Here is a 72089-nt window from a genome sequence, read left to right as displayed (position 1 = left end):
CTCTAGAAAACAAAAAGTAGTGGCTCTTTCCTCTACTGAAGCTGAGTATAGGGCACTTGCACACACAGCCACTGAAATTGCTTGGTTGAATAGTGTGTTTACTGAATTAGGACTGTCTTTCAACAAAACTCCAGTTATATGGTGTGACAATGTGAGTGCTGGAGCCTTGGCCTCAAATCAGTTTTTCATGCTCGTACCAAACACATAGAAATTGACACTCATTATATTCGTGAACAAGTATTGGCTAATAAGGTTGCTGTTCAATATATACCTTCTAAGTTGTAAATTGCTGACATACTCACTAAGCCTCTTCCTGCTGCTCAATTTGAAGAATTAAAAGCAAAGCTGACTATTAAATCTGACTGAATTTGCTGCAGTAAGTAAAATGTTGAAATGATGGCAGTAGTGACTGAATATGCTGCAGTAAAATGTTGGCAGTAGTGACTGAATCTGCTACAGTAAAATGTTGAAATAGTGAGTTGTTTATGTTGGCTGTATGTTTGTTAATGTTGGTAGCATTGTGTGTTGATTAATTGTTGTGATATGTTGGCATTTGGAAGATTGGTTAGTTATTGTGTTGCAGCTATTAGTTGCAAAGGCAGTATGCATTGAGTGTTGATTAATTGTTGTGATATGTTGGCTTTTGGAAGATTGGTTAGTTATTGTGTTGCAGCTATTGGTTGCAAAGGCAGTAAAGTAATGAAGCAATGGTTAAGTCTGATGGATGACAGTAGTGATTAATGCATTATGGCTCTGATGGATGACAGTAGTGATTAATGCATTATGGCTCTGATGGATGGCAGTAGTGATTGATGCATTATGGCAAGTTGGTTAGTTTTTTGTGTTGCAGCTGTTGATCGCAAAGGCAGTGAAGCAGTGAAGTTAAGCAGTGAAATTTTACTCTGAAGTTGCTGTTGATAGCAAATATAGTAAAGCAGTGAAGTTAAGCAGTGAAATTGTTACTCTGCAGTTGTTGTTTTTGGTGAAATTGTTTTGTTTTTGGTGAAGTTGTTGTTTTTGGTTTTGAAGGCTATTGTTCTAAAGCTTTGCTCTGAAGTTGTTGGCATTGGTATGTGGCATTGGCATTTGGTAATCAGTCTCTACTCTGAAAATTAGTTTTTACTCTGAAGCTGTTACTCTAAAGTTTATGTTGCAGCAAACTTGAGAATATCTGCAGATTTTATAAGCAAAATTTATAGACTGTGAAATTGTTACTCTGAAGTTTATATTGCAGCAAACTTATGTTGTAGCAAACTGGAGAATATCTGTAGGTTTTATAAGCAGTGGAATTGTTACTTTGAAGTTTATATTGCAGCAAACTTATGTTGAAGCAAACTTGAGAATATCTGCAGGTTTTATAAGCAGAATTTATAAGCAGTGGAATTTGAGCTTCAAGTTTTTTTTTGCCTGAGCAGAATGTTAGCTGCAAGTTGAATTGGCAAGCTAAAGCTATGAAGTAGTTCAGCTTGAGGGGGGCTGTTAGCAAGATAAAAACATGATCAAAACGCTGCCGTTCTGCAGTTTAAGTGGCAACTAGAAACGTTGACGTTTTTACAGTTTAATTGTTAAACAAAACTATGTCGTTTTTGACCAGTTTCTTTTCTTCTCTGTTTTTAGTAAAGTTGAGCTGAAACTTCTTTGCAATATTTAAAGAGAAGTCTGTTGCATTTTCGTGTATCTTTTAATCAATAGAGAAAGTCTTTTTCTTCTCAGATCTTCACTTTAAGCTTCAAACACTTTCAATCTCAAAATTCCACAATCTCTACATAAAGGAAACAGCACAGTCAGCGAACAAAAAATGACAAAAAGCAACCACTCGTTAAGAAAGAATCTTATGTGGTTTCACAGACACAGTGTCAAGATAGGCATTGTTGTTGAAGAATCCGTACTTCCTCAAGCTCTCAATAGTAACGAGTATCCTCACATCGCGATAATTCTCTGGGAAGCGACCAAAAGCCCTTATCCGACTATGGTCCTCCAATAGACGATATTTCATCGCTTTGTTTATTGCACACAAAAAAGGTCGTTAGGCAACGATCTCGCACAAGGAAAAGAAATGCAGAGACAAGTTACAACATAAAAGGAAAAAACCTATTTGGATGCCAAAAAGAACAAATGCCATTATAATCAAAGAAAAAACACTTAGCCTCCCAGTCCCCTACATTACTAGGGGCCTCGAACAATCGTCCTTCGATTAATGAATGCTTTGAAAGATAATAAGACTTTTTATCTTTACTCTTCTTCAACATATGTGCGCACGCGAGCTCCAACGCCATAGGCTCACCCAAGTTATGCTCGCAAAACGATATATACATCGCTATTGCCGTTAGGTAGGAGTTGGGTGTTAATTGGAAAGGTGAGATCCCAAAATGATCGAGCAAATAAACAGATAAAGAGGGACCAAAACTTCGCTCTTGAACATTGCTTCTAAGATCACCCACCATTCCATATGGAGGATGTTGAGTCGACCACTTCTTTTGTTTATGCAAAGGCACACTAATTGTACACTGCTCTGTGATCTTCTCTAACTCTACTTGAGTGATTGTGGTAGAAGCAAACTCCGGTTTCGTGGGTCCTGAAGTTGATATTTCAATGCCCAATAGCATCTTTGTTATCAGATTTTCCCATCTTAGCAATTGATCCCTACTCACTCTGATAACCTCTTGGGTACTCTACGGGTTCTACCATCTGTAAAGGGACGACAACCAAGAGGAATTCAAACCCAGAATAATCTACTTCAAAAGATGAATCTGTTAGAGTAGATGCCCTGGAGCCAATCAATTATTGTAGAATTGACTCTTTGTAATAATGTTCATTAATCAATAAAAGACATTTTATTCTATATCGCGTAAATCATTATTATTGCAATATGTATTGATATATGTCCTTAGAATGGTAGAACCGTGACGAGGGTATCAAGTGTTTCAAATCTTGATAGCCCTATGAGCACATATGGTGGCCATTCTAAAAACGTCTGTAGCCTTAGCATTATTCTGAAGTAAGGGCACAGATAATATGGTAAGGCTATCATAGTGTTGAACGACCCTGTTGAAAGGCAGTGACAGATCTCACTTGTCAAGGTTGTTTGGTGACAACCTGGTGCAACAAATGGATGCTTGCTGTAGGTGAATACACCGCAGCAAGTTCACTGGACTGACCCACCAAAGGATTCCATATCGATGGTAACCCCAGTGTCTATGGAACAAATCCTCTAACGAATGGTGATGCATGTGATCCTTAGACTTGAGATCACCAGAGCGCCTTGTGCACTGATTGGTGCAGTTTGACACTAGCCTAATGTAGTTCTTTTCAGAGCTGTCAATACGGTGGTGATTGGCTACATCGAGGAGTGTATCAAGACTATAGTGGATTGAAAGAGGATTCATCACTCCCGGGTACGGGAGAAGTTATCTCATGGTGCAATTCAGTATATGGCAATGACACTAAAACTGTAGCCAAAGTGGGATTGAGTTGTTGCTCTATCCAGTTTATAATACGGGTCATTGGTCCAGAAATTGAATAAATAATATCGAGAATAACCGAAGGTTCACACTATTTATATGCCTTTGTCTTGTCGAGATAACGTATGATAAAATGATCGAATTGCACGGTAACTATATCGTTGACAGGTAGCTACTTTGCTGAATCTGAATCTATCGGGTGGCCATGATGCCTTGCTAGAGGCCAATCTTAGTCTATGTATTAGTGAGACGATTAATTGGTGTTAATCGCGATACTATACACTGCCGATATGATGAGGAGCCTATGGGTCACACACATAGAAGATAATTTAAGATCCAAGAAGAAAGAAGGGCGTTTTCGTCTTTTTGGCGCAATGGTATTTTGGTAATTTCACAATGCAATTAAATTTACTGAGGTTGTAGCCTTTATTTAATTTGTTAGAAAAATTAAATAAGTGAAATTTCGTTTAAATATGTGTTCGCATATATTTAAATAAATTATCATTATTGTTAAATGTATATATATATATATATGTATATTAAATATATATTAATTGATTTTAATTGAGATAATGATGAATTAAATTAAAATATCTAATTGAGAGTGTTTGGCAAATTTGGGGGTGTTTGGGTTGGAGCCCAAGCCCATTCCATATGGGATTGAAAGAGAAAACCTCCTGCCCCAACACACTCTCCCACGCCACTTTCACTGTTTGATTGAAAAATCAAACTTTTCCCTTTTGTTCTTTTTTATCTCTTAAGGCCAAGGAGGATCTAGCAAATCCCTCATTGGTTCTTGTTAATTGTGTTCGTGTGGACCTTTACGGTTCGATCCTACACTTGGATCGGTAGCAAACACGTTCAGAGACAATATTGGTGGAGCCTCCAAACGTGGGTATGGTTTCTTAAACCTTGAACTGATTTTCTGCAGATTTGATTATTTTATATAAACTATAATTTTTGTACTCGGATCTTGGTTCTAAGGAACGATCCATAAAGTTTATGTTTTTTGTTTTCCGTTGCGTAACTGGGTCGTTTACTAACAGAATCAAAGTAATAAAAGTTTCCACCCATATATTCCTATCAAAGTTAAAAACCTCGGCAAATAAGAATCACCAAGATTCTTTACTTAGACACTCAAAGTCCTCAAATGACTCAACCAAAACAACCCAAAGAAACCCCTCATTTTCTACTTATTTTACCTAAAGTTTGCAACCCTACCATAGACATGTATCATCTCAAAAGCCAAGAAAAAGAGATAAAGACAAAGGTTCTTACCTCATTATAGCTGGACGGATGAGTTCTGAAGTATATGAACGACGTTCGCATCAATGCTTACTCGGAAGAATTGTTAAAAGAAAGTTTCTCTGCAAAAAGTTTTGTTTTTCCCTCCCTCAGGCAACTTAGGGTTTTCTTCTTTGCAAAAATGACGATTTGCTTCTTTGTATAAGAAAATTTTTGGTGGGAGTGGTTTTTTGACCATTGATCTCGACCACGTGTCTTTAATCTACGGAAACAGTGGCCACCAAGTTTGCCAAAAAGAAAACCGTTGATGAAAACCCTAGAAAATTGCAATTGTCGGCGTAATCATCTAAGTTGCATTAAATGCATTGAAGGGAATGTCGTTTCAGCATTGCTAGCATTAAACGTGCATGGCTACATTTAATGCCACAGTGGCTTTTGGTTAGAAAAAGTCAAGTGTATTGTTGAGCACACCAATAATAAGACAAAGGATATCAGTGCAGATCATTCAAACCTCATTACATAGCATCTCCTCAAATCACAACAAGTTCTCATATCAAAGATCTTAGTTCGTTCTTAGTTTTTAGAAAGCACGACCAGCCTTAGATCGCTCCTATGCACCTGGTCGTCCCGATCTCTCAAATTGTAGATTTTGGTCAATTCTCAGTTTTCATAATATGATCACCCTCAGATCGCTCTCATCCACCTGATATCTCCGAGCTCTTAGATCGTATGTTCTCCAATTCCACGAAAATTTGCACATCAAAGGTCATGACAAAGGCACATCAAGAACGATCATTTGAGATCGTGTTTGTTCAAAGAGTTCGCACATGTCTAGATCACAGCATAACTTGGAATTCTCGAAATTCAATTTTGAATTCCAAAAACTAGGGGGCTTCTGTTATGCCTAATTAATATGTTGATGTCATCTCCATCAATCAAGATTAAATAGAATTCTCCACCAATCAGCTTTCAACATGCATCTCAACCAACCAAGATTCACTAAGGGCATGAAGACAAAATATAATAATTGTCTGATCCTTAAACTGACTCAAAGGGATATTTTGTGTGGCCATCTACCGAAATATCATTTTATTTAAGGATATTGATTAAAGCCCTCAGCAAATCAGATTGAAGGAAGATCTTCACCAAATCAAGGCAACTTGTAAAAACACTCATTACCTTGAGCTGAAAAATAGTATAAATAGGCAACTCTACTCCTTAAAACGGGATCAATTTTACACACTTATTCTGCAGCAAAAATAACAAAGACACACTACTATAAAGAGACTGGCTTGTCATTCTCTTAGAGCACTTCAAACACTTGTAATCACGAGAGATCGCTCTCTTTGTAATCTTCACGAACGATCACAAAATAAACCATAATACAATCACAATGGATGTAGGAATTGCTCATAGCATCCAAGCCACTCAAAAATCTCTCTTGTCAACTTGTTATTTATGTATTAACAAACAAACATCATCACTGCACCATAAACACATCTCACAATCACCTCACGTGTAACTTCATAAGACTTTGCACGTGCATAGTCAGTGGTATCAAAATAACGCATCAACAAGTAATCAGAAATATGTTAAGTATGTAGTGCTACAATAAAAGTAAATAAGATCTGAAGACTTCAATTATACAAATTAGAATATCCAAATTAAAAGTGAAGCATGAAAGAAGTGTTTTCATCATAATATTTTATTATTTTTAAGTTACACCATAATTACTAAGAAATGAAAGAAACATAGGGTGTGTTCTTTTATAAACTTTGCATTTACCTCTCATTTTTCATATATTGAAATTGGCAAAATATCAATTTGTTTATTGTTTCTTAAAAATTTTAATCGGAAAGAGGTGAAATCGATGGGAAAAGAAAGAATATGAGCCCCACTTTTTATATAAAAATTAATATTTGAATAAAAAATTATATATTTTTTGTTTCTTATATGTCTTTCACTTTCTCTCTTTAAAAACATATTTTTAATTTAAATCAAGTTATTTAACACAAAATTGCAAACAGATATCAACCGCTGATATAAGTGAGGTAAGTTCTTCAAGATGAATAAAGATTAACAAAATAGGTAGTAATTTGAAGGAGTTTTATCGGTTGTGGAGTGATTATTTATTTATTAATTAATTAATTTTTTTTTTTTTTTTTTGTGTGTGTGTGTGTGTGTGTTTTTACACAAATCTTAGGGCCAAAAAATGTCCTCGGCTCCAATAGGCTCGAAGACGAAGACACCTTCAACAGAGCTTAGAGCCATGACCCAATTCCAATTGGGCCCATAACATAATTCATGTATTGGGACTGCTCACTACACCTACCAAATCGATCACTACTTGAGCCCTATCAATAAGTCCCCGATCTGCTTAGGCCTCATCATCAGTTCATCTGGGCCCAAGCCCATTTATCCAAGATCACCTACTGGACCTAGGGTTTACTAAACCTCAAGGTCGCCTACTTCCTATTTGGGTACTATTCGGATTCCTTGGAACAGATCTATCACTATCCTAACTCGTTTAAGATCTGAATCTTAGATTGAACAAGACTCCCTCTCCTATTAAGGCAAGGGAATCAAAGGCTTTCCTATTCAATAAATCATAACCACCAAGGACTCATAGTCCTACTAGGATTCAAAGATCCTACAACTATTATGTAAACAGAGGCCATCCCTCTCACAAGGCATTGAACATTACACCTTCCAACCCCCATAGTTCTCACTCTAGGGAGTTGTACATCACTGGCGTAGTTATAATCTTCGACTAAACTTCTGGTAACCTTTTCTTTTCCTAACCTTTACTAAATTAGCCCTATTCAGCCTTGCTGACTTGAGCATTGGAGTGCCTACGACAACCACCACTCCGGTGTTTTCCATTCCCTTCATGCTTGTTTTCTTGTGTGTCCAGGTACAGCAGATTGGTTGTAGCCTCAACCTCATGAGATCATACCCCCCATTCCGTAACCATAGATTTTACATTCTACAGTTGGGCGCCTACCGTGGGGCCTCTGTCAATCATTCAACTCTCAAACCCTACTTCATAAGGAAACTCATTATAGCCGAAAATTTAGACAACACCAACCAAGCTTGAAGCTCTCACTGCTCTTATGCAACAACACTCAGACAAAGTCGCAGTGTTAAAAGCTGAGAATGCCGCCATCCAGACTAAAAAAGCTTCCATCTGGGTAGAAAACCAGACTCTCAAGGAGAAGGTAAGTCAATTTTACAATCTTGAGCTTTAACCTTACTAGGTACAACCTAACTACTTTCGCACACCAATTCCACCTATGCAGCCTCTCCAGACTCTAGAACACAGATTGACCATTTCGGATACTTAGTCATGCCAATTCCATTCAATGCTAGTGGATGTCTCGACCTAGAATCTAACCGAACCATGACAGCAAACAGGGTCGCTCTCGGCCGACCCATTCTAGGCACAAGATCAAGGCACCTAAGTACTCCTAAGCCTACCGCGACAAGAGCCACCCATCCTCAGCCTCTTGTCTCATATATAATCAACCAATCCTAACAAAACCCCACTTAGCTCGACTCATCCTCATAGGTCGAGTGGACTCCCACACCTTCAATCCACCCTGCTCAAGTCCATTCATCCCTACAGATTGAGTGACTCCTAAATAATCCCACTCACTATCCATGCTGGCTGAAACACCCAATCAATCACACTTAGAGCCATCCAACCCAGAGGAATGAATAGAGATCCAATTTACCAAGCAGCACATGATGGAACAATATAACAAGCTGCTCCAAGTGACTTGACTCAACCCAACATGTCGAGTGTGAGTCATATGACAAACCAAGCCAACAAAGCTAACCTAATGGCCTCTGCCTCGCCCTTGGAGTTGATATTGGCCAAAAGATTGGCTGACATGGAAGTAATAATAAGGTGTATACTTGGAGTGCCGATCCCAACCAAGAAAAGCTAACCCCACAACTATGTTGATTCACCCTTTGTGGATACAATTGCTCTAGCCGAGATGCCACATATGTTTACCATCCCCAACATGAAGCCTTACAATGGCACGACCGACCTGGATGACCATATAGCCTCATACAAGCAATGAATGTTCACCGCCTCAATACGTCGAGCATTAAAGGAAGCCTACATGTGTAAAAGCTTTGGCTCCTGCCTCTTTTGACCAGCATTTCAATGGTACACAAACCTCCCAAGCAACTCAATCAGCTCATTCGCCTAGCTCACCGATACCTTCGTTGAGCAATTCACCAGCAATAAGAAAATCGAGAAGCTGTCGGACAACCTATACAAAGTCTACCAGAAAAGGGGGAGCCACTAAGAGAGTACATTAGAAGGTTCAACAAACAAAAAATCTCCATCCCATCCTGTAATCCAGAGATAGCAGTAGATGCTTTCAAAAAGGGTTTCCTCACAGATGGTAAATTATACAAAGTTTTGACAAAACTTGGTTACACCATAATGGAAGACGCCCTAGCCAGAGTAGTAATCTAGATCAGATGGGAGAAAGAAGAGGCAAACCGAATGAGGCATACCAAATATGATGACTGTCACCAAAGACGGAGTGAAAAAATGCTAGAGTCCAGGTAATACGAGCCCCGTTATCAACCCCTACCCCGTAATTCAGGTAGAATCAAAAAATCATATGATCACTAGCTGACCAGGGCCACAAATAGGCCATCTGGATCAAACCAATTCAAGATTTCAGAATACAACCTCAACGTTGAACCAGCTCCGATCGTGGCGATCATGAAAGGGATGAGACCCATCGTGAAGTGGCCAACCAAGCTCAATCCTAATGAGAAGAGGGACACAACCAAGTGGTGCGAATTTCACGGGGACCATGGTCATAACACCGCTGATTGCATTGCCTTTAGATTGGAAGTGGCAACACTATTGAAGAAGGGACATCTCTGGGACCTATTGACAAATAAAAGGAAGAATACATTTAGCCAAATTAGCTCGAAAGAAACATCTCCCCCTCCTTGGGAACCAACACTGAAGTGGTTATGCTCCATTATCTTTGAAGGGTTGAAAATCAGTGAAGAGAGTTACTCGTTAGCCAAGCGACGTGTTCGAGCCAATCACCACCTAGAAATCTGATCCATCCATCCATCTCTTTAGGCACGTACCACCCAGATCATTCAATTTGAAGATAATGAGCCAGCCACCTTAATCGCCCTTCATCACGATGCTCTGATCATCTCCCTCCAGATCACCAACATCTGGGTCAAAAAAGTATTCGTAGATGGGGGATCCTCAGCAAACATCCTCTTCCTTGAAGCAGTGAAAGCCATGAGTCTAGAAGAGTCAAATATCAACAAACGTCTAACCATCTCCATCAGGTTTAGTTCTGAGCAGAAGTACACCATCGGAGAAATCGCCTTGCCTGTCCATGCCAGTGGAATCAACAAGCAAACTATCTTCCTAGTACTTGATTGCCCCTCACACTACAATGTCATCTTGGCTCGACCCTAGATCCATGACATACTAGTTGTCCCATCCACCTTTCATCAAACTATCAGGTTTCCAACAAAGTGGGGAGTAAGAGAAATCAAGGGCGATCCTAAGGCCTCAAGAGACTTCTACAAGAACCCCTTCAAAGGCAAGAGTCATGCTTCATAGCAACTATAATGCCATCCAACCCTTACGATCAAGCTAGATCAACCATCCATGGAAGATTTGGATGAAGTGCATATACACTCGGACCATCCAGACCAAAAGACCTAGATAGGCTCTCGCCTCTGGCCTAAGATAAGAAAGCGACTTATAGACTTCCTCAAGTAGAATCAAGATTGCTTCGCCTAGTCCCATGCAAACATGATAGGCGTCAGCCTTGAGGCAATAGTTAACCACCTCCATGTAGATGCAGATCACCCTCTAGTGAAGTATAAACGAAAAAAGTTTGCTGTTGAACGCAATTAGGTCATTAATGAGGAAGTTGACAAGTTGTTAAGTAATGGATTGATCAGAGAAGTCCATCATCTCGACTAGCTAGCCAACATGGTGGTCGTGAAGAAAAAGAACGAAAAATGGAGGGTCTGCATAAACTTCATAGATCTGAAACAGGCACGTTCCAAGGATTCCTTCCCACTACCCCATATCAACATGATGGTCGATGTGACAGCAGGCCATGAACTCCTCAGTTTTATGAATGCCTTCTCGGGCTACAACCATATTTTGATGCACTCAGACGACCAAGAAAAGAAAGCATCATCACAGAGAGGGGTATCTATTGCTACAAAGTAATGTCTTTTGTCCTTAAGAATGCCAGGGCCACATACCAGCGGCTAGTCAACAAAATATTTTGTTGAACACCTTGGAGACACCATGGAAATATACATTGACGACATGCACGTCAAGTCTCTTATGGCTGAGCAGCACCTCAACCACCTCAACCAAGCATTTGATGTCCTCAGCAAATATAACATGAAGTTCCACTTAGGCAAGTGTTCGTTCAGGGTCTTATCACGTAAATTCTTGGGATACATGGTGACTCAGCATGGGATAGAAGCCAATCTTGACCAGATCCAGATGGTCCTAAATATACCATTACCGACGTGCATCAAAGATGTCTAGCGCCTTACGAGGTGAGTGGCTGCCTTGAGCCATTTCATCTCTAGATCTGTTGACAAATGCCATCTCTTCTTCACTGCACTCAGGAAGTCCAAGAAGTTTGAGTGGACCCTCGCCTGCGAAGAAGCCCTACAGCTACTGAAGAGGTACCTGATGTATCCCTTACTTCTTTCCAAGCCTTTGGTTGGGGAAAAGCTTTATACCTACCTGGCAGTCTCAGAAACAGCCATCTCAGCAGTATTTGTCAGAGAAGACAATGCGAAACAGCTACCAGTGTACTATGTAAGTAAATCACTCCTTGATGCTGAGACATGGTATAGCTAGCTAGAGAAATTGGCACTCGCCCTCATCCATGCATCCAAGAAGCTAGACCATATTTTCAGTGCCACTCCATAATCGTCCTTACGTCCATCCCGCTCAAAAAGATACTTCACAAGCTGAAATTATCAGGCCGACTCACCTAATGGACAATAGAACTCAACGAGTTTGATGTATCATTCCAACCATGCACCACCATCAAATCATAGGTGTTAGTAGACTTCATTGCAGATTTCACTCCTAACACTTCTGTTCAGGTAGAGAAAGAGCTATTGTGCCTTACTAGTGGGACATCTTCAAAGTGGACTCTTTCAGTGGACGGCCTAAGCAATGTGAATGGGAGTGGGCTTGACATCATACTTATTACACCAGAAGGGTACACCATCCAGCCGACCATTTAATGTAGGTTCAAGTGCACAAACAACGAAGCCAAATACGAAGCCCTGATCGTCAGACTCTCTCTAGCCAAGGAGATTGGAGTAACAAAGTTAGAGGTAAAGTCCGATTCCTAACTCATAGTCAACCAGCTGCAAGGGACTTACCAGGCCCGAGACTCAAAGATGACAACTTACTTGAACCTGGCCAAAGAACTTCGGTTTGCCTTTGAAGAATTCTCTATCACCCAAGTCCGAAGAACAGAGAACACCCATGCTAATTGGTGTGCTGTCGTAGGCAACCAAGATTAAAAACCTTTCTAACCTAACTACTGAACAGTAAATAGTGTAAGCAAGGGTCGATCCCACGAAGAGTGTCTAGCCGAATGTTCAATGATGTGAACAAGGCTGGGGGGTTTTGAGTAAAATAGAAAACAATCTTAGCAAAAACAAAAAAAAACAAAAACAATTCAAATCGAAATCAATTAATATAACGAAACTGGTCTCCGTCAACATCCACCATCGGAATCTTACAACTGATCATTGATGCAAAAGTAAATCAATTCTTACTTTGAATATTCATCGTTGGAACTATTTTTCCTATCTCTCCTTAATTGTAATTAATTAGGAAACAAGTGATCTTAATTAATCTTACCATTAAACAACCCTAGACAAGCGTTAAAGATTTAATCTAATGGCAGCCTTAAGAATTAGAGAAATCGATGAAGCTAAACAACACAAACACAAGTGGTTGTATTTAATTTAGTTGAATGTTCTTCTTAAGATTACTAATTCCTGATACAGCAAATTATTAACCCTAATTGCTTCACAAGTTAGAAGGATCAAATAATTACGGATTTGATATCAAACTTAGCAGTAGATTGCAACAAATAATACACTAGTAGGCCTCCTAGTAATTAAATGCACCAATCATGAAGATATGCACAGAATAACATTCAATACTCGAACACGAAAATTGAACACTAAAATAAAATAGATTAGATCTCACAGTTGGTTGATTCTGAGGTCTCCGTTTCCTTCGACCAAGTTACCAAAATCAGCCACTCATGGCCATCACGAAAATACAAAGAAAAGTTCCAGAAAAGAGCCAAGAGAGACGTCCCTGATACTGGTCTAATCCCCCCCTCTTTAACAAATCCAATTCAAGTTTTTTAAATCCACTCAATCTCCTCAAAATATTCTAATATCCTAAAGTAACATTTATCCTAATCTAATTAATTGGAAATAAAATAATAAAGTCCTAAAATAAAATAGGAAAGTGGTGTTTTCCAGCTGTAATTTGCGTGCAATAGGTCTTCAAAACTTCTTGTAATAATCTGCCTATTTGAATTGCATGACAAGGTGGAATGTTCCAGAACATCGGTAGTGCAGGTGCGTCAACTTCAAGCCCGATTACAACCTTGATGTAGCAAGTATCTCTCCAAACTCAAAACATAAAAGTGGTAGATCTATTTCTTAGCGTTCCACATCATTTTGAATCATCTCAATCGGAGCTTGGATGAGAGAGTTATGCCCAGATTACGAAACAATGTCGAAATTGTCCGAATTCACTTAATTAATTCTGTTTTGCAATTAACGCCTCCATTTGCATCCTAAATCAAAATAGAATAATAATGAGTACATTTAGGCAAAAAATAAGTATAAAAGACTAAACATTAAGGGGGGTAAATATGACATTTACATTCTCATCACTAATGCACTTGCCAACCTCAGGTTAGCCCTTCAAGGCTCCTCTCAGTCATCTATCCTACCATTATTCCTCCAATGGCCAGTTGACTAAAAGGAGCATCCAACGAGTGAGTCACCCAACCCTAAAGAGCCCAAAGAAGTAATGGATGTCAAACTAGCCGACTCATGGATGACCCCCATAATCAGATACTTGGAACATGATGAGCTTCCAGTTGACAAGAATGAAGCACATCGTCTGAGAGCCAAAGCTGCAAAATTCACCATCCACAGGGGCCAACTCCTTAAGAAGTCATTCTCCAGCCCTTACCTCAAATGTATAAGCCCACAACAAGCCAAGTATGTTCTTGCCGAACTCCATGATGGTCAGTATGCGAACCATGCAAGGGGATGCAACCTTTCCCAACGAGCAATCACCGCTGGCTATTGTTGGCCAACCATACACACTAACTTAGCATCCTTAGTGAAAAAATGTGATAGCTGTCAAAGATTTGCCCATGTCTCACACCTCCCACTTGAGTGACTCAACTCCATCCTCACACCTTAGCCATTCATGAAGTGGGGGATGGACATAGTTGGAAAACTCTAGACCGCATGCGGGTAATAAGTCTACATGTTAGCAGTCACCGACTATTTTACTAAGTGGATCGAGGTCAAGACACTCACCCAAGTCAGAGACTAAGAGGTAAAAGCCTTCATCTGTAAACATGTCATCTACAGACTCAAAATACCAAAAGAAATAGTCACTGACAATGGGTTCTAGATCATTAGCTCAGGCTTTAGAGAATTTTGTGACATGTGGGGGATGAAGCTCAGCTTCTCCACCCCTTGCAACCCCCAATCGAACGGCCAAGCTGAATCATCCAACCAAAAAATCAAGCAGACTTTAAAGAAGCGCCTCTAAAAAGCTAAAGGCGCATGGGCAAATGAACTACTAGGGGTCCTCTGGTCTTATCGAACAACAACCTACTCATCCACTGGCAAAACCCCTTTCTCCATCACATATGAATTCGAAGTAGTCATCCCAACCGAAGTATCAGTCCCCCCTCAATTAGACTCTAATGGTTAGATGAAGAAGCCAATAGCCAGAACCTTTGTCACAACTTGGACATTGTCGATGAGCTTCGTGAGCGAGCAAAAATCTGCAATGCTATCTACTAGCAGCAGACCGCTTGACACTGCAACCGTAATGTCAAAGTGAGAACTTTCAAAGAAGGTGACTGGATCCTCCACAAAATCTTTCAAAACATTATGGAGATTAACTTTAGCAAGCTCGACCCTACCTGGGAGGGAGACCTTACAAGATCACCAAGGAAGTAGGAAGGGGTGCCTATAGACTTCAAACTCCCGAGGGCAAGGACATTAACAATAGTTGGAATGCAATCCACCTTAAACGCTACTTCTAGTAAGATTTGTCTAAGCGTAATTCTGTTTTTGTTTTTATTTTAAAAAAAGGATGAGTGGGGCTTGTCCACCTCCTTCATCTTCAATCGGCCTCGTGGCCTGGATTCAATAAAAGAACTATTCAGTGATATAGTTGTATTCACCTTCAGTTTTACATCGACTCGGCCATGATGTTGCCTAATTCACCATCAATTGGCCTCATGACTTAGATTCAGTGAAAAATTCATCTTTCACCTTCACTCGGCCTTATGGCCTGAACCAATAAATTATAATTAGCAAAATTACACCTTTAGTTAACTCAAACTGACTCATCAGCTTACACCTTTGGTCGGCTCAGACCGACCCATCGGCTTACACCTTTGGTCGGCTCAGACCGACCCATTAGCTTACACCTTCGATCGGTTCAAACCGACCCATTAGCTTACACCTTCGGTCGGCTCAGACCAACTCATCGGCTTACACATTCAGTCGACTCAAACTGACTCAATGGCTCACAACTTTAGTTAGCTCAGACCAATTCATTGGTTTACACTTTCAGTTGGCTTAGACCGACTTATTAGCTTACACATTCAGTCTGCTTAGACCAATTCAATAATTCAAAGGCTTACACCTCCAATTGGTTCATACTGACACGATCCTATAAAATCACCTTCAAAGGACACCACCAACTCAGGTACATGGTTTTTGACTACATCATAAACGCAATGAGTCAGCTCAGACCTCCATTACGTTGGCTCAGCTGATATAGTTCAAACTACATCTACAAATCATTATAAAGGAAAGAGGGCCCAATACCCACATATTTATGAACAATCAATTCAGTCATCCATGGAGAAAGCAACAAAAATGGAAGCGCGTGCTAAGATATAAAAAGCCTCAAACGGCTAAGTATCAGATACAAAAAGGCACATACACCATGAAAAGGCAACTCAGGCCCAAAAAATACATAAAGAAAAATAAACATAAGTCTAAGAGGCATCATGCCCCACATCATCGATACGAGGCGTCTCACCCATCTCTGACTCGATCACCCTGTCACCGACCCTGGCAGTCTTCCCCGTAGCCTAGTCACCTACATCATCTGTAATCGATCTTTCTGGTTGGCTAGTGAGGTCAAGTATCTGATCATCAACCTACTCATCCATGTAATCTACTCGACTAGAGGCCTCCTCCATCTCTCGCAAGAGTTGAATGACCTCATCCGGGTTCTAGTGGGTAGTGTTCTCAACTTTGTAATCCAGCATCAGCTCTTCTCTAGCCCTGATGATGGTGTCGTCAATAATGGTGAAGCATTGCTCCCTCGGTGACTCAACCTCCTCGTTCTTCTCAACCAAGTTCTTCTTGAGAGGTCCAATTCAGCCTCGACCTCCCTCACTCGCTACTGGCTTTCCCGCTGGGCCTTTTGGGTCGTCGCCTCCCTATGTCGTAGATTGGCGTTGGACTTAGAAATGTCCTTTATTTTCTTCTCCTACGACATGATAGACTTCTTGAGGTGTAGGCTACTTGTGAAAGCCTGTATAAAATCAATCAATTAGTGGTTAGTCACAACGAGTATAGTAAGATAAAAGCCCGATTCTTACCTAGAAAGCGTGGGAAACCCCCCAATCAGCAACTGCAACTTCACCTATCTGATTCAGTTGGCTCTTATCTGTTGGAAACATAAACGAATCGACCGTCTTGCTCATGGAAGTTGCATTCGAATAAGTTGATGCAGAGGCAAGGGTACTAAAAGTAAACATCTCACTCGCCTCATCCAAGACCACCGCCTTGGATGACCCAGCCCCTGTTGCAACTGGTTGTTTGGGTGGAGTCAAAACCATATCCTTCACCCTCCTCTCCTCCCTGGTCGAAGAGTTCCTCTTTCTCTTTTCGCGACGCCTCGTGATGGACTAACTCGTGCTAATGGTTAACTTCTTCATAAGTCTCTTTGCAATCATAAATTCTTCAATTGTGGCTCGACTTTCCAAACAAAATATGATTGCAGTAGCAAATGAGTAGCACACTCAAGTCTACCTCAACGAAGGGAAGGGGATACCTCGTTGAATCGTCTCAACTCTAGCCCACACAAGTGACTCACCCTCAAATTAGCCTTCTCCAACACTACCTGCCAATCTCTCTACTCCTTGGGAATGGCAAGAACCTTTCTGGTCTGCATGTCCAAGCTGTCCCCAATTTGTCTAGCTTGATTGAACTCAAGATCTGCACAGGAAAGACAAAATAAAACTTTAGTAATCAAAGCATGAGTAAAGATTAAGTCCCTTACTAGTCGCCCGCCAGGTATACAAGTGTAACATCCACTTTAAGGTACATCCTTGACTCATGTTCATTTGCTTTTAAATTTTATTTATTGGCCTAATTTAAATGGACATGTTAATTAAGTTGTTAGAATGGTCTGGATGCCCTGATTTTGGTGAAGTCTTGCAGATTTTTGGGAGTGCAGACTTCGCCGCGGAGACGTATGCTCTGTATTTCTTCGCCGCGGACATGTATTGATATTGCAGATTATTGCAATATCAATACATATTGCAATAATAATGATTTACGCGATATAGAATAGAATGCCTTTTATTGATTAATGAACATTATTACATAGAGTCAATTCCACAATAATTGATTGGCTCTAGGGCACCTACTCCAACAGTAGAGTCAAGGTTGGGATGGCCAATGGAAGTTTGGCTAAATTTGAGAAGAAATTGAGTAGAGATTTTTGAAGTGCCTTCCCTTGACAGGTTTAGAATTATTATGGAGGAGTTTTGCTCCATATATGGATGGTCCAAGAAAGAAATAGAACTATAGTTAAAGTAGAGTCTAATTATGCATGCTTATTGTTTGATAAAATACTTGAGAGAAGCATATGCATGAGTAGAGAACTTATTTTTGTGCAACATTGCATATTTGCATTATATGATTGCATTAGAGAAAGAAACATAAGCATATACCATCCACATGTATATCTTTGCATATGCATGAGTAAGAAAGAATAAAGAATGCTAAGAATAAAGAGAAATAAAGAAATAGCACTAAAGAATTTAAGAAAGAAAGTTCTAGAGAAAAAGGAGAATAGGTTGTTGTGATGGGGGAACTCGTGAGTGATAAGAAGAAAGTCCCACATACACGTCACCTTAATTAAGTGGCATAAGAAGAATAAACAAAATCATACGACCCATAAGAGTGCATGTGGATGAGAGTTGTACCAAGAAGAAAGTCTTACATGCACGTCACCTTAATTGAGTGGCTCAAGAATAAGAAAGAATTTGTACAGTTCGTAAGAGTGCATGTAGATGAGGACTATACTCACTCACATGGCCAAAGTTCCAAATCCATGCATCAACCGAGTCCGATCAGCATAAGAATAAGAATGAGAAAGAATAAGCCAGACTAAGAATAAGAATGAGAAAACTCAAGCATACAAGAAAAGAAAAGAAAAGATTAGCTTGAGTAAGAAAAGAAAAGAATAGAAAAGAAAGAAAGAAAATACATTTCTATGCATTATTGTGAGTGCATTGTAACACTCGCTCTCTACTGCTATTCTTAAAATACATACTATGTAACTTATAGATATACATAGCATTAGCGTATGGAAGATAGTGGGCTCAAACTTTTCTTTATCATAAAATATAATTCTTTACATATACAAAATACTATGTATTAAAAACTTTCTACTCAATACAAAATATCATAACTGGTGGACAGTAGTGCCAATACTCTCCGCTCCTAGACGTCCATCCGACCGCTGCTCCTATTTCTTGCAAAACAGGGAAGAACAATGGGGTGAGCACAATAATGCTCAGTAAGTAAATCCTCTACTACCTTTCCCCACAACTCACTCTTTGGTTCTTTCCTTACTCTACCGATCTTCTATTTCTAATTCTCATTGCTTTCTTTCTAATACTTTTATTCTCCTTTAACTCTGTTCTGCTCTTTTTATTCTCTCTTTCTCTCTGGTTTTATTCTTTCTTTCTCTCTGTTTTTATTCTCTTTTCTCCTTCTCTTATTCTTACTCACCATGAAGGAAAATCATGGTTCTCTCTTATTCTCATTATAGTCACCATGAAGAAAAATCATGGTTCTCTCTTATTCTCATCATACTCACCATGAAGGAAAATCATGGTTCTCTCTTATTCTCATCATACTCTCACTAACCATGGAAGAAATCATGGTTCATGCATGTATGAGATGTACATGCAATTAATGCAAATGAACTGCATATTTCTTTCTCCTACTTTCTATTCTTACTAGCTCAAATTCTCTCATTCTATCTCATTCTTTCTCAAGCTTTCTCATCCTTTAATTCTCTCTATTATCTCTTTCTCATTTCTCATAATTCTTTTCTACCAACTCTCTCTTTAAATGTCACGGCCCCATCTTACCAGAGGCACGGCCGGGACTTCTCTCACTCTACGTGACTTTTGCTGATTCTCTTTCTGTCTCTCTTTCTCATAACTCTTTTCTGTTAACTTTTTGTTATAGGTCACAGCTGGGTACTCATCCCACTCTTCGTGACCCTACTCACTGTCTCTCTTTATTCTTTCTCATGTTTGCTCATTCTTCCTTACTTGCATGTCACAATCTCATCTTACCGGAGGCACAGCTAGGGATCACAAAGCACCCACTCTCGTGACCATTCTACTCATTCTTTGCCAATCGGACTTGGTCATGCATGGATTCGGAACCCTTGGCCATGTGAGTGTATTCTCTCTCTCTCTCTCTCTTTGAATGTCACAACCCCATCTTACCGGAGGCACAGCTGGGTACTCATCCCACTCTTCGTGATTGTCACGGCCCCATCTAACCGGAGGCACGGCCTGGTGGAGATCACAAAGCACCAACCCACTCTTCGTGACTTCTCTTATCACTCACGGGTTCCCCATCGCACAACCTACTCTATTCTCTTCTTTAGCACTTTTCTTTCTTTTATTCTCTAGTGCTCAATCTCTCTTTCTCTTTACTATTAGAGTGTTCTCATTCTCTTTACTCTTAGAGTTGCTTATTCTCAACATTCTCTACTCTTTCTCAAGCTATTTCTCAATGCATATGGATGGCTCATGCTCATTAATGCACTCATGAAATGCCAACATGCAATGTTGCAAGAATTAAGGTTCTCTACTCATACTCATGCTCCTCTTAGGCATTTCATCAAACAACTCATGTGCATACAAAAACTCTACTTTATTGAGAACTCTATTTCTCTCTTAGGCTATCCCAAAATGGGAGGAAATTCTCTTGCATGATCTCATTCCCTGTCAAGGAAACACACTCCCAAAAATCTACTCCAACTTCTTCCAATCTCAATCAAACTCAACTCATTATCATGCAAGTAGAACACTTCTCATAACTCAAATATATTCACAATCAACATAAAGAGCTACTCATATCATCTCAATCTCTCCACAAGCGTAATATGAACATGCATAAAGAAATCTCTACTCAATAGATTCCTTAAATCTCAACTTGAATTGGATTTACTTACCTCATACTTGAGTAGTCTTCACTAAAACTCTCTACTCTTGTTGGACCTTAGCTTTCTCTTATTTCCTAAGCATAAACTTAGTAAGAACTTAACCCTTACATAAATAAAACTCATATCTAGAGTAGGGATTCTTACCTCTTCTTGCTTAGGATCAATTCTTTGTCAAATTTCAACTCAAAACTCTCAAAAATCCCTTGGAAAATTGAGTGAGGAATTGAGAGAAAATGAGGGATGAAAAGGCGATGGAGGAAGGGAAAATGAAGGGGTTTAGAGAACTAAACTCTTATTAGCTCATATAATATACACTCTTTCCTATTTTGCCCTTACTCTTTCTTGGAAATTCCACCTTTATCTTTTAATTCTTTACAAATTCACCCCCATTCTATATTATTCTCCATGAAATTTCTTTGTATTTTACTCCCCACTTTTCCTGCTAATTAGGGGTAAAATGGTCATTTTGCCCTTAAGAAAAAATATCTAGAAACTTCATTAAACTTTTCAACTGGCCCGTCGCCGTGGTGAAGGACTTTCCGTCGCCTCGGCGAAGAATTACAGAACCAACATCGCCAACATAAAGCCAACGTCACTGCGGTGAAGCTTCTTCCTCTCCCCGGCGAAGGCTGCAACTCCAAAATCCACCAAGTCTTGATCAATTCCAGGGTAAACACACAACCAAACCCAAAACATAAACTCAACGAAGGGCCAACCAAACAACATGAATAATATACAAACTCATTTAGGAGCAATTCAGTAACCCTTTAGGTCATACCATAAACAATGGTTACGTATCTCAAGTGGGGCGTTACATGCATTTCATTCATGCATATTACCATGATGTTCATCATGGTGAGTAAGAATAGAAGGAACTGAAAGAAAAGAAAGAAAGAGTAGAAAGAATAGGAAGAATTAGAAAGAAAAGAAAAAGAACATGAAGAATGAAGAAAAGTAAGATTAGAGTAAGGAAAGAACCAAGAATAAGTTACGGGGATAAGTAGTAGAGGATTTACTTACCGAGCCTTTTTGTGCTCACCCCGTTGTTTTTCCATGTTTTGTAGGAAATAAGTAAACGGCGGTCGGATGGACGTCACGGAGCAGAGAGAAAAGGCACCACTGTCCCTTGTGTATAAGTCTTGTGTAGACTACTTTTGTATATGTAAAGAAATATTGTTTTTATAAATAAAAGAAATTTTTTTGGCCCAACCATGTTTCATATACTATGTATGTATGTGTTTGAGTATATTTGTACGTAAAAGAAGGTGTTACAACAAGATCTCGCCCTGGCCTCCTTCTCCAAAGACTGCTTCACCCCTCAAGAAGAAGAAGTGTTCCTTCCAGTTCTTGTCACTCGACTGAAGGTCGATTACAAGATGAGTCCGGTCATGCTTGAGAGTGATAGTGTATCTACCCTTATCCTTGTCACTCTCTTTCAGGAAATACGAGTACAACAACTCGTGCAATCCAAACATCACCTAATTCTACACGCATTGGACCTCCAAAGCCATCAACAACCTCCAACAATTTGGCATAATTTGAGTCAACGCAATCATAAAGTGATTCAGAACCTCCTATACAAGATAGTGTTAGTAAACGGTCCCATATACGCAGCAGAAACAAAACAAATATAATACAGAGATCGTTTACATGAGCCAAGATCAGGGTATAATTTTACAATTCATATTAAAATAAAATCTGCAGAAAAATAAATCTGAGTTTAAAGAAAACAAACGCGCATTGGAGGCTCCTCCAAATTTGTCAATGAATGTTTTGCTACCGATCCATGTGTAGGATCGAACCCACGTAATCCACACGAAGACAATCTCAAAAGAACCAAAAAGGGATTTGTTAGATCCTCTTTGGCTTTAAGATTAAGAAGAAAGGAAATCAAATTGAATTGATTTTAGGCCAAAAGGTGTTGCTGCCGTGGGAGAGAAAGAGAGGGTTTGTGTGTGTTTTAATTTCAAAAGGAAATCAATTCATTAAAACAATTAACACACACTTTTCCTTTTATAGTTAATCAAGTTGCCCTAATCCCATATGGAATAGGCTTGGGCTCCAACCCAAACGCCCCGTGTTGCCAAACACTCCCAATTTGATATTTTTTATTTTATTTTCCATCATTATCTCAATTAAAATCAATTAATATATATTAACATTTAACAATAATGATAATATATTTAAATATGTGCGAACACACATTTAAACGTAATTTCACTTATTTAATTTTTCTAACAAATTAAATAAAGGCTATGATCTCAACAAATTTAATTGTACTGTGAAATTACTATAATACCCTTTCGCCTTAAAAGACGAAAACACCTTTCTTTCTTCTTGGATCTTAAATTATCTTCTATGTGTATGACCCATAGACTCCTCATCATACCGGCAGTGTATAGTATCGTGATTAACACCAATTAATCAGCTCACTAATACACAGACCAAGATTAGCTCCTAGCAAGGCATCATGGCCACTCGATAGATTCAGATTCAGCAAAGTAGCTACCTGTCAACGATATGGTTACCGTGCAATTCGATCCTTTCATCATACGTTATCTCGATGAGACGAAGGCATAGAAATAGTGTCAACCTTCGGTTACTCTCGATATTATGTATTCAGTTTCTGAACCAATGACCCGTATTATAAACTGGATAGAGCAACAACTCAATCCTAATGTGGCCACAGTTTTAACGTCATTGCCATGTACTGAATTGCGCCGTGAGATAACTTCTCCCGTACCCGAGAGTGATAAATCCTTTGTCAATCCACCATAGTCTTGATACACTCCTCGATGCAGCCAGTCACCACTGTATTGACAGCTCTAAATAGAACTACGTTAGGCTAGTGTCAAACTATACCAATCAGTGCATAAGGCGCTCCGGTGATCTCAAGTCTAAGGATCACATGCACCACCATTCGTTAGAGGATTTATTCCATAGACATTGGGGTTACCATCCATATGGAATCCTCTGGTGGGTCAGTCTAATGAACTTGCTGCGGTGTATTCGCCTACAGCAAGCACCCATGTGTTGCACCAGGTTGTCACCAAACAACCTTGACAAGTGAGATCAGTCACTGTCTTTCGACATGGTCGTTCAACACTATAATAGCCTTACTGTATTATTTGTGCCCTTACTTCAAAATAATATTAGGGCTACGGACGTTTCTAGAATGGCCACCACATGTGCTCATAGGGTTCTTACTATCAAGATTTGAAACACTTGATACCCTTGTCACTGTTCTATCATTTTAAGGACATATATGAATACATATTGCAATAATAATGATTTAAGCGATATAGTATAAAATGCCTTTTATTGATTAATGAACATTATTACAAAGAGTCAATTCCACAATAATTGATTGGCTCTAGGGCACCTACTCCAATAGATAGAGTATCTAAGCCCATCATGGAACCACTTCTTGTAGACTCTAAACCCTGAACCCAGAAAACCCAAAACCTTCAAGCGCATATCAAAATCCTTCATTCACTACAAATCTCAAATCAAACACCAAGCAAACCACACCAAATCGATCCTAAACACACAAAACCTTCTAAACACCAAACTGAAGAATCAAATCACCACCAAATCTACCCCGTTCAAACCAAACAAACACAACACCTCCTTTTTTTTCAAACTCTCCCAAAAATACTACCAAAATGAACCTAAATCTCTTCAAAAATACCATGAATACAAAAACAAGACGAAACGAAACAAAAAACAGCACAAGGAAGCAGTATTTACCGTGAAAATGGTCGGAATCCTAAAAAATCTCCTCACCGCCACCGTAAAGAATCGAAACAAGGAAGAAAACACAAGGAAAGAGAATGAAAAATGAAACGGAATGAAGGTGAATAGTCGACTCATCATTTCTATTGACAAAAGATGACAATGAATACATGTGGCAGCCTCTGATTGGCCATCGACCAGTGCGACTATTCACTTTCTCTCCCAAACTTAGAAAAGAAATATCGGTCGTACACTTGTCAAAAGATGAGTAACTCAGCTTCATATTACCCATGCAAAGTTCGTGGATGCCACATCACGCATAAAGCCATGAAGATGCTAAACACTTGCTCGGTTGGCCCAATCGAATAGAGTTAAAATCAAATGTACTGACTCGTCAACCTCAACTCTCTGATCTCATGATAAATGCCGCCAAGGAAGAACACAACTTCCACCCCTTGATCAGCTCGATCGAGTGAACCAGCCACTTGCTCGGAAGTGTGCATACACTGACTCGCTTGGATCCAACCGATCAACTGAAGGCATTTCCACCAGAATAACCTTAATGCATCCCACTCGACTCGATGCATCGAGTGGGACACACCTTTAGGAAATCACATCCTCTCACATAGTTCAATGCATCGAGTGAAGACACCATCAAAAGATGTGCCTCACATCCTCTCACTCAGTCTGATGCACCAAGTGAGGACACCTTTAAAGAATATGCCTCACATCATTTTACTGGGTTCGATGCATCGAGTAGGGACACCATCACGAATGTTTGCCACTTCCCCTCACTCGGTTTGATGCACCGAGGGAGGCCTCTATGGTCAATTCTACTTTCTGACTCGATTAGGTATGCTGAGTGAGGGCACGTTTGTGCTTCGTTTACACCTACCACTAGATCTGGTGTACCAAGTGCATTATCTACAAAGGAAGTTATACTATTTGGTTCCTCGAACTAAGGAGCAGCACCTTCACATGACCAACTAGTTGGTCACGAAGGACGACTGAGCACAGTTTCATGCAACATCTACTCTCTAAGCTAAGCACTCCTTAACTTGGAGAGTATGGGGCAATCTGTTAGGGCTAAAAAATGCACTTGGCTCCAATAGGCTCAAAGACGAAGACACCTTCAATAGAGCTTAGAGCCACGACCCAATTCCAATTTGGCCCATAACAAAATTCTTGTATTGGGACTGCTCACTACACCTGCCAAATCGCTCACTACTTGAGCCCTATTAATAAGGCCCTGATTCGCTTAGGCCTCATCATCAGTTCATCTAAGCCCAAGCCCATTGATCCAAGATCACCTACTGGACCTAGGGTTTACTTAAACCCAAGGTCGCCCACTTCCTAGTTGGGTACTATCCGGATTCCTTTGAAGAGATCTATCACTACCCTAATTCATCTAGGATCTGAATCTTAGATTGAACAAGATTCCCTCTCCTATTAAGGCAAAGGAATCAAAGGCTTTCCTATTCACTAAACCACATGCACCAAAGACTCATAGTCCTACTATGATTTGAAGATCCTACTATGATTTGAAGATCCTACAACTGCTATATAAACAGAGGCCAACCCTCTCACAAGGCATTGAACATTACACCTTCTAACCCCATAGTTCTCACTCTGGGGAGCTTTACATCACTGTTGTGATTATAGTCTCCAACTAAACTTGTAGTAACCTTCTCTTTCCCTAACACTCACTAAATTAACCTCATTCAGCCTTGCTGACTCGAGCATCGAAGTGCTTACGACAAACACCACCCCCGTGTTTTTCGTTCCCTTCATGCTCGTTTTCTTGTGTGTGTAGGTGCAACGGATTGTTGGTGGCCTCAACCTCACAGGATCATACCCCCCATTCCATAACCGTAGATTTTACTGTCAACAACAAATATGTCAAACACATTTTTATTTTTAGCGTTTTCAAATACATTTTTAGACAAACATACCAAATGCGTTTTCATTTTTCACCTTTTCCATACATTCTTAATTAAAAAAAAAATTATAAAAGAATATATCCCATACAAATCAATATATGTTTCTATAAATGAAAACAGAATAACCGTTAGAGTAGCATCCCAATTTTTTTATTAAAATATTCATTTAGGAATTTATGGATGTTAAGGAGTTGCCGATCTACGGATGAATGCTTGGCTAGATTCCAAGAGGATGAAATAAAGTAGACAGAGATACAACAAAAGCATGGGAGTCAAGTTGGAAACGCTTGGAAGATGTGAGTGAGAAAGCAAGGCTCAAATTGCAATTTTAGGGGTATCATGGCAATCTCATAACGCTTTTTTCTTTTGTCTCGAAAATAAATAGATAGAAGATATTATTGATAGCTTTTTTGATAAATGAACGATGAACTATGAACTTGCTGTAAATTCGGTGACCTGGACAAAGATCGGTGACCATGAAATAGGTGAGAGAGCAAAAATAGGATGATGGTTTCAAAATTTTCTTTAGTGGCTAAAAGCCTAAACATAATAGTTTATTTGATTTAAAATTAAGGTTTTAATTTTTTTGTTGAGTCAGTACTTGACAATATTTTATGGATAGTCCCACCACATCATGTAACCACCTTATGTAATGTCTCGGATTATGATGTGCTGGGGCTATTTCATGTAAGTTTTTGTAACACAATTCTATACATAAATACATTAATGGTGGGACTAAACAATTTTATTACTATGAGGAAGTTATAACTTAATAGAGTTGTTACAAAAATTATTGTTTTGACTTAGTTATCCTTAATGCAAGTGGTATAGCGGTAAAGTATGCACTAGCCGAATGGATATTAAAGTATCCTTATTCATTCAAATGAGCAACAACTCGTGTATACTTTAACTGAAAAAGAAATCATTGTTGCAATTAGACAATAAGAGAAATGAGATAATCTTAAGGATGATAGTACGGAAATACAAAAAGTTTCATGCCAAGAAGCTCTAAACATGCTTGAGAACCTAGAAATATTTTAGCTTCAACAAGAAGAACCATGTTGGCGAGTTATTACGTACCCACAAATTCAAAGATGTGAAAACAACTCTAAAACATAAATCATTGTCCCAAACAACTTTAGAGAAATATTTTATTTCATCTTAAACATTTACTGTAACATAGCATATATATATATATATTGTAATATATAGACATTTATTACTATGTAGAAACAAGTTCCTTAAGACCTACAAAAATTATAATTTATTACAATGTAAAATTTATTCTTATTTATAATTGGCCTAAGTTGGAACCAAAAAATTTTATGCCTACAAGGAAGTTATTCCTATATAGAGTATCATTATAGAGAAATATATATATATATATATATATATATATAAGGCTCATAAATTAATTGGAAATTTATTTCTTTGAAAAAGATATTTATCCCTTTTTTTCCCATTTAATTTTGTTTATATTGTTATTTGCTCTGTATAAAAGGATGACTACCCACTAGTATGGAATTCTAAAGGAAAAGAGAAAAATGTGGGCAGAGTTAAACCTAGTTAAGTTTGAAGGAAGCACAAGTATTGATAGTTTATTATGATAATTATACAAGCTAGATATTTCCTTCATTTGACAAGATGAAATTCCAACATCAGGATCCAATCGATTTTCTTTTTGAAAAGACAATGTTAGTTTGAAATATTAATCAGTCCCGAACCAAATTCAGTTGTCACAGACAACTTAATTAAACTCACTCTATAAAACTTACCTTTAATAACATATTTAATGCATAATACAATAGAGCAAAGTATGGTTAAATTTTGTAAAAACTTGTCGTGTGAAATGATTTAATATAAAGAGCTAGCAGTCCTATAAGCTTAAATTCGGTTGAACTAGGAAGTCAGATATTTCATTATTCGCAGTTACATGTTAAGCTTAGCCACTTTAACTTCTACTTTGAATAATTATAATTAATTAACGTTTAAAAATATCAACAATGTTTATGTTAGTATATCACTGCGGAAAATTGACATTAACTAATTAAAAAGAAGAGATGGAGAGCATATATGTAACATAAATTAAAGATGCTTGGACTATTTGAATAATCCAAATACGACAAAAATCCTGACGAGATATTTGCTAACTTCTCCAATCTCCCGATTGCCATTAACATATATAATCCGAAAGTTAGGAATGATAAATGCAATTACTGTTAGGAAACGATCCAGTTACGCAACGGAAAACAAAAATATTTACAACATGGATCGTTCCTTAGAACCAAGATCCAGGTACAAAATTACAGTTTATATATATATTAAATAAGAATATATAGATTTTTCAGTTTAAAGTATAAGAAATCATACGCATGTTAGGAGGCTCCTCCAACTTGTCTCTGAGCGTATTTCGCTATCGAACCAAGTATAGGATCGAACCGGTGTAGTCCACAAGAAAATAACCTCGAGGAACTAAAGAGGGATTTGCTAGGTCCTCTTTAGCCTTTAAGAACCAAGAAGAAAAATCAAGTATATTTGATTCCAAGCAAAATACAATTTGGCGTGAGAGTGTTTAAGGGACTGGAATTTTTTCTTTCATTGATTGAATGAGTGAATTAATTTATTTCACAAAGTGTGCACTTATATAGTGCACACTATACCCTATTCCATCATCGAATGGGCTTGGGCTCCAACCCAAACACCCCTTGTTTCCAAACACCCCCTTTAAGATATTTTAATATTAATTTATCATTATCTCAATTAAATTCAATTAATATATATATATTAACATTTAACAATAATGATAATTTATTTAAATATATGCGAACACATATTTAAACGTAATCTCACTTATTTAATTTTAATATAAAATTAAATAAAGACTACGACCTCAACAAATTTAATTGCATTGTGAAATTACCAAAATATCATTTCGCCTAAAAAGACAAAAAGGCCATTCTTCTAAACTGGTTCTTAAATTATCTTCTATGTGTGTGACCATTAGGCTCCTCATCATACCGGTAGTGTGTAGTATCGCGATTAACACCAATTAATTGTCTCACTACACACAAACCAAGATTGGCCCCTAGCAAGGCATCATGGCCACCTGATAGATTCGGATTCAGCGAAGCAGCTACCTGTCAACGACATCGTTATCGTACAATTCAATTCTTTCATCATCCGTTATCTCAACGAGATCGAGGCATAGAAATAGTGTCAACCTTCGGTTACTCTCAATATTGTGTATTCAATTACTGGACCAATGACCTGTATTATAAACTAGATAGAGCAACAAATCAATCCCATTCTGGCCACAGTTTTAGTGTCATTGTCATTTACAGAATTGCGCTGTGAGATAACTTCTCCCGTACCCAGGAGTGATGAATCCACTGTCTATCCACCATATTCTTGATACACTCCTTGATGCAGCCAATCACCACCGTATTGACAGCTCTAAATAAAACTGCGTTAGGTTAGCGTTAAACTACACCAATCGATGCACAAGGCGCGCCGGTGATCTCAAGTCTAAGGATCACATGCACCACCATTCGTTAAAGAATTTGTTCCATAGACACTAGGGTTACTATCCATATGGAATCCTCTGGTGGGTCAGTCTAGTGAACTTGCCTACAGCAAGCACCCATGTGTTGCACCAGGTTGTCACCAAACAACCTTGACAAGTGAGATCAGTCACTGCCTTTTGACGGGGTCGTTCAACACTATGATAGTCTTACCGTATTATCTGTGCCCTTACTTTAGAATAATACTAGGGCTACAGACGTTTCTAGAATGGCCACCATATGTGCTCATAGGGTTCTCACTATCAAGATTTGAAACACTTGATACCCTCGTCACGATTATACCATTCTAATGACGTATATCAATACATACAATTATGATTTACGAGATGTAGTATAAAATGTCTTTTATTGATCAATGAACATTATTACAAAGAGTCAATTCTACAATAATTGATTGGCTCTAGGGCATCTATTCTAACAATCTCCTACTTGCATATAGCCAATCATTCATGTATTTAATACCAAATCATCTCAAGTGTCTTTCATACTTCTGCTGCGATAAAGGCTTTGTCAATGGATCTGCGAGATTGTCGTCAGTATGCACTTTACTAATCTGCACATCTTTCCTCCCAACTATCTCTCTAATGAGATGGAATCATCTGAGTATGTGTCTGGACTTCTGATGAGACCGTGGTTCCCTGGCTTGAGCAATTGCTCCATTGTTGTCACAATAGAAGTTTATAGGATCAACAATCATGGGAACCACACCAAGTTCAGTAACGAACTTCTTAATCTAAACTGCCTCCTTGGTTGCATATGACAATGCAATATACTCAGCCTCCATTGTAGAGTGTGCTTTGCTTAGAGCTCTTCCATCTCACTACACCCCTATTGAGACAAACTACAAACCCTGATTGCGATCGATAATCATCTTTGTCCGTTTGGAAACTAGCATCACTGTATCCTGTTACAATGAGCTCATCTTCCCCTCCATAAACCAAGAACATATCCTTAGTGCTCTTCAGGTATTTAAGAATATTCTTGGCAGCCATCTAGTGATGCTTACTTGGATCCGATTGATATCTTCTTCAAGTGCTCAAAGCACATGAGACATCAATCCGAGTACATAGCATGGCATACATAATGGATCCAATTGTTGATGCATGTAGGATCCTCTTCATCCTATCTCTCTCATCTTGTGTTCTAGGACACAATTCCTTAGAGAGATAAACACCATGTGACATCGAAAGAAATCCCTTCTTGGATTCTTCCATACTTAATCTTTTCAGTACTTTGTCAATATATGTACTCTGACTTAGGCCAAGCAACCTACGCGATCTATCACAATAGATCTTTATTCCAAGGATGTAGGCTACTTCCCCTAAGTCCTTCATGGAGAAAGACTTAGATAACCAAGTCTTTACCGACTGCAAGTTTGGTATGTCATTCCCTATCAGAAGTATGTCATCGACATACAACACTAGCAATGCCACTGTGCTCCCACTCATTTTCTTGTAAACACAAGGCTCATCTTCGTTCTTGATAAAACCGAATTCTTTTACGGCTTCATCAAAATGAATGTTCCAGCTCCTAGAAGCTTGCTTGAGTCCATATATGGATCTCTGCAACTTGCATACCCTATTAGCTTGCCCATCAAGAATGAAACCATTGGGTTGTGTCATATACACATCCTGTTCAAGGTTTTCGTTCAAGAAAGTTGTTTTGACATCCATTTGCCAAATCTCATAGTCATGATATGCAGCAATCACAAGCATAATCCGGATAGATTTAATCATGGCAATCGGCGAAAAGGTTTCTTCATAGTCAATTCCATGAATTTGTTTGAAACCTTTGGCAACCAGTCATGCTTTATAAGTATGCACCTTGCCATCCATGTCAGTCTTCTTCTTGAAGACCCATTTACACCTTATGGGTTTTACCCCTTCAAGTGGTTCCACCAGAGATCATACTTAGTGCTGGTACATGGAGTCCATCTAAGATTTCATGGCTTCAAGCCATTTAATGGAATCTGGATCTGATATAGCGTATTCGTAGGTTCTGGGTTCATCGTCTTGGTAGACTAATACGTCACCACGTTGAGTCATGAGATAACTGTATCTCTCAGGCTCATGGCGTACTCTCCCAAATCTACGTAGCTCTTATACTACCTGAGGTGGTTCACTTTGATCCACAAGTTGTAGAGTAACCTCCTCTTGATGTTCAACCACATTTAGTGGCACATCATCCCGTCCTTCACCTAGTATATTTTGTGGTTCTAGAACTTTATCGAGTTCTACTTTTCTCCCACTAGTACTTCTTAGAAAAAATTCCTTTTCTAGGAAGACACCAGAACGAGCAACAAAAATTTTGCGCTCTTCTGGGTGGTAGAAATAGTATCCTTTGGTCTTCTTTGGATACCCCCCAAATATACATTTACAGGATTTTGGGCCCAGCTTGTTCGAAGTCAATTTCTTAATATAAGCTTCGCAACCCCAAATCCTTAGATAAGACAAGCTGGGCTTTTGTCCACTCTATAGCTCATATGGAATCTTATCTACAGACTTTGACGGCACACGGTTCAAAATGTGAGTCGCAGTTTCTAGGGCATAACCCCAAAACGATGCAGGTAAATCACTAAAACTCATCATGGACCTAACCATATCAAGTAAGGTCCAATTCCTCTTTTCAGACACTCCATTGTGTTGGGGTGTATACGGAGGAGTGAATTGTGATACTATCCCACATTCCTTTAGATATTCAGAAAACCCTGAGCTTAAGTATTCACCTCCTCGATCTGACCGAAGAGCTTTAATACTTTTGCCCAACATATTATGTAGTTCATTCCTGAATTCCTTGAATTTATCAAAGGCTCCAGATTTATGTCTCATAAGGTAGACATAACCATATCTATTGAAATCATCAATAAATGTGGTGAAGTATGAATATCCACCTCTGGCTTCAACTGTTAGTGGACCACATACATCACTATGGATGATGCCTAACAGTTCAGTAGCCCTTTCACTTTGTCCTGTGAAAGGAGACTTGGTCATCTTGCCTAAAAGGCATGACTCGCATACCTCAAATGACTGGAAGTCAAAAGGGGCCAAAACTCCATCCCTTTGAAGTTTTGCAATGCGAGTCTTATTAACATGACACAATCTACAATGCCAGAGATATGTTTGGTTTTGATCGCTATGTTTAGCTTTCTTGGTTTCAACATTGAGAATATCTTTATTGTTTAAATCAAGAACATATAATCCATTATATAACCTTGCAATTCCAAATAGAATACCATTCAAACTAAAGGACAACAATCCATTAGATATCTCAAAATGATACCCCATATTATCCAAAGCGGATACTAAAATAATATTTCTAGAAATAGAACGTACGTGATAACAGTTATGTGGTTCCAACAACAAGCCCGTAGGCAAACATAAACAATAAGTCCCTACAGCCAATGCAGCACATGTGCTCAATTTCCAACTCATAGGTCCACCTCTCCCTCGGTGAGCACTCTACTCTGCCTTAGTCCCTGCACATCAGTACAAATGTGAGTACCACATCCTGTGTCAATGACCCAAGATGTTGAGAAAGAGAAGTTAATCTTAATCATAAACATACCTGAAGTCATAGCATCTGACTTCTTCTTACTTGAGAGCAAAGCCTGGTAGTGTTTCCTCCAGTGGCCAGGCTTGCCACAATAGAAGCAGCCTACTTTGCCCTTCCCTAAGCCACTCTTAGGCCCAAGAGCAACATGTCCTTTTGGCTTGGGCTTGGGCTTGGGCTTGGGCTTGGGCTTGGGTTTGGCCTTGGCCTTACCCTTGCCGTTACCATTTCCTTTACTGGCAGCAACCAGTAAAATAGGCTTGGACTTCTTCAAGTCCTGCTTTGTAGTCCTCAGCATGTTCAAAAGTTCCGACAGGGTTTTCACCATCGTGTTCATATTGAAATTCATTATGAACAGTGCATAAAAGTCAGACAAGGATTATAGAATCAAATCCATTTGTAATTCTACATCCAACTCAAATCCCAAAGTCTCAAGCCTCTCTATGTGCTCGATCACCTTGAGCACAAGAGGACCAACTTGGGCTCTCTCAGTCAGACAACTCCTAAACAGTGCTTTCGACACCTTGTACCTCTCATGTCGAGCATTTCCTTCGAAAAGTTCCTTGAGGTGTAGAATAATGGAAGCAGCGTCCATATTGTCATGCTGCTTTTGCAGTACTGGTGTTATCGATGCTAACATCAAGCATTGAACGCCATCAGCATCATCAAGGAACTTTTGATAAATATCCTTTCCTTCCTAAGTGGCATTAGGATCAGGCTTAGCCAAGTATGGCTTTTCAAGGATATACAATTTCCTTTCCGACTTGAGTATAATCCGAAGATTACGATACCAGTCAGAGAAATTGGATCCATCCAACCTGTTTTCTTTCTCTATTATCGGTCGCAGGTTCATAATGCTCATTTTGGTGAATCTACAATTGCAGAAAAGATAAAGTCATTATAAAGTTCATTATTATTTAATATGGTCTTTTATTAAACAATGCTCCCCCCATTTTACTCAAGTCAATAGCCCTCACTATTAACTCGGGAAAGCCCGTTGACTTTCCTAGTGGATTGAGACCTCATCCTACCCATTTCAAACCTTCACTTTGGCGAACAAGCCAAAATGAGTTGATTAGGTAGGCCAACAAACTTAATCCACCCCAGTTGATAGCTTCTACTATCAACCTCAAATGTGAAAAAGCCAACAAGCCAATCACACAATCCAATGGCTCCAACCATTGTCCTCAAGTGTGATTCTCAGTATCAGTAGAGTGGACACTACATGCCACCACGTACACACAATATGTGTCCTTCTCTACTATGCCTATGAAGCGTTTATCAACCTTTGCTTTGGCGAAAAAGCAAAATAGTCATTTTAAGTCAACCCATCACCATTAAGGAAAACTCCAAAGCATTTTAACCTTCCACTGGTAGAAGTGTACCCTTCGCTTTGGCGAACAAGGTTTCGACGAACAATGGTTTGATTAAAACCATGGTCATAGAAGGCTTACATGACTTAATATACTTTAATTGAAGGTTTATTATTTAATGTCTCATCGGATTATTATCTTTGTTAGAATGACATTGTTTGGCATGTTGTTGAACATTCAACCTTAGCATGTATTCTAAACAAAATATTAAAACGTGCCGGTACATGGCCCAACTAAAAACCGATATGCTCGAGCCTAGAGGAATCGGTAGGTCACCTAGGGGTCCTGTAATAAAATCTTGAGTCTTCAAGTATGGTTGTCCTTTCCTTGATCCGTCTTCAAGTACATTACAAAAATATCATACTAAATTTACAATAAAATTAATCTCAAACTAATTTTACATCAACAAATTTAGATTCCTCGATTTACATTCGAGGGGAATGAGATGAGAAGAGAATGTACATCGAGAAGAGGAGAAAGTAGGATACGCAGGCTCTATTTAATAACTTACAATCATACATACCCAAAAAATTTAAAACATTCACCATAGGTCTAAGGCTCATGTACCGAGCACCACGCAATATACAAAAAAGTACATGGCATTCATTCAAAAATTATCAATTTTGAATTGGGTGGGTGAATTTTTTAATTACCCCCCGACAATCTGCAGATCTATATTTGGCCAAAGTTTTGAAACTTTACAATCTGACCCCAGTGCACTCGGAAGTGCGCTCGCTCCGGCAATGAGTTAAATCGCCGCAGCGTGCACTGATTAACGTTGCGCTCATGCTAAACGTGTGCTTGCCACGGCGATGGGTTATATCATCGTGGCGAGCGCTGATTGCAAACAGCGTTCGTCCTAAGGACGATCACCGCAACGATGGGTTATATCGCCACGGCGAGCGCTGATTTTTGCAATCAGCGTGTATGCCAACAACGCATGCCGCGGCGATGGTTTATATCACCGCGGCAAGTGTACACTGATCTGTAGCAACATAACATTTCAACCAGCAACCAAAATACCCCAAACAGATTTTGAAATCAATCTAATCTCTTGATTTCAACAAAAATCCATAACCAAATATTCCAAAGTAGCAGATCATCAACATATTTAAATTAATCAATTAATCGATTTCTTAAAACATGCTTTCATGGCAGATTTTGTGCAGATTCATCAAGGCAACATGTTATCAATCAAATACATGTAATCAACCATTCACAAAACTGTAAAATCTGGTACCCAAAGCTTTGATACCACTGTTAGTAAACGATACAGTTATGCAGCGGAAAAACAAAAATATTTACAACATGGATCATTCCTTAGAACCAAGATGTAGGTACAAAATTACAGTTTATATATATATTAAATAAGAATCTATAGATTTTTTAGTTTAAAGTATAAGAAATCATACGCACGTTTAGAGGCTCCTCCAACTTGTCTCTGAGCGTATTTCACTACCGACCCAAGTGTAGGATCGAACCGGTGTAGTCCACACGAAAATAACCCCGAGGAACTAAAGAGGGATTTGCTAGATCCTCTTTAGCCTTTGAGAACCAAGATGAAAAATCAAGTATATTTGATTCCAAGCAAAATGCAATCTGGCGTGAGAGTGTTTAAGGGGCTGGAATTTTTTCTTTCATTGATTGAATGAGTGAATTAATTTATTTCGCAAAGTGTGCACTTATATAGTGCACACTATACCCTATTCCAACATGGAATGGGCTTGGGCTCCAATGCAAACACCCCTTGTTTCCAAACACCCCCCTTTAAGATATTTTAATATTAATTTATCATTATCTCAATTAAATTCAATTAATATATATTTACAATATATATATATTAACATTTAACAATAATGATAATTTATTTAAATATATGCGAACACATATTTAAACGTAAAAGGCTATGGCCTCAGCAAATTTAATTTTACCAAAATACCCTTTTGCGTAAAAAGATGAAAATGCCCTTCTTCTTAACTGGTTCTTAAATTATCTTCTATATGTGTGACCCATAGGCTCCTCATCATACCAGTAGTGTGTAGTATCGCGATTAACACCAATTAATCGTCTCACTACACATAGACCAAGATTAGCCCCCAGCAAGGCATCATGGCCACCCAATAGATACGGATTCAGCGAAGCAGCTACCTATCAACGATATGGTTACCGTATAATTTGATCCTTTCATCATCCGTTATCTCGACGAGACCGAGGCATATAAATAATGGCAACCTTCGGTCACTCTCGATATTATGTATTCAGTTACTAGACCACTGACCTGTATTATAAACTCAATAGAGCAACAACTCAATCCCACTGTGACCACAGTTTTAGTGTCATTCTCATTTACTGAATTGCGTCGTGAAATAACTTCTCCCATACCTGAGAGTGATGAATCATCTGTCTATCCACCATAGTCTTGATACACTCCTTGATGTAGCCAATCACCACCATATTGACAGCTCTAAATAGAATTGCGTTAGGCTAGTGTTAAACTACACCAATCGGTGCACAAGGTGCTCTAGTGATCTCAAGTCTAAGGATCACATGCACCATCATTCATTGGAGGATTTGTTCCATAGACACTAGGGTTACCATCCATATGGAATCCTCTAGTGGGTCAGTCCAGTGAACTTGCCTATAGCAAGCACCCGTGTGTTGCATCAGGTTGTCACCAAACAACCTTGACAAGTGAGATCAGTCATTGCCTTTCGACAGGGTCATTCAACACTATGATAGCCTTACCGTATTATCTATGCCCTTACTTCATAATAATATTGTAACACCTTCTCTCTACTATCATATTCATAAAATAGTTCAATAAAAAGGTTGGGTCCAAAAATTTTCTTTACTTAATAAATACATTCTTTACATAGTACAACATCGTTGTACAAAAGACTCTCAAAAAGACAGTGGACAGTGCAGTCAAATCTCCCCGCTTGCCGACGTCCATCCGACCACGATCTCACCTATGTCCTGAAAAACAAAGGAAACAATGGGGTGAGCACAAAGATGCTCAGTAAGTAAATCTTCTACTCTATACTCCCCGTACAAATCTGTTCGTACTCTTGTTACTCTCTCTAGTTCAATCTATCTTGTTCTTTCTCTACTTCTAACTCGTACCGTTCTTTTCTTTCTTTCTATTCTCATCACCCATGGAGAATATCAAAACCATACATGGATGAGATATTAAAGAATAACAATGCACTTTCTTTCTATTCTTTTCTTATTCTTATTCTTTGCCGGTCTTGGTCGATGCATGGATTTGGAACCCTTGGTCATGTGAGTTTACTCTCTCTCGTGTATAGCCCTCATTCGCATGTATTCTCACGGCTATACAGATTCTGTTTCTCATTCTCATTCCGCTCTCTCAAGGCAGAGACCGCTCTCTCTCATGGCGGTTTACATGCGGGTAACTCTACACTCATGGGTTCCCCATCGCACGACCTATTTTCTTTTCTTTTCTGTAGCACTTAATAATCATTTTATTCTCTAGTGCTAGTTTCTTTCTTTCTCTTTATTCTAAGAGAATTAGTTCTTTTCTTTATCTCTATTCATAGAGTATTTCTTTCTCATTTCTCATATTTCTTTCTCATGTGATTGCTCAATTAAACATATGCATATGGATGGCTCATGCCTAAAATCTTTCTTATATGCATTCATGACATGCAAATATGCTATGTTGCATAAAGTAAGGTTCTCTACTTCTACTCATGCTTCTTTTAGACATTTCATCAAACAATATGTGTGCATACATAAACTCTATTCTAATTGTTAATGATATTTCTCTCTTAATCATCCAAAATAGGAGTTCAACTCCTTTAAAACATCATACATCCTGCAAGGAAAACACACTTCAAATATTCCTCTCAAATTCTTCTAATTCTATCCACACTTCTACCAAACTTTAACAACACAATCCACCCTTCTCATGGTGGAAATTCTTTCATATAACAACATTGAATTCATCAACTCATTTCAAACATAGAAATTCAAGCATTAAGCACATATATAAAATCTCTACACATCATTCAATCAAGTAAATCACAACTTAGGTGAATTTACTTACCTTAAGCTCAAGGAGAACCCACTTAAGCTTTCTACTCTTGAAGGCTTGATTCTTCCTCTTAAACCTTCAATACAAACTCAATAAGGATCCTACTCTTTCAACAATAAAACTTACATCTAGAGTAAGGATTCTCACCTTTTAGTGCTTAGGATCAACTTGTAACAATTTCTAGTCAAAAGCTCTTCAAAGATCCTTGGAAACTTGAATGAAAATTTGAGAGAAATGAAGGATGAAAGAGGCGGTGGTGAAGAAGCAAATGAAAGGGTTTCTAAAGCTAAACCCTTAATATCTCATATTTTCTCCACTCTTTCCCAATATACCCTTGCTCCTTCTTTGAAATTCCACCTATGACCTTTCATTCTTTGCAAAAACAACCCCATTCAACCTATTCTCCATGCAATTTCCTTGCATTTCACTCCCCACTTTTCCTGCTAATTAGGGGTAGAATGGTCATTGAGTCCCAAAAGGAAGAATTCCCTAAAACTCAAGGAAAAATTCAGCCGAGTCTTCGCCGCGGCGAAGCTATTTCTTCGCCCCGGCGAAAACTCACAGCAGCTACACGGGATGTAGCACTTCGTCGCCGCGGCGAAGCTTTCTTCTTCGCCCCGGCGAAGACTGTAACATCCAGATTTCCCCAAGTCTTACAAATTTTCAGGGCATTCACTCAACCAAACCAAAACACCCTTTCAACTAAGGATAAACCAAGCAATATTAACAACATACAGACTCAAATGAGGATAAATCAACAAACATTCAAGCCATTCATCAAATCTTAACTACGTACCTCAAGTGGGGCGTTACAATTCTCCCCCCATAAAAGAATTTCGTCCCCGAAATTCAGACAAATAACTCCGGGTAACGATTTTGCATGTCTTGCTCAATCTCCCAAGTAGCTTCTTCAACTGTATGGTTTCTCCAGAGGACTTTCACTAAAGGAATACTCTTATTCTGGAGCTCTTTAATTTTTCGGTCCAAAATCTGAATTGGACGCTCCTCATACACGAGATTCTCTTCCACAATTACATCCTCTGTGCTCAATACATGGGAGGGATCACTTACATACTTCCGTAACATCGAGATATGGAAAACATCATGCACCTTGTCCATACTAGGTGGTAGTGCCAGTCTGTAGGCTACTTTCCTAACTCGTTGCAACACTTCAAAAGGACCAATGAATCTCGGTGCTAGCTTCCCTTTATTTCCAAACCGCATTACCCGCTTAAAGGGGGAAACTTTCAAGAAGACTTTATCACCCACTTCAAATTCAACTTCCTTTCTCTTTAAATCAGCATAACTTTTCTGTCTATCTTGGGCTTGTTGCATTATGCTTCTAATCAGCCTCACATCTTCAATCAATTTCTGAGTCATCTCTGGCCAAATAGCTATACTCAACTCATCTTTCTCACCTATCTCATCCCAATGTAGTGGAGACCTACATTGTCTACCATACAAGGCCTCAAAAGGTGCCATCTTAATTGTAGACTGATAACTATTATTGTAAGCAAACTCCACTAAGGGCAACATCTCATGCCATGATACTCTATAATCCATATAGAAAGCTCGCAACAAATCCTCAAGCACTTGATTTGTTCTCTCTGTCTGTCCATCAGTTTGCGGATGGTAGGCGGTACTAAAAGCCAATCTAGTACCCAAGTTCCTCTGTAAGCTCATCCAGAAAGTGGAGACAAATCTGGAATCCCTATCTGATACTATTGTCTTGGGTACCCCATGATGTTTCACTATCTCTTTGATGTAAATCTGGGCTAGCTGATCCGAAGTAGTGCTCTCTTTCACCGAAAGAAAATGGGCTGATTTTGTCAATCTATCAACAATCACCCAAATAGCATTAAATCCTTTCTGAACTCTAGGGAGGCCTACAATAAAATCCATCAAGATACTCTCCCATTTCCACTCAAGAATACTAAGTGGTTGAAGAAATCCTAATGGTCTTTGGTTTTTTGCTTTCACTTGTTGACATACTGGGCATTTAGCTACAAATTCCGCAATAACATTCTTCATACCTGGCCACCAATAGCCTTTCTTTAGGTCTTGATACATCTTGGTTGCTCCAAGATGAGCAGTGTAGGGTGTGTCATGAGCCTCTATAAGAATTCTCTCTCTCAACTCCTTATCCTAAGGAATACACAACCGATTCCTGAAACGGAGAACACCATCTACCAGATGGAACTCTGGTCTCTCATTCTTATGCACTCTTTGCAATAACTTCTGACACCACTCATCAACCACTTGCTTTTCTCTAATTTCGTCCAATAAGGTAGACTGAATTTCTAACCTAGCAGTCCCTCCTTGAATCACTTCAATCCGTTATTTACACAACTCATCTATTAACTCTCTCTGTCTAGTGAGTCGGGATAAATGAGCTTTTCTACTCAACGCATCGGCTACGACATTAGCTTTCCCCGGCTGATATTTAATCTCACATTCATAGTCTTTAACTAGCTCTAACCATCTTCTCTGCCTCATATTCAGCTCCTTCTGAGTAAAGAAATATTTTAAGCTCTTATGGTCGGTGTAGATATGACTCTTTGCACCATAAAGATAATGCCTCCAAATTTTCAAAGCAAAGACTACCACTGCCAACTCTAAATCATGCGTAGGGTATCTTGTCTCGTACTCTTTCAATTGACGAGAAGCATAGGCTATCACCCTACCTAACTGCATCAATACAGCACCAAGTCCCTGCAGTGAGGCATCTGTAAATATATCATAATCTACTCCCTCCTGAGGCAACACTAAAACAAGAGCTGATGTCAACTTCTTCTTTAACTCATGAAAACTCTTTTCACAAGCAGTTGACCAAATAAAAGGAATTCTCTGCTTGGTAAGAGCTNCTCTGCCTCATATTCAGCTCCTTCTGAGTAAAGAAATACTTTAAGCTCTTATGGTCGGTGTAGATATGACTCTTTGCACCATAAAGATAATGCCTCCAAATTTTCAAAGCAAAGACTACCGCTGCCAACTCTAAATCATGCGTAGGTTATCTTGTCTCGTACTCTTTCAATTGACGAGAAGCATAAGCTATCACCCTACCCAACTGCATCAATACAGCACCAAGTCCCTGCAGTGAGGCATCTGTAAATATATCATAATCTACTCCCTCCTGAGGCAACACTAAAACAAGAGCTGATGTCAACTTCTTCTTTAACTCATGAAAACTCTTTTCACAAGCAGTTGACCAAATAAAAGGAATTCTCTGCTTGGTAAGAGCTGTCAATGGCTTAGCCAACTGAACAAACCTTGCTACAAAACGCCGGTAATAGCCTGCTAGACCCAAGAAACTTCTCACTTCTTTTACCGATTTCGGCCTTTGCCACTCAAGGATTGCCTCTACCTTATTAGTGTCCACTGTAATCCCTTTGCTGGAAATAGTATGGCCTAGAAATAATACTTGATTCAACCAAAATTCACACTTGGAAAACTTAGCATACAACTTCTTTTCTCTCAATCGTTGTAGCACCATTCTTAAATGCTCCTCATGCTCTTCTTTCGACTTAGAGTAAACCAGGATATCATCAATGAAAACTACGATGCATCGATCCAAGCAATCATGAAATACTCGGTTCATCGAGTCCATAAAAACTGCTGGGGCATTCGTCAACCCGAAAGGTATCACTATAAACTCATAATGTCTATACCTTGTACGAAAAGCAGTCTTAGCTATATCTTGCTCAGCCACTCTTACTTGATGGTACCTCGACCTCAAGTCAATTTTCGAGAACACTGCCACTCCCTTTAATTGATCAAATGAATCGTCTATCTGAGGTAGTGGGTACTTATTCTTCACTGTCACCTTATTCAGCTCTCTGTAATCTATACACATCTGTAAAGATCCATCTTTCTTCTTCACAAAAAGAATTGGAGCTCCCCAGGGAGAATGACTTGGTAGAATAAAACCTTTATCTAAAAGCTCTTGGAGTTGCTTCTTTAATTCCTGAAGTTCGGCTAGGGCCATTCAATAAGGGGTGCTCGATATTGGTGCTGTCCCGGGTGCTAGTTCAATACTGAATTCAACCTCTCTCTCTAGAAGTAAACCCGATAGCTCTTCCGAAAACACATCCAGAAATTCTCGAATTACAGGCACCCTCTGAATTTCTGGCTGAGGAATATCACCACTCTGCACTACATGTGCTATATATCCCAAACACCTCTTTCTCAGCATCTTTCTAGCTTTCAAGCTACTGATCAACATACTCAATTGATGGCCCTCTCCGAAACTAAACCTATCTCCATTATCAAGATTAAATCTTGCTTTCTTCTTCCGACAGTCAATTTCTACTCCATACTTCCCTAGGAAATCCATACCCAAAATCACGTCGAAATCAGGCATATCAAACACTATTAGATCAACTAACAGCTCTCTTCCATGAATCACTACGGACTCTCTTGGAAGCATCTCACGGGTCAAAACACTAACCCCATCAGGTAACTCTATCCTAATGGGTTGGTCTACCACAACAGATTTCAGACCTAATCTTTCTATCATCCCATGAGATATAAAAGAATGCGTGGCTCCAGAATCTATTAAAGCATAAAGAAGGATTGTATAAAAGAATAACTGACCAGTTAAAGTTGATGGACTGGCCTCTACCTCACCCTGTGCCACGATAAACACCCTGGCATTCGTGCCTCTAGGGACCTGTGCTGCTGGTGGAGTAGGAGCTTTACAATCTTTCATTAGGTGCCCTGGCTGGTGACACCTACAGCAGATATTCAGACCAAACTCTTTTAGACACTCCCCCCAATGATTCTTCCCACACTTAGGGCACGGAGTGACTCCAGCAGTTCTAGGCCGCTTACTCTGCCAATCGACCCTATTCTTCTTTGGTTGGAACCTCTTTTTGTTCCTTATGTCTCTACGTCTCCCAACCTCCACTCTTTCTCTCTGCGGAGCAGGGGACGGTTCATTCTGTACTATCATGGATGGCCCTTCTGAACTCATCTTGTTCACATAAATCTCTTCTCTCAAAGCTCGGTCTAAAGCTTCCATATAGGTATGAGGGGGCTCTGCTCCTATCATAACATCACGGGCTATTTCTGACCTCAACCCGAGAACAAATTTCTCTCTTCTCAACTCAGGAGTACTCACTATCCCAGGTGCAAACCTCGCAAGAGAGTTGAATCTAACTGAATACTCCTTCACTGTACTCATTCCTTGCTTCAGATTAATAAACTCTTGCATTTTCTCATGAACCTGGTCAACCGTTCGATACTCGGTCTCAAACACTCTTCTAAAATCTCCCCAAGTCATAGTTGCCGTGTCATGAGTCTCTTCCATTAATTCCTACCAAATTTGGGCATCACCTCGAAATAAGAAACTAGCATAGCTAATCCTCTCTCTATCATTCATAGGAAACAGGGCCATCGTCCGCTCAACGGATTTAAACCACTCTTCTGCTTCTAATGGGTCCCTCGTACCCCTAAACTCTGGCAGCCGATGCTGACTTGCAAGCCCCTGAATTGGATCAACTTGATTCTGTACTATCTGAGGTATCGGCCCTTCTCACTCTTGCCTTACGGGCGGTACTCTACTAGGGGTCTCAGTTCTTTCCGGTACAACTCTCCTCTGACTCTCTGCTAATACCTGTTGTACAATGGTTCAAATTATTGTCGCATCAAGGGGTGGGGGAGTTTGTTCCGGCGGGTTAGAGGATTCTCCCTCATTCATCACACCCTTACCCTTCTTTCTATTACTACGTCTCATCTACAAAACAACCATTCTCACATCAACTTCAATAACCCACTAATAAGAAAAGAATTTAACTTACAGTGGTCGGATAAGACACGTCGTAGCGGCAAGAATGACACACTGTCCCATCCCAAAACGATTGCTCTGATACCAAAATGTAACAACTTCTTTCTACTATCATATTCATAAAATAGTTCAATAAAAAGACAAGTATATTTATCAAAAAGGTTGGGTCCAAAAACAATAGATAGAGTATCTAAGCCCATCATGGAACCCTTCTTGTAGATCTAAACCCTGAACCCGAAAAACCCAAAACCTTCAAGCGCATATCAATCCTTCATTCACTCAAATCTCAAATCAAACACCAAGCAAACCACACCAAATCGATCCTAAACACACAAAACCTTCTAACACCAAACTGAAGAATCAAATCCCCACCAATCTACCCCGTTCAAACCAAACAACACAACCCTCCTTTTTTTCAAACTCTCCCAAAAATACTACCAAATGAACCTAAATCTCTTCAAAATACCATGATACAAAAACAAGACGAAACGAACAAAAAACAGCACAAGGAAGCAGTATTTACCGTGAAAATGGTCGGAATCCTAAAAATCTCCTCACCGCCACCGTAAAGAATCGAAACAAGAGAAAACACAAGGAAAGAGAATGAAAAATGAAACGGAATGAAGGTGAATAGTCGACTCATCATTTCTATTGACAAAAGATGACAATGAATACATGTGGCAGCCTCTGATTGGCCATCGACCAGCGACTATTCACTTTCTCTCCCAAACTTAAAAAGAAATTCGGTCGTACACTTGTCAAAAGATAGTAACTCAGCTTCAATTACCCATGCAAAGTTCGTGGATGCCACATCACGCATAAAGCCATAGATGCTAAACCTTGCTCGGTTGGCCCAATCGAATAGAGTTAAAATCAAATGTCCTGACCGTCAACCTCAACTCTCTGATCTCGATAATGCCGCCAAGGAAAACACAACTTCCACCCCTTGATCAGCTCGATCGAGTGAAACCAGCCACTTTGCTCGGAGTGTGCATACACTGACTCGCTTGATCCAACCGATCAACTGAAGGCATTTCCACCAGAATAACCTTAATGCATCCCACTCGACTCATGCATCGAGTGGGACACACCTTTAGAAAATCACATCCTCTCACCATAGTTCAATGCACGAGTGACAACCATCAAAAGATGTGCCTCACATCCCTCACTCAGTCTATGCACCAGTGAGGACACCTTTAAGAATATGCCTCACATCTTTTACTGGGTTCGATGCATCGAGTAGGGACACCATCACGATGTTTGCCACTTCCCCTCACTCGTTGTGATGCACCGAGGGAGGCCTCTATGGTCATTCTACTTTCGACGATTAGGTATGCTGAGTGAGGGCACGTTTGTGCTTCGTTTACACCTACCACTAATCTGGTGTACCAAGTGCATTATCTACAAAGGAAGTTATACTATTTGGTTCCTCGAACTAGAGCAGCACCTTCACATGACCAACTAGTTGGTCACGAAGGACGACTGAGCACAGTTTCATGCAACATCTACTCTCTAAGCTAAGCACTCCTTAACTTGGAGGTATGGGCAATCTGTTAGGGCTAAAAATGCACTGGCTCCAATAGGCTCAAGACGAAGACACCTTCAATAGAGCTTAGAGCCACGCCCCAATTCCATTTGGCCCATAACAAAATTCTGTATTGGGACTGCCACTACACCTGCCAAATCGCTCACCACTTGAGCCCTATTAATAAGGCCCTGATTCGCTTAGGCCTCATCATCAGTTCATCTAAGCCCAGCCCATTGATCCAAGATCACCTACTGGACCTAGGGTTTACTTAAACCCAAGTCGCCCACTTCCTAGTTGGGTACTATCCGGATTCCTTGAAGAGATCTATCACTACCCTAATTCATCTAGGATCTGAATCTTAGATTGAACAAGATTCCCTCTCCATTAAGGCAAGGATCAAAGGCTTTCCTATTCACTAAACCACATGCACCAAAGACTCATAGTCCTACTATGATTTGAAGATCCTACTATGATTTGAAGATCCTACAACTGCTATATAAAGAGGCCAACCCCTCACAAGGCATTGAACATTACACCTTCAACCCCATAGTCTCACTCTGGGAGCTTTACATCACTGTTTGTGATTAAGTCTCCAACTAACTTGTAGTAACCTTCTCTTTCCCTACCCCTCACTAAATTAACCTCATTCAGCCTTGCTGACTCGAGCATCGAAGTGCTTACGCAAACACCACCCCCGTTTTTTCGTTCCCTTCATGCCTTTTTCTTGTGTGTGTAGTGTCAACGGATTGTTTGTGCCTCAACCTCACAGGACATACCCCCCATTCCATAACCGTAATTTTCTGTCAACAACAAATATGTCAAACACATTTTATTTTAGCGTTTTCAAATACATTTTAGCAAACATACCAATGCGTTTTCATTTTCACCTTTTCCATACATCTTAATTAAAAAAAAATTATAAAAGAAATATCCCATACAAATCATATATGTTTCTATAAATGAAACAGAATAACCGTTGAGTAGCATCCAATTTTTTATTAAAATATTCATTTAGGAATTTATGGATGTTAAGGAGTTGCCGATCTACGGATGAATGCTTTGGCTAATTCCAGAGGATGAAATAAAGTAGACAGAGATACAACAAACATGGGAGTCAGTGGGAAACGCTTGGAAGATGTGAGTGAGAAAGCAAGGCTCAAATTGCAATTTTAGGGGTATCATGGCAATCTCATAACGCTTTTTTTCTTTGTTCTCGAATAATAGATAGAAGATATTATTGATAGCTTTTTGATAAATAACATGAACTATGACATTGCTGTAAATTCGGTGACCTGGACAAAGATCGGTGACCATGAAATAGGTAGAGAGCAAAAATAGGATGATGGTTTCAAAATTTTCTTTAGTGGTAAAAGCCTAAACATAATAGTTTATTTGATTTAAAATTAAGGTTTTTTTTTTTGTTGAGTCAGTACTTGACAATATTTTATGGATAGTCCCCCACATCATGTACCCACTTATGTAAGGTCTCGGATTATGATGTGCTGGGCTATTTCATGTAAGTTTTTGTAACACAATCTCTATACATAAATACTTAATGGTGGACTAAACAATTTTATTACTATGAGGAAGTTATAACTAATAGAGTTGTTACAAAAATTATTGTTTTGACTTAGTTATCCTTAATGCAAGTGGTATAGCGGTAAAGTATGCACTAGCCGAATGGTATTTAAAGTATCCTTATTCATTCAATGAGCACAACTCGGTATACTTTACTGAAAAGAAATCATTGTTGCAATTAGACAATAGAGAAATGAGATAATCTTAAGGATGATAGTACGGAATACAAAAGTTCATGCCAGAAGCTCTAAACATGCTTGAGAACCTAGAAATATTTAGCTTCAACAAGAAGAACCATGTTGGCGAGTTATTACGTACCCACAAATTCAAAGATGTGAAAACAACTCTAAAACATAAATCATTGTCCCAAACAACTTTAGAGAAATATTTTATTTCATCTTAAACATTTACTGTAACTAGCTATATATCTTATATGTAATATATAGACATTTATATACTATGTAGAAACATTTCCTTAAGACCTACAAAAATTATAATTTATTACAATGTAAATTTTATTCTTTTTATAATTGGCCTATTTGGAACCAAAAATTTTATGCCTACAAGAAGTTATTCCTATATAGAGTACATTATAGAGAAATATATTATATATATTATATATATATTATAGCCTCATAATTAATTGGAAATTATTTTCTTTGAAAAGATATTTATCCCTTTTTTTTTCCCATTTAATTTTGTTTATATTGTTATTTGCTCTGTATAAAAGGATGACTACCACTAGTATGGAATTCTAAAGGAAAAAGAAAAATGTGGGCAGAGTTAAACCTAGTTAATTTTGAAGGAAGCACAATGATAGTTTATTATGATAATTATACAAGCTGATATTTCCTTCATTTGACAAGATGAAATTCCAACATCAGGACTCCAATCGATTTCTTTTTGAAAAGACATGTTAGTTTGAAAATCAGTCCCGAACCAATTCAGTTGTCACAGCAACTTAATTAAACTCACTCTATAAAACTTACCTTTAATAACATATTTAATGCATAATACAATAGGCAAAGTATGGTTAAATTTTGTAAAAACTTGTCGTGTGAAATGATTTAATTAAAGAGCTAGCAGTCCTATAAGCTTAAATTCGTTGAACTAGGAAGTCAGATATTTCATTATTCGCAGTTCATGTTAAGCTTAGCCACTTAACTTCTACTTTGAATAATTATAATTAATTAACGTTTAAAAATATCACATGTTTATGTTAGTATATCCTGCGGAAAATTGACATTAACTAATTAAAAAGAAGAGATGGAGAGCATATATGTAACATAAATTAAAGATGCTTGGACTATTTGAATAATCCAATACGACAAAATCCTGACGAGATATTTGCTAACTTCTCCAATCCTCCGATTCCATTAACATATAATCCGAAAGTTAGGAATGATAAATGCAATTACTGTTAGGAAACGATCCAGTTACGCAACGGAAACACAAATATTTACAACATGGATCGTTCCTTAGAACCAGATCCAGGTACAAATTACAGTTTTATATATATATTAAATAAGAATATATAGATTTTTCAGTTTAAGTATAAGAAATCATACGCATGTTGGAGGCTCCTCCAACTTGTCTCTGAGCGTATTTCGCTATCGAACCAAGTATAGGATCGACCGTGTGTATCCACAAGAAAAACCTCGAGGAACTAAAGAGGGATTTGCTAGGTCCTCTTTAGCCTTAGAAACCAAGAAAATCAAGTATATTTGATTCCAAGCAAAATACAATTTGGCGTGAGAGTGTTTAAGGGACTGGAATTTTTTCTTTCATTGATTGAATGAGTGAATAATTTATTTCACAAAGTGTGCACTTATATAGTGCACACTATACCCTATTCCACATCGAATGGGCTTGGGCTCCAACCCAAACACCCCTTGTTTCCAAACCCCCCTTTAAGATATTTTAATATTAATTTATCATTATCTCAATTAAATTCAATATATATATATATTAACATTAACATAATGATAATTTATTTAAATATGCGAACACATATTTAAACGTATCCTCCTTATTTAATTTTAATATAAATTAAATAAGACTACGACCTCAACAATTTAATTGCATTTGAAATTACCAAAATATCATTTCGCCTAAAACGACAAAAAGGCCATTCTTCTAAACTGGTTCTTAAATTATCTTCTATGGTGTGACCATTAGGCTCCTCATCATACCGGTAGTGTGTAGTATCGCGATTAACACCAATTAATTGTCTCCACTACACACAAACCAAGATTGGCCCCTAGCAAGGCATCATGGCCACCTGATAGATTCGATTCCACGAAGCAGCTACCTGTCAACGACATCGTTATCGTACATTCATTCTTTCATCATCCGTTATCTCAACGAGATCGAGGCATAGAAATATGTCACACCTTCGGTTACTCTCAATATTGTGTATTCAATTACTGGCCAATGACCTGTATTATAAACTAGATAGAGCAACAATCAATCCCATTCTGGCCACAGTTTTAGTGTCTTGTCATTTACAATTGCGCTGTGAGATAACTTCTCCCGTACCCAGGAGTGATGAATCCCCTGTCTTCCACCATATTCTTGATACCCTCCTTGATGCAGCCAATCACCACCGTATTGACATCTAAATAAACTGCGTTAGGTTACGTTAAACTACACCAATCGATGCACAAGGCGCGCCGGTGATCTCAAGTCTAAGGATCACATGCACCACCATCGTAAAGAATTTGTTCCATAACACTAGGGTTACTATCCATATGTACCCTCTGTGGTCAGTCTAGTGAACTTGCCTACAGCAAGCACCCATGTGTTTGCACCAGGTTGTCACCAAACACCTTGACAATGTGAGATCAGTCACTGCCTTTTTGACGGGTCGTTCAACTATGATAGTCTTACCGTATTATCTGTGCCCTTACTTTAGAATATACTAGGGCTACAGACGTTTCTAGAATGGCCACCATTAGTGCTCATAGGGTTCTCACTATCAAGATTTGAAACACTTGATACCCTCGTCACGATTATACCATTCTAATGACTATATCATACATACAATTATGATTTACGAGATGTAGTATAAATGTCTTTTTATTGATCAATGAACTTATTACAAAGAGTCAATTCTACATAATTGATTGGCTCTAGGGCACTCTTCTAACAATCTCCTACTTGCTATAGCCAATCATTCATGTATTTAATACCAAATCATCTCAATGTCTTTCATACTTCTGCTGCGATAAAGGCTTTGTCATGGATCTGCGAGATTGTCGTCAGTATGCACTTTACTAATCTGCCATCTTTCCTCCCAACTATCTCTCTATGAGATGATCATCTGAGTATGTGTCTGGACTTCTGATGAACGCGGTTCCCTGGCTTGAGCAATTGCTCCATTGTTGTCACATAGAAGTTTATAGATCAACAATCATGGGAACCACACCAAGTTCAGTAACGAACTTCTTAATCTAAACTGCCTCCTTGGTTGCATATGCCAATCCTATACTCAGCCTCCTTGTAGAGTGTGCTTGCTTAGAGCTCTTCCATCTCACTACACCCTATTGAGACAAACTACAACCCTGTTGCATCGATAACCTTTGTCCGTTTGGAAACTAGCATCACTGTATCCTGTTACAATGAGCTCATCTTCCCCTCCATAAACCAAGAACTATCCTTAGTCTCTTCAGGTATTTAGAATATCTTGGCAGCCATCTAGTGATGCTTACTTGGATCCGATTGATATCTTCTTCATTGCTCAAAGCACATGAGACATCAATCCGAGTACATAGCATGGCATACATATGGATCCAATTGTTGATGCATGTAGGATCCTCTTCATCCTATCTCTCTCATCTTGTGTTCTAGGACACAATTCCTTAAGAGATAAACACCATGTGACATCGAAAGAAATCCCTTCTTGGATTCTTCCATACTTAATCTTTTCAGTACTTTGTCAATATATGTACTCTGACTTAGGCCAAGCAACCTACGCGATCTATCACAATAGATCTTTATTCCAAGATGTAGCGACTTCCCCTAAGTCCTTCATGGAGAAAGACTTAGATAACCAAGTCTTTTACCGACTGCAAGTTTGGTATGTCATTCCCTATCAGAAGTATGTCATCGACATACACACTAGCAATGCCACTGTGCTCCCACTCATTTCTTGTAACCACAAGGCTCATCTTCGTTCTTGATAAAACCGAATTCTTTTACGCTTCATCAAATGAATGTTCCAGCTCCTAGAAGCTTGCTTTGAGTCCATATATGGATCTCTGCAACTTGCATACCCTATTAGCTTGCCCATCAGAATGAGAACCATTGGGTTGTGTCATATACACATCCTGTCTCAAGGTTTTCGTTCAGAAAGTTTTTTGACATCCATTTGCCAAATCTCATAGTCATGATATGCAGCAATCACAAGCATAATCCGGATAGATTTAATCATGGCAATCGGCGAAAAGGTTCTTCATAGTCAATTCCATGAATTTGTTTGAAACCTTTGGCAACCAGTCATGCTTTATAAGTATGCACCGCCATCCATGTCAGTCTTCTTCTTGAAGACCCATTTACACCTTATGGTTTTAACCCCTTCAAGTGGTTCCACCAAGATCATACTTAGTGCTGGTACATGGAGTCCATCTAAGATTTCATGGCTTCAAGCCATTTAATGGAATCTGGATCTGATATAGCGTATTCGTAGGTTCTGGGTTCATCGTCTTGGTAGACTAATACGTCACCACGTTGAGTCATAGATAACTGTATCTCTCGGCTCATGGCGTACTCTCCCAAATCTACGTACTCTTATACTACCTGAGGTGGTTCACTTTGATCCACAAGTTTAGAGTAACCTCCTCTTGATGTTCAACCACATTTAGTGGCACATCATCCCGTCCTTCACCTAGTATATTTTGTGGTCTAGAACTTTAGTCGAGTTCTATCTACTTTTCTCCCACTAGTACTTCTTAGAAAAAATTCCTTTTCTAGGAACACCGAAGAGCAACAAAATTTTGCGCTCTTCTGGGTGGTAGAAATAGTATCCTTTGGTCTTCTTTGGATACCCCCCAATATCATTTACGGATTTTGGGCCCAGCTGTTCGAAGTCAATTTCTATATAAGGCTTCGCAACCCCAAATCCTTAGATAGACAAGCTGGGCTTTTGTCCACTCTATAGCTCATATGGAATCTTATCTACAGACTTTGACGGCACACGGTTCAAAATGTGAGTCGCCAGTTTCTAGGGCATACCCCCAAACGATGGCAGGTAAATCACTAAAACTCATCATGGACCTAACCATATCAAGTAAGGTCCATTCCTCTTTCAGACACTCCATTGTGTTGGGTGTATACGAGGAGTGAATTGTGATACTACCCCACATTCCTTTAGATATTCAGAAAACCCTGAGCTTAAGTATTCACCTCCTCGATCTGACCGAAGAGCTTTAATACTTTTGCCCACCATATTATGTTTTCATTCCTGATTCCTTAATTTATCAAAGGCTCCGATTTATGTCTCATAAGTAGACATAACCATTCTATAAATCATCAATAAATGTGGTGAAGTATGAATATCCACCCTGGCTTCACCTGTTAGTGGACCACATACATCACTATGGATGATGCCTAACAGCTCAGTAGCCCTTTCACCTTGTCCTATGAAAGGAGACTTGGTCATCTTGCCTAACAAGCATGACTCGCATACCTCAAATGACTGAAAGTCAAAGGGTCCAAAACTCCATCCCTTTGAAGTTTTGCAATATGGGTCTTATTAACATGACCCAATCTACAGTGCCAGAGGTATGTCTAATTTTGATCGCTATTTTAGCTTTCTTGGTTTCAACATTGAGAATATCTTTATTGTTTAAATCAAGAACATATAATCCATTATATACCTTGCAATTCCAAATAGAATACCATTCAAACTAAAGGACAACAATCCATTAGATCTCAAATGATACCCCATATATCCAAAGCGGATACTAAAATAATTTTCTAGAAATAGAACGTACGGATAACATTTATGTGTTCCAACAACAAGCCCGTAGGCAAACATAAACAATAAGTCCCTACAGCCAATGCAGCACATGTGCTCAATTTCCAACTCATAGTCCACCTCTCCCTCGGTGAGCACTCTACTCTGCCTTAGTCCCTGCACATCAGTACAATGTGAGTACCACATCCTGTGTCAATGACCCAAGATGTTAGAAAGAGAATTAATCTTAATCATAAACATACCTGAAGTCATAGCATCTGACTTCTTCTTACTTGAGAGCAAAGCCTGGTAGTGTTTCCTCCAGGGCCAGGCTTGCCACAATAGAAGCAGCCTACTTTGCCCTTCCTAAGCCACTCTTAGCCCAAGAGCAAATGTCCTTTTGGCTTGGGCTTGGGCTTGGGCTTGGGCTTGGGCTTGGTTTGGCCTTGGCCTTACCCTTGCCGTTACCATTTCCTTTACTGGCACAACCAGTAAAAAGGCTTGGACTTCTTCAAGTCCTGCTTTGTAGTCCTCAGCATGTTCAAAGTTCCGACAGGGTTTTCACCATCGTGTTCATATTGAAATTCATTATGAACAGTGCATAAAGTCAGACAAGGATTATAGAATCAATCCATTTGTAATTCTACATCCAACTCAAATCCCAAAGTCTCAAGCCTCTCTATGTGCTCGATCACCTTGAGCACAGAGGCCAACTTGGGCTCTCTCAGTCAGACAACTCCTAAACAGTGCTTTCGACACCTTGTACCTCTCATGTCGAGCATTTCCTTCGAAAAGTTCCTTGAGTGTAGAATATGGAAGCAGCTCCTATTGTCATGCTGCTTTTGCAGTACTGGTGTTATCGATGCTAACATCAAGCATTGAACGCCATCAGCATCATCAAGGAACTTTTGATAAATATCCTTTCCTTCCTAAGTGGCATTAGGATCAGGCTTAGCCAAGTAGGGCTTTTCAAGGATATACAATTTCCTTTCCGACTTGAGTATAATCCGAAGATTACGATACCAGTCAGAGAAATTGGATCCATCCAACCTGTTTTCTTTCTCTATTATCGTGTCGCAGGTTCATAATGCTCATTTTGGTGAATCTACAATTGCAGAAAAGATAAAGTCATTATAAAGTTCATTATTATTTAATATGGTCTTTTATTAACCATGCTCCCCCCATTTTACTCAAGTCAATAGCCCTCACTATTAACTCGGGAAAGCCCGTTGACTTTCCTAGTGGATTGAGACCTCATCCTACCCATTTCAAACCTTCACTTTGGCGAACAACAAAATGAGTTGATTAGGTAGGCCAACAAACTTAATCCACCCCAGTTGATAGCTTCTACTATCACCTAAAATGTGAAAAAGCCACAAGCCAATCACACAATCCAATGGCTCCAACCATTGTCCCAAGTGTGATTCTCAGTATCAGTAGAGTGGACACTACATGCCCCACGTACACACAATATGTGTCCTTCTCTACTATGCCTATGAAGCGTTTACCAACCTTTGCTTTGGCGAAAAAGCAAAATAGTCATTTTAAGTCAACCCATCACCATTAAGAAAACTCCAAGCTTTTTAACCTTCCACTGGTGAAGTGTACCCTTCGCTTTGGCGAACAAGTTTCGACAACAATGGTTTGATTAAAACCATGGTCATAGAAGGCTTACATGACTAATATCTTTAATTGAAGGTTTATTATTTAATGTCTCATCGGATTATTATCTTTGTTAATGACATTGTTTGGCATGTTGTTGAACTTCAACCTTAGCATGTATTCTAAACAAAATATTAAAACGTGCCGGTACATGGCCCAACTAAAAACCGATATGCTCGAGCCTAGAGGAATCGGTAGGTCACCTAGGGGTCCTGTAATAAAATCTTGAGTCTTCAAGTATGTTGTCCTTTCCTTGATCCGTCTTCAAGTACATTACAAAAATATCATACTAAATTTACAATAAAATTATCTCAACTAATTTTACATCAACAAATTTAGATTCCTCTGATTTACATTCGAGGGGAATGAGATGAGAAGAGAATGTACATCGAGAGAGAAGAAGTAGATAACGCAGGCTCTATTTAATAACTTACAATCATACTACCCAAAAAATTTAAAACATTCACCATAGGTCTAAGGCTCATGTACCGAGCACCACGCAATATCAAAAAAGTACATGGCATTCATTCAAATATCAATTTTGAATTGGGTGGTGTGAATTTTTTATTTACCCCCCGACAATCTGCGATCTATATTTGGCCAAAGTTTTGAAACTTTACAATCTGACCCCAGTGCACTCGGAAGTGCGCTCGCTCCGGCAATGAGTTAAATCGCCGCGCGTGCACTGATTAACGTTGCGCTCATGCTAAACGTGTGCTTGCCACGGCGATGGTTATCATCGTGGCGAGCGCTGATTGCAAACACGTTCGTCCTAGGGACGATCACCGCAACGATGGTTTTATCGCCACGCGAGCGCTGATTTTGCAATCAGCGTGTATGCCAACAACGCATGCCGCGGCGAGGTTTATATCACCGCGGCAAGTTACACTGATCTTTAGCACATAACATTTCACACCAGCAACCAAAATACCCCAAACAGATTTTGAAATCAATCTAATCTCTTGATTTCAACAAAAATCCATAACCAAATATTCACAGTACAGATCATCAACATATTTAAATTAATCAATTAATCGATTTCTTAAAACATGCTTTCCATGGCAGATTTGTGCAGATTCTTCAAGGCAACATTTTATCAATCAAATACTGTAATCAACCATTCAAAAACTGTAAAATCTGGTACCCAAAGCTTTGATACCACTGTTAGTAAACGATACGTTATGCAGCGGAAAAAACAAAATATTTACAACATGATCATTCCTTAGAACCAAGATGTAGTACAAAATACAGTTTATATATATATTAAATAAAATCTATAGATTTTTTAGTTTAAAGTATAAGAAATCATACGCACGTTTAGAGGCTCCTCCAACTTGTCTCTGAGCGTATTTCACTACCGACCCAAGTGTAGGATCGAACCGTTGTAGTCCACACGAAAAAACCCGAGGAACTAAAGAGATTTGCTAGATCCTCTTTAGCCTTTGAGAACCAATTGAAAAATCAAGTATATTTGATTCCAAGCAAAATGCAATCTGGCGTGAGAGTGTTTAAGGGGCTGGAATTTTTTCTTTCATTGATTGAATGAGAATTAATTTTTTTCGCAAAGTGTGCACTTATTAGTGCACACTATACCCTATTCCAACATGGAATGGGCTTGGGCTCCAATGCAAACACCCCTGTTTCCAAACACCCCCCTTTAAGATATTTTAATATTAATTTATCATTATCTCAATTAAATTCAATTAATATATATTTACAATATATTATATTAACATTTACAATAATGATAATTTATTTAATATAGTCGAACACAATTTAAACGTAAAAGGCTATGGCCTCAGCAAATTTAATTTTACCAAAATACCCTTTTGCGTAAAAAGATGAAAATGCCCTTCTTCTAACTGGTTCTTAAATTATCTTCTATATGTGTGACCCATAGGCTCCTCATCATACCAGTAGTGTGTAGTATCGCGATTAACACCAATTAATCGTCTCACTACACATACCAAGATTAGCCCCCAGCAAGGCATCATGGCCACCCAATAGATCGGATTCAGCGCAGCTACCTATCAACGATATGGTTACCGTATAATTTGATCCTTTCACATCCGTTATCTCGCACAGACCGAGGCATATAAATAATGGCAACCTTCGGTCACTCTCGATATTATGTATTCAGTTACTAGACCACTGACCTGTATTATAACTCAATAGAGCAACAACTCAATCCCACTGTGACCACAGTTTTAGTGTCATTCCATTTACTGATTGCGTCGTGAAATAACTTCTCCCATACCTGAGAGTGATGAATCATCTGTCTATCCACCATAGTCTTGATACACTCCTTGATGTAGCCAATCACCACCATATTGACAGCTCTAAATAGAATTGCTTAGGCGTGTTAAACTACACCAATCGTTGCACAAGGTGCTCTAGTGATCTCAAGTCTAAGGATCACATGCACCATAATCATTGGAGGATTTGTTCCATAGACACTAGGGTTACCATCCATATGGAATCCTCTAGTGGTCAGTCCAGTGAACTTGCCTATAGCAAGCACCCGTTGTGTTGCATCAGGTTGCACCAACACAACCTTGACAAGTGAGATCAGTCATTGCCTTTCGACAGGGTCATTCAACACTATGATAGCCTTACCGTATTATCTATGCCCTTACTCATAATAATATTGTAACACCTTCTCTCTCCTATCATTTCAAAAATAGTTCAATAAAAAGGTTGGGTCCAAAATTTTCTTTACTTAATAAATACATTCTTTACATAGTACAACTCGTTGTACAAAACTCTCAAAAACAGTGGACAGTGCAGTCAAATCTCCCCGCTTGCCGACGCTCCATCCGACCACGATCTCACCTATGTCCTGAAAAACAAAGGAACAATGGGGTGAGCCCAAAATGCTCAGTAAGTAAATCTTCTACTCTTCCTCCCCGTACAAATCTGTTCGTACTCTTGTTACTCTCTCTAGTTCAATCTATTTGTTCTTTCTCTACTTCTAACTCGTACCGTTCTTTTCTTTCTTTCTATCTCATCACCCATGGAGAATATCAAACCATACATGGTGAGATATTAAGAATAACAATGCACTTTCTTTCTATTCTTTTCTTATTCTTATCTTTGCCGGTCTTGGTCGATGCATGGTTTGGAACCCTGGGTCATGTGAGTTTACTCTCTTCGTGTATAGCCCTCATTCGCATGTATTCTCACGGCTATACAGTTCTGTTTCTCATTCTCATTCCGCTCTCTCAGGCAGAGACCGCTCTCTCTCATGGCGGTTTACATGCGGGTAACTCTACACTCATGGGTTCCCCATCGCACGACCTATTTTCTTTTCTTTTCTGTAGCACTTAATAATCATTTTATTCCTAGTGCTAGTTTCTTTCTTTCTCTTTATTCTAAGAGAATTAGTTCTTTTCTTTATCTCTATTCATAAGTATTTCTTTTCTCATTTCTCATATTTCTTTCTCATGTAATTGCTCAATTAACATATGCATATGGAGGGCTCATGCCTAAAATCTTCTTATATGCATTCATGACATGCAAATATGCTATGTTGCATAAGTAAGGTTCTCTACTTCTACTCATGCTTCTCTAGACATTTCATCAAACAATATGTGGCATACTAAACTCTATTCTAATTGTTATGTATATTCTCTCTTAATCATCCAAATAAGAGTTCAACTCCTTTAAAACATCATCCATCCTGCAAGGAAAACACACTTCAATATCCTCTCAAGTTCTTCTAATTCTATCCACACTTCTACCAAACTTTACAACACAATCCACCCTTCTCATGGTGGAAATTCTTTCATATAACAACATTGAATTCATCACCTCATTCAAACATAGAAATTCAAGCATTAAGCACATATATAATCTCTACCCATCTTTCATCAAGTAAAACACAACTTAGGTGAATTTACTTACCTTAAGCTCAAGGAGAACCCACTTAAGCTTTCTACTCTTGAAGCTTGATTCTTCCTCTTAAACCTTCAATACAAACTCAATAAGAGCCTACTCTTTTAACAATAAAACTTACATCAGAGTAAGGATTCTCACCTTTTAGTGCTTAGGATCAACTTGTAACAATTTCTAGTCAAAGCTCTTCAAAGATCCTTGGAAACTTGAGAGAAAATTTGAGAGAAATGAAGGATGAAGAGGCGGTGGTGAAGAAGCAAATGAAAGGGTTTCTAAAGCTAACCCTTAATACTCATATTTTCTCCACCTTTCCCAATATACCCTTACTCCTTCTTTGAAATTCCACCTATGACCTTTCATTCTTTGCAAAAACAACCCCATTCAACCTATTCTCCATGCAATTTTCTTGCATTTCACTCCCCACTTTTCCTGCTAATTAGGGGTAGAATGGTCATTGAGTCCCAAAGGAAAAATTCCCTAAAACTCAGGAAAACAATTCAACCGAGTCTTTGCCGCGGCGAAGCTATTTCTTCGCCCCGCGAAAACTCACAGCAGCTACACGGGATGTAGCACTTCATCGCCGCAGCAAAGCTTTCTTCTTCACCCCGGCGAAGATTGTAACATCCAGATTTCGCCAAGTCTTACAAATTTTCAGGGCATTTACTCAACCAAACCAAAACACCTTTTCAACTAAGTAAAACAAGCAATATTAACAACATACAACTCAAATGAGGATAAATCAACAAACATTCAAGCCATTCACACAATCTTAACTACGTACCTCAAGTGGGCGTTATAATTCTCCCCCCCCCCCCCCCCCCCCCTTAAAAGAATTTCGTCCCCAAAATTCAGACAATAACTCCGGGTAACGATTTTGCATGTCTTGCTCAATCCCCAAGTAGCTTCTCAACTGTATGGTTTCTCCAGAGGACTTTCACAAAGGAATACTCTTATTCGGGAGCTCTTTAATTTTTCGGTCCAAAATCTGAATTGGACGCTCCTCATACACGAGATTCTCTTCCACAATTACTCCTCTGTGCTCAATACATGGAGGGATCACTTACATACTTCCGTAACATCAGATATGGAAACATCATGCACCTTGTCCATACTAGGTGGTAGTGCCAGTCTGTAGGCTACTTTCCTAACTCGTTGCAACACTTCAAAAGGACCAATGAATCTCGGTGCTAGCTTCCCTTTTTTCCAAACCGCATTACCTTAAGGGGAAACCTTCAAGAAGACTTTATCCCCCACTTCAAATTCAACTTCCTCTCTTTAATCATCATAACTTTCTGTCATCTTGGGCTTGTTGCATTATGCTTCTAATCAGCCTCACATCTTCAATCAATTTCTGAGTCCCTCTGGCCAAATAGCTATACTCAACTCTCTTTCTCACCTATCTCATCCCAATGTAGTGGAGACCTACATTGTCTACCATACAGGCCTCAAAAGGTGCCATCTTAATTGTAGACTGATAACTATTATTGTAAGCAAACTCCACTAAGGGCAACATCTCATGCCATGATACTCTATAATCCATATAAAGCTCGCACAAATCCTCAAGCACTGATTTGTTCTCTCTGTCTGTCCATCAGTTTGCGGATGTTAGCGTACTAAAAGCCAATCTAGTACCCAAGTTCCTCTGTAAGCTCATCAGAAAGTGGAGACAAATCTGGAATCCCTATCTGATACTATTGTCTTGGGTACCCCATGATGTTCACTATCTCTTGATGTAAATCTGGGCTAGCTGATCCGAAGTAGTGCTCTCTTTCCCAAAGAAAATGGGCTGATTTTGTCAATCTCAAACAATCACCCAATAGCATTAAATCCTTCTGAACCTAGGGAGGCCTACAATAAAATCCATCAAGATACTCTCCCTTTCCACTCAAGAATACTAAGTGTTGAGAAATCCTATGGTCTTTGGTTTTTTGCTTTCACTTGTTGACATACTGGGCATTTAGCTACAAATTCCGCAATAACATTCTTCATACCTGGCCACCAATAGCCTTTCTTTAGGTCTGATACATCTTGTTGCTCCAAGATGAGCAGTGTAGGGTGTCATGAGCCTCTATAAGAATTCTCTCTCTCACCTCTTATCCTAAGGAATACACAACCGATTCCTGAAACGGAGAACACCATCTACCGATGGAACTCTGGTCTCTCATTTCTTATGCACTCTTTGCAATAACTTCTGACACCATCCATCAACCACTTGCTTTTCTCTAATTTCGTCCAATAAGGTAGACTGAATTTCTAACCTAGCAGTCCCTCCTTGATCACTTCAATCCGTTATTTACACAACTCATCTATTAACTCTCTCTGTCTAGTGAGTCGGATAAATGAGCTTTTCTACTCAACGCATCGGCTACGACATTAGCTTTCCCCGGCTGATATTTAATCTCACATTCATAGTCTTTAACTAGCTCTAACCATCTTCTCTGCCTCATATTCAGCTCCTTCTGAGTAAGAAATACTTTAAGCTCTTATGGTCGGTGTAGATATGACTCTTTGCACCATAAAGATAATGCCTCCAAATTTTCAAAGCAAAGACTACCGCTGCCAACTTAAATCATGCGTAGTTATCTTGTCTCGACTCTTTCATTGACGAGAAGCATAAGCTATCACCCTACCCAACTGCATCAATACGCACCAAGTCCCTGCAGTGAGGCATCTTTAAATATATCTAATCTACTCCCTCCTGAGGCAACACTAAAACAAGAGCTGATTGTCAACTTCTTCTTTAACTCATGAAAACTCTTTTCACAAGCAGTTGACCAATAAAGAATTCTCTGCTTGGTAAGAGCTGTCAATGGCTTAGCCAACTGAACAAACCTTGCTACAAAACCCGGTATAAGCCTGCTAGACCCAAGAAACTTCTCACTTCTTTTTTACCGATTTCGGCCTTTGCCACTCAAGGATTGCCTCTACCTTACTAGGGTCCACTGAAATCCCTTCGCTGGAAACAGTATGGCCTAGAAATAATACTTGATTCAACCAAAATTCACACTTGAAAACTTAGCATACAACTTCTTTTGCTCGCTGGATAGAGCAACAACTCAATCTCACTGTGGCCACAATTTTAGCGTCATTGTCATTTACTGAATTGCGCAGTGAGATAACTTCCCTTATACCCGGGAGTGATGAATCCTCTGTCGATCCACCATAGTCTTGATACACTCCTCGATGCAGCCAATCACTACCGTATTAACAGCTCTAAATAGAACTGCGTTGGGCTAGTGTCAAACTACACCAATCGGTGCACGAGGCGCTCCGGTGATCTCAAGTCTAAGGATCACATGCACCACCATTCGTTAGAGGATTTGTTTCATAGACACTAGGGTTATCATCCACATGGAATCCTCTGATGGGTTAGTCTAGTGAACTTGCCTTCAGTAAGCACCCATTTGTTACACCAAGTTGTCACCAAACAACCTTAACAAGTGAGATCCATCATTGCCTTTCGACAGGGTCGTTCAACACTATGATAGCCTTACCGTATTGTCTATGCCCTTACTTCAGAATAATACTGGGGCTACGAACGTTTCTAGATGGTCACCATATTTGCTCATAGGGTTCTCACTATCAAGATTTGAAATACTTGATATTCTTGTCACGGTTATACCATTCTAAGGACATATATCAATACATACAATAATGATTTACCCGATATTGAATAAAATGTCTTTTATTGATCAAGGAACATTATTACAAAGAGTCAATTCTATAATAATTGATTGGCTCTAGGACACCTACTCTAACAATTCCAACATTAGGATCCAATCAATTTGCATTTTGAAAAGACACTGTTAGTTTGAAATATTAATCAGTCCCGAACCAAATTCAGTTGTCACAGACAACTTAATTAAACTCACTCTATAAAATTTACCTTTAATAATATGTTTAATGCATAATACAATAGAGCAAAGTATGGTTAAATTTTGTAAAAACTTGTCGTGTGAAATGATTTAATATAAAGAGCTAGCAGTCCTATAAGCTTAAATTCGGTTGAACTGGGAAGTCAGATATTTCATTATTCGCAGTTACATGTTAAGCTTAGCCACTTTAACTTCTACTTTGAATAATTATAATTAATTAATGTTTAAAAATATCAACAATGTTTATGTTAGTATATTACTGCGCCATTAACTAATTAAAAAGAAGAGATGCAGAGCATATATGTAACTTAAATTAAAGATGCTTGGACTATTTGAATAATCCAAATACGACCAAAATCCTGACGAGATATTTGCTAACTTCTCCAATCTCCCGATTGCCATTAACATATATAATCCGAAAGTAAGGAATGATAAATGCAATTACCCTTTGCTTAAAGTTAAAAATTTTATATTCAATTTTACGTTCTGCAAAAGTGTCAGAGTTATCGTGGAATCCAATGCATAAAATATTAAAACACAAGGCAACATAACTAGAGATCACGCATGGGACAGTTTTACTTGACAATTATTTTGCCATCACATGCATCTTACAACAGACAATTTATGAGTCAAACTCAACATGAAAAAGGGGAAGCCATTGCTGATTGGTGTTACTACTACATTTATATTTTATTAACCATATAACATTATCAACACTTGTATTGTAACTAATGTCAGTTTAGTAAGCTGTCTATTGGGGTTGCTTTCAAAATCTGTATAGTAATATTCTGTGGGCACCTCTCATCACTTTCACATTAACCTCAATATCCTTTTCTCATTGCATGCAACATTAATTGAATACCAACCCCATTCTCTAATTTAATTTTGTCAATTCATATATAAATCTTATTACATTTTGATTTTTCAGCTTCTCTTTTTGTTTAGAATGTGGATAGTGACGTTAGGTTTGGGAACTTTTCTATTCACTCTCTTAGAGTTAGAATAATATGACCATCACCTTGTTTCAAGAGTTTTAAGTTTCACTTAAAATTCAATTAAAATCTGTCAGTTTAAAGTGGTCTAATTCTTTAAAATGTCTTTAAGCCTGGCAGTCCTCTTCTGAAAAGCATATAAATAATGTCAAATCAATTTCGACAAAAATCAATACGTATATTTAATCTTATATGGGATTGTAATTAAAATCAATAATGTTATTATGGACTTAATTACTCCTATAATTTTATCCTTTTCAAGAGGAGGGCAAGTCCCTTTGGACTAGGGAAAATTTAATTGGGGATCAAGTGTGGATAGCAAGGCATTAGCCATTTTGGATCCAAAAGTTTAGACTGTTGATGATAAGGTGCCCGAATCATCCCCACATATACTATATACATTATATGTGTACATTTAATTATGAGCAGACAAATCTTATATTGGATACTCTGCCCTCTATATTATAGGTTGCGTTATTTGGATTAAAATTAAGGGGGGCCTTGAAAGCTACATAGAATCTTGCTATAACCAAAATTAAAGACAGCGAAATCTCTATCGCTACTCCTAGAATCTGCATATAAAGACGGTTTGCCAACCAGGCAATAATATATATGAGATAAGGTGGTTACATTATTAGATTCTGTCATAATAACCCTTCTTCTTATTAACATTATGTTAGATTTTCCAATATTATTTCCTTCTTTCTTCAATTGTAAACAAAATTACTTTTAAGTTTGTCGGTTCGGGTTGCTGACCCATTTTGAATTGAACACTTTGGTTTTTAATTTTTAAAACTGAAATAAAACTAATTTGGGTATAAAACTGAACCTGATCCGAATATGAAAAGTGCTAAAGAAGAAAGGAAGAAAAGAAGGGGGGGTGGGGGTGGTGGGTGGACGGGGCGCGCTGGGTTTGAATTGGAGATTAAAAAATTTAACGTGGAAGAATAATACAGCCTCCAACTACCCAACAACAAGAACAATAAATAACTTCAATGATATGTAACAAATAAGCAGGTTAATGACAAATAATAATAAATGAGAGAGAGAAGAGAAATTTAAAATGGTTCGGACCTTTGATCACGAACCTCCTATATTCACTTCTTCAAGGCTTTACAATTGTTTATTTCGCCCCTAGATTTATAAGAATTCACCCAAGCTATGTGATAAAAGGTTTTGTGAAAGATTGTCTCTAAGCTAGGCTAATACCCAATGGTTTCAAAGATTCTCTCCAAAGATGTTAGTTTAGTACAAATGAGAGATTGATTTTAAGCTCTAGGGTTTGCAAGATTGAATATTGGATAAATCAATGCTCTCTCTCTCTCTCTTAATTCTTGCAATAAATTGCCCTTTTAAAGTCTGCACCAAACTTTGATAGATTAGAGTTGTTGCTGCATTTAATGAACTTTTGAAAAGCTGCAAAACCTAGAGGAACATCAAGAACGGGCGTTCCTGACACCAATGATCACTTTATTTTGAATTCTAGGGTTTGGAGTGGTTGTTCCCTTATGAGCAATGGTTGTTACCCTATCATGAATGGGCGTTATCCTATCACAAACGGGCGTTCCATTTTGAACCTTGAACACCTTGAACAACTTCCTAGAATGGTGTTGTTCCTTCCTAGAAAAGCTTGAAGAATACTGGGAGCAAGCGTTCGTCAAGGTCATTTTTAATTCACTTGAAGTTCTACTAACCTTGACTTGAGCTCGAAAATTCTATGTCCAAAATCTTGACTTCAGCTTGGATTGGGAACTCCTCTCATGGAATGGGCATTCCTCTTTAGATCATAAAAGTGTCAAGATTCCATAACAATGAACAAGATGGTGGAATAATGTCGTTCATGTGGAACAAGCTGAATAAAATGATCATTCCTTCTTACAATGCAAATGATGTTCAGCTCAAAGATGTGTGTTAGCCTTTTTTGAATAAGTCTTGATATGTCTTGAATGGTTAGCTGGGACGGTCGTGCAGATTAGCCGTTCCAATTCTGACTTGAGTTTGCTTGAAAGGATTTTTGCTTCATTTTGGACAGAACCGTGAACGGGCATGAGGAACAATGTTGTTCAAAAATGGAATGACTTGACTGGAGATTATTTTCCAGAAAAACTAAATCAGATGGGCGTCCCATCTGCATGGACAGTCATTCCACGTAGAAAATCTGCAATTTTGTTTTTGTTATGACTTATGTCATACCATTGCACATTGTTAATCTATTAATCACTCTTTTTTATAAGTTTTGGCACATCAAAACACATGAGGGCTCAACATATAATTTCATTTCCCAAAATTAGGATGCTTTCTTGGAGCTCCTTTGAAATTGGAATAATTATTTGGCATTTGATTGTAGTGTCATGATTTTTAGCCCTATTTTTCAATTTAATAATCTCCATTTTTTCATTATTTTAGTTTTGACAAGTTTAACCTTAACTAAAATTGTTTTCCATACAAAAAATGGAATATGTATTTAATATCTATGGTAAAAAGATGATTTCCTTACAAATTGCCACCCAAAATATATGTGTTTAATATGATGAGTACTCTATTGGGATTAGAATGACCAAACATTATAATTATTACTTAAAAGTTTACAAATTAGTATCATATTTTAATTCTTATTTATCTTTTATACATGAAATGTCAAAGTTACTTTTTTTAATTAGAATAATACTAGAGATACAATTTTTTTCATACAAACTGATGTGTCACAAAGTGAATGGATGAATCAGTAGAGATGGGTAAAGGTCCGAGCCCAATTTGGGCCCGTGCCCTCAAATCATCAGGGACCGGTCCTATGGGCTTGGAAAATTTTATTTAGCCCCATAATTTTTTATATCTTTCTAAATAGAAAATTATGTTGGGGGTTTATGTAATTTTTTAAGGGGTGATTTGTAATTTTTTTAATTAATTAGTAAATAAATATAAATTAATGGTTATGGTTATAATGGTTTTAATTTAAAGAGATAATTTAATTTTAGCTTCGCAATGTGAAAATTTATGAACTTAAGCAATTAAATAAATATAAATGGATGATTAATTGGTTATAAATTTATATGGTTTTAATTTAAAGAGATAATTTAATTTCAGCATGAATATAATGTTCACAATTTGCAAATTTATTTTAAACTTAAACAAACAAACAAATAAAAAATTAAATAAATTTTTTTTCATTAAATTATTAATTTACATCGTCGAAAATTACATCTCTCAAATCTATGTTTTGGAAGAGGTCGAGTACTTTGAGATCTTCAGTGTGGTACTATAGTCTTCTGTCTGCATGAGTCCAATCCCGTAAATATGTAATGACTTCAACCATCTAGTTAAAGAGTGTCTTCTGTAAATAATGCAACCACTAATTGAGAATGTCGACTCGAATGCAATTGTGGAAATTGGCACACATAAAATGTCACGTGCCATTTAGGCTACAATGGGGAATCGACTTGCATTTTGGTTCCACCATTGAAGCACATCCATCTTGCGTTTCTCCCTCTTGATCATGTAGGACATGTCCATTTGTAGATACTGTTGTAGCTCAGTTGGTCCATGTCTATATGCGCTGAAGTACTACATCCACCACCACCGATACTAAGTTCCATGTATGTCCAAATGCTCGATCCTTGTTGATGAATGTCTTCATCAGGTTCCTGCTGCTCATTTCTGATGGGCGTTCCATTATATCTATTCAGATACAGAGAAAAAAGACTTTCTAATTTTCTGTTAAATTCTGTCAAATAAAAACTGTAGTCATATTCTAAATGTAGACCTATCTCATTGACTATACAAGTAAATACGTTTAATCTAAACCTAGGATCTACAATAAGACCTAATCCACATAAGAATGGAATGTCTAACCAATATTTTTGGTGTTTTGCTTCCATTTTTGAAATGAATGAAAAATACTACAAACTATCCAATCATCATCGTTGACGACTTCGTTCGGATAGTTCTTCCAGTTGACGAAATCTGTAATTTGTCTTGCGGTTGGAATAGCTTTTTGCAACATCAAGTACGTTGAGCTCCAACGAACAAACATGTCGCAACATAGCTTCTTTGGTTGAACCGACAGCTCCTCTTGGCAAAAATATTTGAGATACTCATTCCTTCTTGTATTGCTACCGGTAATGAATCCGATAGCCATGCACACCCTATCAATCCTCACATGTACAGCTTCTAAACCTGCTTTAACAATCAAATTGATGATGTGACAAGCACATCTCTGGTGAAAAAAATTGCCTTCACCAAGTAGTTCCAATTTCTTTTGAAATAAAAAAAAATTGCCATGGTGTTAGTAGCTGCATTACCAAGCATTAGTACCACAATTCTCTCAGTTAATAAATAATCTTGCGAAACTTCAATAATTATAAAATAAGTAATGTTAGCACTATGTTTAGCATATAATAGTTTAAATCCTATCAATTTTTTTTTTTTTTTTTTTTTTTTTTTTTTTGTAAAGCCTAACTATGATCTAGGTAATTTATTATGACACTCAAAAATCTGTTTTTGATATAGCAACCCATATGTCGAAAGTAAGTGCAATAGAAATATTCTAAAAAATTTCAAATTCTTTTTAAGTTTATTACTTATTTTAGTATAAAGTTTTTCTATGTCCCTTCTGGTTGTACCTCTACTAACAACCTATATTGTGGACAAAAAACCTTTTTAATCTTATCAACAAAAAATACATTTTCAAATAAAGAAATGGGAAAGTCCATAGCAACTATGTATTTTGAAATTTCCTCTCGTGCAGTATGTGCATTGAATTGCCAGTTTGAGAGAGTTGAGGTTTGTGGATTAAAATTAAGTTAAGTTTGTGTTTTTTTACCGGTTCCGATTGAAGTCGAACCTTGCTGCATTAATTGGCAGTGCTTCTTCTCCAGGTGCCTCCTCATCATTGAAGTCCTGTTCTTAGCGCCAATCATGGTTGAACAAAAATTGCAAGACCCGCACGTCTCTTCCCCTAACCCATTTGGCTTTGCCTGTTTTGATTTCGTAAAAAATTGCCATACCTCGGACATGGTACTCTTCGTCGGTCTTTCCATGGTGTCACAGCTTGCCTGTGTTCGCCTGGATGCAGTCCTAGCTGTCTCTGGATTTGGAACTGCTGCATCTAAAAAGGGTGAAAATTGATTAAACCCTTCCATTTCTTGAGTGGATGGAGGAGCTGGAACATAATAGTCATTTGGGAATGATGATCCTTTGAATACATAATTTGGGGAATCCATTATGATAAAATAATAAATAACTAAAATAGATGAAATTGAATAATATAAATAGTAATATGAATAATAGATGAAATTGAAAAATGAAATAACTTGAATAATGGATCAATATAAATAATAAATTGAGTAATAGATGAAATTGAAGAGAGTTTGAGAATTGGAGTAGAGAGAATGAGAGATTGAGAGTTGAGAATTGTGAGGAAAATGGGTGGGAATGAGGGGTTATTTATAGTTTAGGTATTGGGGGGGGGGGGGGGGGGGGGGGGGGGGGGTGGGGGGGGGGGGGGGGGTGCTTGCGGAAGTGCAAAATAAAAAATTCCGCCCCCACAATCATCCCCCCTCCCCCCCCGGGCTTTTTGCTTGACTGTTGCTCAATGGCCAACAGCAATGGTCAAACGACCGTTGTGCCAACAGCCCAATTTTTTATAAATTAACTTTTAACCCCTATTTATTGTTTTATTTTTCATATTAAATAACGGGTTTTTGGATATTTAATAAGGGTTAAAACAAAATTGGGGAAGGGTTTGGGCCCGGCCTAAGACCGATCCCAAGCCCAGGCCTTGGAGGAAGGAGTGACCCTGGGCCGAGCCCTCCTCCCTTGGGCCTAGTTTGGTCCTAGGACTGGTTTTTTTGGGCTGCACACTTTGGGCTCAGGCTTAATTCCTGCCTCTAGATGAATGCATACAAAACTTCAACTTAATAAGACTTAATAATATAATGAATGACAGTCAATGAAAGAGTGGTACCATCTTTATTATTCTATTTTAATTCGTATTCATTTTTATCTCCCTTTTTTTTTTTCTTACCATAATAGTAAGCCTAATTTTTTAATGTATATACTTACATTCTCCAATTTTTAGATTATTATCTTAATAAATTTTATTTTCGAGGAAAGGAATATCATATATAAATATTATATTTGCTTTTTCTAATTCAAACCTATGTTGTTATATTTATTTTCAATTAATCCATTCGATTTTACTCACTTAAGGACAAAACATATATAATCCAAATTGTAAGTTAGACTTTAAATATTAAATAAAGCATTTTTAATTGAAAAGAAGAGAATTTATATTACTAATATTTATGAAACTTTAAATTATTTTTATTAGCCACCCTGTCAGAAATAGGTAAGAAGGCAACTAAGCTGCCAACAATGCCAAGAGAGAAACAAAACTTTGAGAAGAAATGTATATTCATTGATTTAGTTTGTACAGAATTGTATCAAGTTATACAGGAAAAATAAAGTAGTAGGAAAGTATTAATTACTTGATTTCAACAAATATGCAATAATCCCATCAATTGGGATTGAAATTAGTCCTATAACAAAGCTCAACACTATGATTGAGCTCGATCATATCCTATGATAAATGTTAATAATCTTCACATGTCAACCCTCCCCCTCAAGCTGGAGGTTTGTATACGTCTAAACTTCAGCTTCTTAAGAGATGTGAATGCTATTTGAACATAGTGGTTTCATGAAGATATCAGCGGTTGATCCTGGTTCAAATGTGGTCTATTTTGATCATCCCTTCTTGTAGCTTTGTCTCTAATGAAGTGGTATTCGATTTCTATGTATTTTGTCCTTTCATGGAATATAGATTAGCTATATGTCATTTGTTGCTTTGTTGTCACAGTATATTTGACTGGCCTCTATACTTGAATATTAAGATTTTTTACAATCTAGAATCCAGGTGATTTCACATGTAGTCTGGCCAAGCTCTATATTCTGCCTCTGTTGATGAAAATATTATTGATTGCTTTTTTGTTTCCATGATATTATGATCCTCCTATTTGATGCAGAAACTATGAGTGATCTTCTGTCATAGGACATGATCCCCAATCTGTAACGCCCCACTGGAGGTACATAGTTAAGTTATGGTTTATTGCTTAAATGTTTATTGTTTTGTTTTTATTTGGTCGATATATTGTTAATATGGTTGGTGGCCCTTAGTTGAATTTTTGTTAAAGTTATTTTGCGAAAAATGTAGAGAAAATCCCTTAAACTTTCATTAGGGTAAAATGGTCTTTTCACTCAAAATTAGTTGAACTTGTGGATTGAAAAGAGATAGAATTTAATAGAGAATGCATTAAAATGAGGGCATTATTGTAATTGACTAAGACATAGATGGAATTTCTAAGAAGAGCAAGGGCAAATGGGAAAGTGTGGTTATAAATTAAAGTGTTAAGGTTTTGAAACCCTCATTTTCGTTCATTCCACCCTCCCCTCCCCCCCCCCCCCCCCCCCCTTTTTTCTCTCAAATTTTCATTCACTTTTCCAAGGAATTTGAGGGCTTTTGAGTAGATTTTCATAGGTTTTGATTCGCACAAAAGGTAAGGAATCAAGCTCTTTATCTATGATTTATTTGTGCAAAGTTTGAGTTCTTATGAAGTTTATGCTTAGGGTTAGAGAAGATTGGAATCCAACAAGAATAGAGAGCTTAGGAGAGACTACCCAAGCACAGGTAAGTAAATTCCACTCAAAATCCAACTCAAGCTAAAATTTAAGAATTCAAGTGAGTAGAGATTTCTTCTAAATATGCATATGTTTTGATTATTGAGAAATTGAGATGAGATTGATGATGATTATGCTTGTTGTTGTATTTGAATATGAGAAGTATATGTGATGATTTGATGATGTTAAATTGGAAGAATTGGAGAAATTTTTGTGGAGTGTGTTTGCCATGTAGGTATGTGATGCTACAAGAGAGTTTTTCTCTCATTTTGGATGGTTTGAGAACTAAATAGAATGATAATGGAATTAGGGTTTGTTTATGCACAATTATGTTTGATGAAATGCCTAAGTGGAAACAGTTACCAAACT

The sequence above is a fragment of the Pistacia vera genome, unplaced genomic scaffold (genome assembly GCF_008641045.1).
Source record: "Pistacia vera cultivar Batoury unplaced genomic scaffold, PisVer_v2 Contig249, whole genome shotgun sequence".
In the NCBI taxonomy this organism is placed as follows: Eukaryota; Viridiplantae; Streptophyta; class Magnoliopsida; order Sapindales; family Anacardiaceae; genus Pistacia; species Pistacia vera.
Note: the sequence above shows the minus strand (reverse complement) of the source record.